We start from the raw sequence: 60,948 nt of genomic DNA, 5'->3' as shown, positions 1-60,948 counted from the left end.
AAAGCAGATCCAGGCAACAAAATGGTGAAAAAGCCAATAACTACCTGAGCCCTTCAACAACTAGCAACCGCACCACTGCACAAATGGACTATGCAGACATTGTCACTTTCACAAGGCAAAAGGAAAAAGTCTATGAGTAGCACCTACTTTCTTTCTGGATTTATTACTGATTTTTGAATTCCAAGTTAGTTTATACTAGACCACTGGAATCATGTTGATCATTTCACAAACTCATGTCTTGTATCCTTATAGTACAATTAGATATATAGCAAACCGTATGTAGTCAAACATCCATTACTCCGGTAGCTCCAATCTGAATAAGATGCTTGAATAATGTGCTGAATAATAATGCACAGTATGGACTGAGCTTCCATATGAGATGAAAGAAAGGGACAACCATTTGCTCCATTATGTAAAAACCTAGTGCTTGCCATGATCTAAAATGCAAGATTTATTGTAAAAAGTGATCCTATATAAAATAAAGTCTGAAAAAGAAAGAGATTACAGTAGCAAGTCACCACTTCATGATGGGAAACAGCTTGTATCTTTAGGATTTCACTCTTGATCTGTATTATCTTCATTTTGTTTTTGCTGTGTTTTAGGTATTGGTAGTTCAAGGCTTGCCCATAACATGGGCTCTGCTTTCCTCATAGTGAGCTCAATCTTTGTAGCTGTCATGTTTACATAACTCCTCTTCACATCAATTACCTGGAACAGAACAGATATGTTTCACTTAAATTTAAGACAACGACTGTTGGAGATGTGTAAATTATTATAAGCTCAGCACGCATTATGGGAGCTTTTCAGACTCCAAACATTTGGGTCTGACAGCAGTGCAGAATGGAATTTACCTAGGCTTGTGCCATCCTCAAATATTTGCAACATTTCAAAAATTGAGTAAATCTATAGCTGCCCGAGGTCTTAGAAAGTGGTCCACTGGGGGGAGAGATCAACTTTTCAGTGGTTTCCTCTGGGTTCTGGAGAAAGTTGTACAGCCTCAGCATTATCCTAAGCCAGGGATAATCTATTTTTTGTCAAGGTCCAAATTTCTTGGTCAAGGTCCAGACTCCAGAGAAAATACAAACAACAATGATTATCAGTAAACAAAAAGATTTTGTGGCACCTTCAAAAGGAGTCTGGCAGTCCAGATTTGGCCCACTGCCAACATATTGACTACCCCTGTTCTAAGCCATGAAGAGAGAAATCGGCATACATATGCATGTAGGATATGCATGCTACTGGATGTATGCACAAGCATGGCAAGTGCAATTATATGCAACTATAATTGGAAAGGTCTGGCCCTAGAAGTTGCCTGTAATACTTATATTGCAATTATGCTTAGACTACTAGATCCTGTGCAAATAAACTTCTCTTGATAACCCAGACCTCTAGAAGTGTGGTAGTTTTAGAAAAAAATCAAACTATTCTATTTTGAAAAAGCTATGGCTGGGGGTGAAACTGAATAAAAGTCTTAATGAACATTCAGGACGTTGTTATACTTACGCCCCACAATTTCACATTGCGATCAAATTCTTTATCCCCGTCAAATACAATATGGATATTTAGCTAAATGAGAAAAAAAAAAAACAGAAGAGATTTATTAATGTCAAGTGACTAAGTCTAAAATAAAAAGTATGACATTCGGACCCTGATCCTACATCACTGAAGTCACCCAGACTCCACTCAAATATAGTGGCGAGAATGGATCCTGATGCAGGAACAGGGCCAAGTGTGGCAGCACGTTGTACCTGTGGAAGAAGGTCTCAGTGATGATGCTGGTATCAGGAAATACAATTTTCTAAAGTGTGTATTTATGGAATAGCAAATGAAATATTCTAATTATAAAATGTGTGCAATGGTGCAGTATCTGTGAAGCGGCACATCATAAAAGAGGTATTCTGTTTACTTTTTTAAAAATAGAACTTGGAAAAATATTTTGGTAATAGAATTATGTAAAGTTCTTTCAAAGATGTTTTGTAAAGATTTAAATTTAAAAAGTTTGTCTAATGAACAAAAGCAAAATGCTTAGTATCCTGCAGTACAATAAAGTAGCAGCTTACTTAATAATAATCTTTTTTTATATAGGCATACAGTAAATAAACTCTACCAAGACCTGGTGGAGGCCTGGTCTACACTGGCAATGGAGGTCAACGTAACACCGCTTACATCGACCCCCTAAAGCATGCGTCTCCACTGGCATGCAAGTTCCGTCGATTTAAAGCGCAGTAAAAATTGACTTAATAAAACCACCTCCGCAAGTAGCATAGCGCTGAATTAGAATTCCATGGGTCAAATTTGCATCTGTATAGGCAGAGCGCAACGTAAATTGATGCCGTTGGCCTCCGGGAGGTATCCCATAATGCCCTGTTGTGACCACTCTGGACAGTCACACTCAGCTGTAAAGTTGCCACGTACATAGGAAACAGTTCCTCCCCTCAAGCCCCAGGAAATTTTGAATTTCCATTTCCGATTTAGACAGTGTGGAGAGCGCTTTGTAGCTGAACTGCTCATGGCGACTGTATGGCCCAAACACGCTCCAGCTTGGAATCGACCAGAGGTCTTGGATCTCATCAGTCTGTGGGGCAATGAGTCTGTTCTAGCTCAGCTCCGAGCCAGCAAAAGAAATTTAGATATCTACGAGAAGATATCTCGTGGCATGTTGGAGAAGGGGCACAAAAGATCAAACAGCTGAGGAAGGCTTATCAGAAAACTAGGGAAGCTAACAGCTGTTCTGGCTCCTCGCCCAAAACATGCTGCTTTTACGAGGAGCTGCATGCAATTCTCAGCAGTGATCCCACCACTGTGCCACCATGCAGCATCGATACCTCTGAAGTATCTCAGTCCAGGATGAATGAGGACTCTGTGGATGAGGAGGATGAGGAGAGCAGGGTATCCATTCTACCTAAAAGACAGGATCTGTTCATTACCCCAGAGCAGTCCAGCCACATACAAGACAGCGGGACTGATCAAGATGCAGGGGAAGGCACGATCTGGTGAGTGTGTAGTGCAAATTTTTTTTTTTTTTTACGGTTATGTCCCCAGTTCAGCTTCTTAAAAGGAGTTGATGTTTTTGAGGGGAAGGTCTTACTGGGTGCTGGCAAGCTTCAGTGGAGGGTAACTCCCGGAACAGACTATTTATGTGTAGAGGTATGCTCTGAGAATCCTCTGTGGATATCTCAAGGAAACTTTCATGTAGGTAATCTGTTAACCTTTGCAGAAGGTTTCTTGGGAGGGCAGCCTTATTTCTTCTGTCACAGTAGGATACTTTTCCCCGCCACTCTGCTATTAAATGAGCAGGCATCATCGCAGAACACAGCATAGCAGCATAAGGGCCAGGCCTGTACCCCAATGCTTGCAGCAAATCTTCCCTTTCCACCTGTGTTACTCTCAGGAGACTGATATCACACACCATCACCTAGGGAAGATGGTGCAAGCTTAAAGTACCCGACCAATACAGTCACTCCGTTTTATTCCTCTGCCTCTGTACCTGGGCGCCTCCCCAAAACTACTCCTAGTCCTTGTACTGTTGCAATGGGCATTATAGGTCAGGAACTGGTTGCCCTATGTTTTCTGCTGCTACAATTCACCAGTAGTGTCCTCTAATCTGTTTGCCCACCTCCTCCCAAACCAGTCTTTGGCATATTACAGGGGAGCCTGGTGATCCCTCTCCTTGCTCAAGTGTGGATTGTGAATTTTAGTGCTAATGAAGCCTCTCTATAACAGATGCAAGGGCCCCTTGATTACCATGTCTGTAATGCCAGTCCGATCCTTCAGAGATGTACAGAATGGAATGCGGGTCTGGCTTACCCTTGAACATGAAGGAGAGTACTTTTTACATTGTAACGTTTGCTTATCTTACAGTCGACACCTCAGCCTTCAGCCCCCCTTGCCAAACTCCTGCTGAAAGACTTTCCCAGATTAGGAAGCGGGGGGGAAAAAAAAAAAACCGGGATGACATGTTCAGCGAACTAATGAACGCCTCCATGGCTGCTGACACAGAACCTGGAGGATGTCCTTGTCTGAAAAACTAGACATGGACACAGAACCAGGAGCAGGAGTGTGATATGCAACAGGAGATGTTGCATATTGTGAGCGATCAGTCCAACATGCTGAGGCGTCTGGTAGAGCTCCAGGAACAGCAACGGCAGCACAGACTCCCTCTGCAGCCCCTCCAAAACGCTCTGCCGCCTACTGCTTTATCATCAGCCCCCACCCCTAAGCGGTCTAGGAAGAGACTGAGCAGTACGTGCTGTACTACACACTGGTGGAGGCGAGTAGAAGGACGCGATGGCCCTTTTAAGAATTGCATGCAACCTCAGTTGCTTGCACATGACACTTTACAATGTTAAGTTATCCTTCTTTCCCCCCATTAAAATGGGTCACAAATAAAACTTTGTAGCATTAAAAAACAACATCTGTCTATTCATTCATAGCTAGGGTGGGGAGAGAAGGGGACAGGGTTGCTGGAGTGAGGTTGGAGGATAGGAAATAAAGGCACAGCACAGACATACATTAGTGCAGTTCATTGCAAAACTGGTTTTTCAATGCTTCCCGAAGCCGAAGCGCTCCGCGGTTGGCTCTGAGCATAGTGCTAGAATCTAACTGCTCAAAATTTGCAGCCAATCAAAAATCAGCCTCCACAGCCCAACCCTGAGGGAACTTTTCCCCCTCGTTTCACACAAATTATGAAGCACACAGCATGCAAATATAACTGATGGAGATGTCTGCTTACTAGGCTTGACATGAGTGTAAAGAACATCCCATCTGGCTTTTAAATGGCCAAACGCACATTCCACCACCATTCTGAACTTGCTGAACCTGTTATTGAAACGCTCCTTCTTGCTGTCCAGGTGCCCGGTGTAGGGCTTCATTAGCCCAGGGAGTAAGGGGTAGACAGGATCCTCCAGGATCACTATTGGCATTTCCACATGCCCAATGTTTATTTTTTGGTCAGGGAAGAAAGGGCATCTTTTTTAACAGACCCAAGTTCCCAAAAATGCATGCGTCATGCACCTTTCCAGACCACCCCACACTGATGCCGGTGAAACATCCCGTGATCCACAAAGGCCTGCAACACCATTGAAAAGTATCCCTTCCAGTTTCTGTACTCTGTGGCAAGGTGGTCAGGTGCTAGGATAGGGATATGCATGCCATCTATTGCCCCCCCCCCCCCCTCAAGTTTGGGAACCCCGTTGCGGCAAACCTGCCCACTATGTCCTGTACGTTTCCCAAAGTCACTACTCTTCTTAGCAGAAGCCTATTGATGGCCCTGCACACTTCATCACAGCAGCTCCAACGGTGGATTTACCGACTCTGAATTGATTCCCAACTGACCAGTAGCAGTCTGGAGTTGCCAGCTTCCACACAGCAATAGCCATTTGCTTCTCCACTGTCAGAGCTGATCTCAAGTGAGGATTCATGCGCTTCAGGGCTGGGGACAACTCTGCGCAAAGTTCAAAGAAAATGACCTTTCGCATACAAAAGTTCTGCAGCCACTGCTCATCATCCCACACCTTCATAACAATGCGTTCCCACCAATCTGTGCTTGTTTCCTGGGACCAGAACGGGCTCTCCACAGACTGAAGATGATGCGTGACAGCCTGCAGCAAACAGGAATTGTTCCGCTGTATGGCTTGTTACTCAGGCCGCCCTGCTACATTGCTATTTTCTGTGCTGTGGCTCCTCTCTCGCCTTTGAAAATACTGCAGGATAAACCATGAGGTATTTGTGATGCTCACAGTGATAGTGCAGAGCTGAGCTGGCTCCACGTCTCTCCGGCAATGACTGCACGTGGCATAGAAAAACGGCGCAAAAAAGAGTTTGCGGTTTGTTTGGGACAAGAAGGGAGGGGGAGGAAGCACGTTGCATCATGGGAGGATGACAAGCTTCCCAAAAGCCTCTGCAGCTAGTTGCATGGTGCACTGCTTTGAAGGTCAACCCAAGCATGGCAAATTGGGACGCAAGAGCCCAGCGCAAGGAGTGTGGTGTGATCACGCTCTTGCGACTTCTTAAATTCAGCAGGTGGAAGTCCATTTAAAGTAAATTGACTTCAGTCTGCAATGTAGACATACCCTAAAACTATGTCTCACAGGAGAAGATTGTTACAGTATTTTACTTTTGTTCTCTTAAAAGAAGAGAAGATTGTGTTTTAGTATTTATGCACAAGAGTACATCCAAGTGACTTATATTCTGCTGTATTTTAACATCAAGTTTAGCAAAAAACTAAACATATCTATTTAAAACGAAACAAAGATACTCACCATTGTGCTATTTGCTTCTACATGGCTAAGTTCAGGAAGTGAATTTTTCGCATATATTGAAATTATCACTTCACCTCCAGTTTGATGCCAATCATGCCTGCATGGAACTACTTTTTTCCCCTACAAAACAAAGATATATTTAGGAAAAATCCAGTATTGGAACACTACATTCATGATAAAGTTTTAAAAAACTGCTCTGAAAATTGTCATGTATGACAACATTTTAATGAGAATAAATGTAACTACTGGAGGTTTAAATTTACATTTAGATGTGTGTGCAGAAATGCTACTAATGTTAAGAGAAAATTACATAACGGTATGTGTTTGAGGGCCGTTTCTCATCCTATAAAACAAGATTCCGTACAGAAAGGATTATAGATCTACCTTCTAGGCAGAAGTAAAACAAACAATCTCAGTGGGGAAACCATCTCAAGGAGTCACTTCTTAACTCTCAGTCATTTGACAAGCAGACTAAAAACTTAATATTAGAGATATAAAGATATATATTACAAAACCAAGGATTATAGAATAGGGGAGGAAGGTATGACAGGCAAAGAAAAAGTACACCAACACATAGTTTTGCCTTGTCAAATATCTCCATCCTATAAAATTAGGGAGACATCCCATCCCACAAAATAGAAGTGGTGTGAATTACACCTTTCAAATAGGCTACAACTCATCCCTTTTATAGCCCCCACCCTTTCTAGAGGTCACAAGGTCAGGGGAAGGAGGTGCAAGAGCATTCCAATGGCCACTGCTACTAGAACATTCCAGTAGTTCAAGCTATGTTATTGGCACATCTCTTAGAGGGGGAATGTGCAGAGGCCACCTGAAGAAGAACGTATTTTATACCATGTATGAAGCAGCCATTGTGCAAGATCAGACACTCAGGTTTATACCCCTCTCTAATGCTTGAAGAAAGTATCAGTAGGAATGAGAAAAATCTCACAGAAGGAAATCAAAACATAATTGACTGGACAGCCTGTTGTCTAAACTTGAAACAGTCAACAGGCAGTAAAAGGCACTGGAGAGAGGGCTTCATATTACTGCTGCAACAAAGAGGTCCCAGAACACTCAACAGTGGCCTCGGTGGGAAGAGTGCAGAGAACAGGACAAAGGAAGGAAGGAGGAAACCAAACACTAAAAAAGGGGTGTCCAGTGGCATGACAAAAAAAACAAGGCAGAAGTCCCTACTGAACAACAAAAAATCTCTGGGCTCGCAAACCTGGCACTTTCAGTTTTAGGGAGATGGAAAGGAAACCAGATACTAAAAGAAAAAAAACAAACAAAAAAAAAACAGTTACCCATAGAGAGAGAATGTGGCAAGAGGTACCAGGTGGGAAACAAACCTTGATTTTCCCAGGGGCCAGTCTTTCTTGTTTTGTGGGATGGGGGAATTAAAGAGAAAGAATGAAAGAGGATGAAAATGGTTAATGTGGTCCTAGGATGCATCAGACAAGGTATTTCCAGTAGACAAAGGGGGGTGTTAGTACCATTATTCCAGGCACTGGTGCGACCTCATATGGAATAGAGTGTGCGGTTCTGGACCCCTTGCTTAAGAAGATGAATTCAAACTGGAATGTGTGCAGAGAAGGGTTACTAGGAGGATCTGCGGAATGGAAACCCTGCCTTATGAGAGAAGACTCAAAGAGCTTGGCTTGTTTAGCCTAACCAAGAGAAGGTTGAGGGGAGACATGATTGCGCTCTATAAATACATCAGAGGGATAAATATCAGGGAGGGAGAGGAATTATTTAAGTTCAGTGCCAATGTGGACACGAATAAATGGATATAAACTGGCCATCAGGAGGACGTTTAGACTTGAAATTAGATGAAGGTTCCTAACCATCAGAGGAGTGAAGTTCTGGAATAGCCTTCCACAGGGAGCAGTGGGGCAAAAAACCTAGCTGGCTTCAAAATTGAGCTTGATAAATTTATGGAGGGGATGGTATTATGGGACAGCCTATGTGGCAATTAACTGATCTTTGACTACTAGTGGTAAATATGCCCAATGGCCTGTGATGAGATGGGGTGGGCTCTGAGTTACTATAGAGAATTCTTTCTTCGGTGTCTGGCTGGTAAGTCTTGCCCACATGCTCAGGGTTTAGCTGATCTGGGGTTGGGAAGGAATTTTCCTTCAGGATAGATAGGCAGTGGCCCTGGGGTTTTTTCGCCTTCCCATGTAGCATGGGGCACTGGTCACTTGCTGGTAGATTCTCTGTACCTTGAAGTCTTAAAACTATGATTTGAGGACTTCACTAACTCAGCCATAGGTTAAGGGTCTATTACAGGAGTGAATGGGTGAGGTTCTGTGGCCTGTGCTGTGCAGGAAGTCAGACTAGATGATCATAACGGTCCTGTCTGACCTTAAAGTCTACAAGTCTGAGGATGCTAGACTCCCAGGTTATGGTATTTACATTTTGCTGAAATAGAGAGGAAAGAAGTTTGAGCACAGCACTGCAGACTAGTGGAACTCAACATCGCTAACATAGCTATCTTGAACTACAGCATCTAGTACAGCTAATATATTGTGGCTGGCCTAGTGAGGCAGTTGCTAGGCTGTATGAAAGCTTTAGTAACACAGCATTCCAGCCACCTCCCCACAGCAGAGATCAGCCAACTGGGAAGAGACTGCCCTGAAACACATGATTTTCCTACTAGCCCCACTGAGCTAGGAGCCAGCAATTTCAGTGAAGTTGCTACTGCTAAAAATGGGTTTCTTTACATAATTCCTTTTAAAGCGATTTCTCCATCCGCCTCCACACACACATGCTAGTTACCTTCATTTTTCTACTTCGATAAAAACTGAGAAACACAGTTACAATCAAGAAGTGATAAGAGAACTGACAAGGATTCTGTGTTTCCAGGAGATTAAGTGGGGAAAAATGGCTAAAAGGAAGAGATACCACCTAACTACACATCTTTTCATCCTTTTAACAATGCAATATTTGCTTTATGGATCTTATTTTGTAGGTCAGGAGCAGAAAAGATGTTGACCATCGAGTTGTTTAAGTATACACATCTAAGAGCAGAATGTAACCTGACAGTACTATTTCTAAATTTGAAAGTACTCAGCTACATTAGAGTGTTACTCTGAAACAGTCTTGTAGCATCCTCACAGAACCTCTTCAAATATTACCATAATTATTTTTCTTTGTTTTGCAAGTTCATGTCTGGTTTATTCCCAGCTCTGCTATGGAACAGCTATAAGCAAAAAGCACATTCTGTGTCCTGACATATAAATAATCAAACCAAGCAACCCACTTTGCTATAGAGTAAAGAAAAAACCCCAGTGTAAGAATAGTGTTTGGAGAAGATACAAAAAAGTAGTATTTCCACCAGTCCTAGCCCTAGAACACTCACTTATCCAGTGTGAATGAGATTTTGGCAAGCAAGATAATTGGTGTATAAACAAGTACAGTATTCTACTCAGATTAGTTTAGGCTCCATTATTATGTCATCAAGTTTTTCCCAACACTCACCAACACATATTATAGGCTTTGTATTATTCTGGAGGTAGGGGAATTATTTGTCTTTGCTTAACAAAAGCTAGAATTCAGCCCAGAATCATCTGGGCTGGGAAGTTTAAGATAACCAATTACCATTGTCAAAGTCAGTACCACTTACAGCATCCTTTTTAGTCCACACATGTGTTCCCGTTGTACAGCCTTCTTGAGACAAAAATGTATTAAAATCAGAAGTTTTTCTCTTACAACAGCTCCAGTACTTCATCCTTTTAAAAAAATTTCAAAAGAAAATAATTTAATAAGCCACGATAGATACACAAGTCAAATACTTAGAAACATTTCACTATCACTAGTTCTTACTATGTAAACATATTTCCTGTTAAGAATAGCCAGCAGCATATGTATTTAGAAAGCGTGATTATATAGAATTTAAGGAAGGAAATTCTATTAATTGCATAATACTAACCCTTCATGAAATATAGGTACACCAGAATGGTATATACATATTTCTTCTGTGCTCTGTGGTCCTTCAAACATCTGGTGAAATACAACATTTTAAAATGATTAATCTCTTTCAGGAAGTAAAAAATAAACTCTTAGAATAGAAACAATTAGCAAAACAGATTGAGAACACTGACCAAAACGTATTAATGCTTTAGAAACAAACCAAAAATGAGCTCTTTCTTCCTCCATACTGTGAAATAAGCTCAAACAGAAACAATCATTCAATCTTCATCTATAAAAAGTGCCTCCCCACAGCCACCTTAAAAGTATCCTTTATACCAGTGGCTCTCAACCTTTCCAGAATAGTTTCAGGAGTCTGATTTGTCTTGCATACCCACAAGTTTCACCTAATTTAAAAATTACTTGCTTATAAAATGGGACATAAAAATACAAAAATGTCACAGCACACCATTACTGAAAAATTGCTTACTTTCTCATTTCTACCATATAATTATAAAATAATTCAATTGGAATATAAACATTGTACTTATATTTCAGTGCATAATATATAGAGAAGTATAAACAAGTCATTTTCTATATGAAATTTTAGTTTGTACTGACTTTGCTAGTGCTTTTTATGTAGCCTGTTGTGAAACTAGGCAAATATCTAGGTGAGTTTATGTATCCACTAGAATACCCCTGCGCACCACCCCTGGTTGAGAACCACCGCTTTATATTGACTCATTGGGATATCTGGGTACTATCGCTATTAGTACACTCAAAGTCTGTTTGACCTCTTCTTACATAGAAATTCAGAACTATTCAACTCTGTTTTCACATTTTCCATGAATAAACTAAGTGTGCGCATGTAACACACACACGGTAACATATTTGGTGCATAATTAAAAATCCTATAAAACTGCAAGCTTAAGATGAGGTCATTCACAAATGAAAGAAGTCACCAAAATGAAGCACCATAAAAGGAAGCAGCCCAATGATGTACTACTAGGTGTTTGATAACACAAGAATATTTAATACTTTCAAAACGTAATACCAGTGCCTCTTAATCCAACTGACAGCTACTGCAATCCAGTGGAAAGGGTCACAAACTTACGTGTAAACCTCACCCTCACCAGAGCCTCAATGACAAAGACTCCGTCAGACCTCATTAATGCTACAGATTCTTAGTCTACCATCCCTGCTGTTCAATGGAAGGTTGTCAGGGAGAAAGTGAGAGCATGTCTACACTGCAATTAGACACATGCAGCTGACGGGCTCCAGCTGAATTGGTCTTGTGGGAATCAGGCTAAGGAGCTATTTAATTGCAGTGTAGACATTTTTGCTTGGACTGCAGCCTGAGGTCTGGGACCCTCCCACCTCAGTGTCCTAGAGGCTGGGCTCCAGCCTGAGCTCAAATGTCTATATCATAATTAAACTGCTACTTAGCCTGAGCTGAGGTCAGCTGGCACAGGCCAGCCACAGGTTTTAACTGCAGTGTTGATGTGTATCTTGAGACAATTTAAGTTGTAGTGAAAGACAAAGAATGGTTTTATGGTTGAAGATATAAAATGCAGTTGCTTGCTTGCTTACTTAGTGTTCTTCAGGTAGATAGCGTAGATTGTTTGATTAGTGAGTACTTCATAGACTAGAGTAGAACTTTACTAGTTGCCAGGATGAATTCAAAGTATTATCAATAAACCCCTTCATAGTTTGGTACTGCTGGACTAAAGTATCAGAGATGCTCAAACTGACAACTTCTAAATGTTTTAATCTGGGGACCAGAGACCCCAGTGATGGGCCTCGACTCTTGAGATTACTAACCCGTTGATCCAAAAGAGCCTACATCTGTTGACTGGATATATTGCAACGTGTATCTATTTATTCAGACACGTGGACCTTGTATTAACTCTGAATTACTTTGTAAAGTGTTTTAAAATATTGACTCGTTCATGTTCTTAGGATTCTATGGTGTGCTGTAAACAAAAGGAATAAAACAGCTATTTACCTTCAAACAGCCTCCATTTTTACATGAGGTCCCAATTTTGATCTCATCACTGTCCTCTTCTATAAAATGAAGGCATACAGATATCCTTATTATAATATAAATACAAAAATGCCAGTTTATAAGTATAAATATTTAGTTCACTTAATTCTAGTTAAACTGAAGTCTAGATTCTGACATACCCTTCATTAGTGCATAGGTGGGAAGTGAAAGTGTACAAGGAGCATCCCTCATTTTCTGCACTTCACAAAGGCCTGTCAGAAATGCATGCTGAAACTACTCCTCCATGTGTCCTTATATGAGCAAAGATCAGACAGGGCCATGAACCCAATGCACTTCTGCACCTGTCCACTGAGCTGGTGAGCTGAGGGAAGCATCCTGCACCACATAAGGGAGCACAGCAGAGGGTGCACTCACCTTGCATGCTGGAATGTTCAGGGAGGAATTACACAAGCAATGCTGGAGATTAGTGGGAGCTGATGCGTGCTCAGTACTTTGGGAGGAATACAAAAAAATCAGGCAGGTATTTTAATATGGACTCCTCTTTTTGAAAGCCAGGACTATGTTATCTACTGTGCAATCATATTAAGAGATAATTTCTTGAGTTTAAAACTCTCAACTAGAATTTCTATGAATATAGTTTAAAAAAAATAGGTAGAGCCATTTCCCTTGGAAAGAGGGCTTTTCTTCTGGAGTAAAAAGCAAGTAATGTGAACATCTCCAAAGTGACCATAACATTTTAATTCCTAGATTCCAAGGCCAGAAGGGAGCTTTGTGACCATCTCGTCTGAACTACAGTAGGAAACCATAGAATTACCCCAAAATAATTCCTAGAAAAGAACATTTAGAAAGACATTCCATCTTGATTATCTGAGTCTATCAATTTTCAATTACCTGGAATTTCTGTTGTTCCAAGTACAAACAGTTTTTCCATTGAAACTGTTTGGAAATACACCAGGCATAACAAATACCTAACTTCCTGAAGTAAGATGTATATCGAACTACATACAATGCACACCACTGAAGTTTTGAATAAAATGCTTAAGGAAACAGGTTTCTCTCCTGGTGTCAGTTTCAACTTAATTGCTGGTTTCCTTCTGCAGAAGTAGTTTGCTAGAATATATGGTTCTTGAATACCTTTGTAAAGTCATGAATCTTGAATCACTGGTGTGCGAGACATTTCACCATTTATCTAAAGATATGGCAACAACTATGTCTTCACCATCCCATTTAGTTTTGTTACACATTCTTACCTTTTTTAAATTCTTTGTTCTCTGATGATAGTTTCAGTTTATCTAGTGCTTGTTTCAGGGAAGCTGACACTTTTAGCTGTAAGCTTGTCATTGGTTCATCTGGGCTAAAATATTTAAAATTAATTCATATTATCTTGGTCAAAAATAAATGATCACTATCACGATCACTCTGACATAACAGGAAAAAAGCCATCTCAACCAGTCACTACAAAATACCTTCCCCACAAGGTAATTCCATGGACGAGAATAAAGTCTCATTATGAAATTGTACAACTACTGACGACGGCAAGCTGGCTGAGGCTTAATTCAGGTAAGATCAAATTGATGTTAGTGGATTGGGAAAAGTAACTGGAAGAGCTGACAAAGGCAGTATCTGTACTCATGGTTGAGGCCCTTCATCTGTTACTAGTGACTCAGATTCACAATCTTGGTGTTTTTATTAGAGCCAGAGCTACACTCAGATGATCAGATAGCAGCTGTAACCTAAAATGTTTTCATCTTCTAAATGCTTGGTTGCAATGGTATCTTATGACAAAGTTTCCACTGCTTTATACAGAGCATGATGTTTTTCCCTTCATCAGATTTCAGCTTGCTGCATCTTAATTTCACTGTCCCCTCACACAATATTTATATGGATAATGAGAACACTGAGTTATATTAGTTAGGTTAAAAAAACAAAAACAAAAACCACTATATCCAGGATATAAGCCCCCTGATAAAAATCTGCCTCCATGACCGAAGTCAAACGGCAAAACTCTGATTTACTTCAATGAGGCTAAAATTTCACCTCATGTTTCAGAGCACAAGTTAACCACTACCTGACTGGGATTAAGAAGAAACAATCCTTACTGGCAGGTTCTGCCTAATTGTCCAGTATGGAGTAGATCTTTTAAATGATCCAGTGTATTGGCTAATGTTAGACTTGTGGTACTGAACCTGATGTTGTGATCAGGTATGACAATTCTTACATTACATCTATCCAGAAGAATGTGCAAGTGATGCACATCTTAACGTTGCTTGTGCACTCTACGTAGGGCTACTCAAAAACTTAAGCTAGTACAGCATACAACTACACTTCTATCCAGTGGTGTGCTGTTCAGGGAGCATATAACACCAATCCTGAGACTGATACTGGATACTGACTCTCAAGAACTTGTAAGGTGGAAAATCCATGTCCAGGTTTTAACCTATGCAATTCTAAATGAGGGATCTCCTCTCTTCCTGTGCCATACTGCCACAGTTGAGATCAGCACAGATGCTTTTGCTGGAGCTAAATGCAAACAAGAAGGATCTGCTGTTAAGGAAATTTTTCATGAGGGCCCTTGAAAATTCACTTTCCCTTCGTTGGTCCACTAGAGCTCAGATTTGTTACCTTCATTGTCCTGGTAATGTCCAACAGCACTTTGAATTTACCAGAAAAGCAGTCTCAAAGCAGAAATCCCACCTCTGTATACTTCAATTACTAGTCTAGATGCCAGTGGTACTCTTGTTAAAATGCACAGTTTGCAGTGAAACTACACCAATCAAAAACCTTTCTTCCCTTTCCTTCATTGATATGGTTGTTGATTTTCTTCGTTTCATTCTCTGCCACTATTAACTCTTTTGCCCCTCTCTTCCATCGCAAGGTCCGCCCTACCAACCTCCAACTTAACTGAATCTCACATCCTCAACCCTACCAGCCTTTTTGCCACCTTTGACTCAATCCTCAAACCCTTGCCTGACCTTGCCACCACTTCTCTCTCTGTATAGGACCTCAGATTTCTTCCAGGAAAAACCTGACAAAATAGGACTTGATCTTCCTTCTCCCCTCACCTTGCTTTCCCTTTCTCTTCCACAACTCTCTCCTGATACCTTGTCACAGAAGTTTCTCCTCTCATCTAAACCAACTTGCCCCAGGAACCCCTTTTCAACACATCTCTTGATCACTCTCACACCACTCATTCCTTCCCTTACTCTTCTCCAGCTCTTTTCCCCCTCATAAAACAAGCATGCTTTCTTGACCCCACTTTCCTCTCCAACTACTGCCCGTTCATCTAAGCTCATTGAATATAGTCTACAATTGCTGTCTAGAGTTCCTTGCCTTCAAGCTAGCTTCCACCCCTTGGAACTCCACTGAAACTGCTTTTGCTACTCTCCATTGTCCGCTTCCAAGCCAAACCTCAGAACCAGTACTCCATCCTCATTAACCTTGACCTGTCAGCTACCTTTGATAAAGCTGAATGCTTTTCTTGAAATCTTGTCCCTTCTTGATTTCTGACTCTGTCCTCTCCTTCTGAAGGTTCTTCTCCTTGCCACTCATCACTTCTTGACAGTGTTCTTTAGAAAATCCTCTTCATTCCTCCTCCAATTTTCTCTGGGCTGCCCTTGGTCCCCATATCTTCTCCTTCTACATCTTCTCCAGGTAATCTCATCCAGAATCTCAACTGCCATCTCTATGCTAACAATTCATAGGTCTATTCTCTACCCATTCTGTTGAGACTAAAATCTTGGGCCATCCCTCTGACATCTCGTGAGCTGTCAGCTCAAGCTCAACATGACTAAACAGAGGACTTAGTGTTCCATGCCCCCAAGCCTTCTCCTCCCACCTCCTCCCATCACACACACTCCTGGTTTCTTGATCACCATGGTACCACCACCATCTTGGCTGTCAATCAGGCCCCTAACCTGGGCATAATCTATAAATCAGACTTCACTCTAGGTTATTGCATCCATGCTATATCTAAATCTTACAGATCAGGGATGGCCAGACTTACTGACCACCCCCCCCCCCTCCATGAGCCCTGTCTCTCACAGAGCAGAAGCTTCGAGCTCCTTACCCCAGTCTGATAGGCAGAGAATGGGAGGAGGGGGAGTGAGGGGGAATAGGGAGCTCTGTGAGCTAAACTTTAACTGCAAAAAGAGCAGCATGCAGCTCACAAGGCACATTTTGGCCACCCGCCATATATCCTTTTTGACTAATTACATCTAAGATAAAGCTCTTACCTATATCTCCACACACCTAAAACTCTTGCCTCATTTACTACACCACACTTCTCTCTGGCCTTGACAAATATAATCTTGCCCTACTCATACCCCTTCAGAATGCTGCTGCAAAGATAGTTTTCCCTAGCCCGTCACTTTGGATCTCTCCACTGGCTCCCCAATTCTCTATCACCTCAAACAAAAGCTGCCTGTCTTCATTTTCAATGCTCTTCATGACCTCTCCCCATCCGCTAATTGAATAATGAGATGTCAAATCCTGCCTATAATAGTCCCATGATGACAGCCTCCATTACCAGACTTTTAAAATGTTCAAACACACACTTCATGCTTTCTCCCATACCGCCCTTCATGCTTACAAGGAATTCCCTGTAAACATCTGCAGAGCTACTTCATTAACCTCCTTAAGACTTTCCTTTACCATAATGCCTACAAAAAGGTTGACAATAGTTAAACTGCTGGTGTACTGAGACCACTGCTTATGCTAACACATCTAACTGTTTCCTGGTACTTCTCTATCTGGCTGTATTGCTATATTGTCTCATCTTACACTTAGTTTGTAAATATCTTTGGAGCAGGGGCTGTCTTTTTGTTGTGTTTGTACAGTGCCTAGCACATTGGGGTTTTGCTCTGGTCTATGGCTCCTAGGCACTATGTTAATACAAATAATAAATTATCAATGTTAATTGTCACCTTATCTACAAGAAGATATCTTAGAGTAGACACAGCCCATATTTTAATCACAGGCATTAAGGAATCTGAGGTGAAGAGTCTAGAAGTTAAAAGTGATTTAGATGTAAGTCACATTACTTGGTTTGGTAGAGTGGCTTTATTTCTTGTGGCAAAATGTTAACTCGGACAAGTTTAACTAACATGTTTTTAATTTTTCATTGTTTGTTTTAAGGTCTGGTTACAAACTTGAGAAATAAATAAAAATTGTATATTTCATTACCTCTGACAATATAGCTCAGTTATCAGTATTCTCAACCACAAAGTTCCACACTAGAACTTTGGCTCCTATACAATGACAACACTGAGGAGTTCTGTGCTATGTTTCTGTCTTTCAGATGAGATGTTAACGAAGGACCCTTTATGTCCATATTTCAGGCAAGTCCAGATCAAAATTAGCAACAACTTCAATATTGTTGCCAATTATCCTATCAAGACATCTAAAACAGCGTGCAAACTATTCTCAAGTACACAATGGTCATTCCATTTGCCTATGCTTTCACTGCATTGCAAGTATGTAAATAAAATACTTTCAATTACTTAATGTAAAAGATGTCATAAAACCAAAGGCTGTAATTTAAATAGTGTCACTGCAAGGTTTGAAAACATGCATCTGACAATAAATTAACATACATTAAAATTACATAATATGAAATGAAGAGTTAGGATATCTATTTTAAGGTTTAATGATGCTGCCCACCACCATAGTATCTTTCACATAAAATCAACAGCAATAACCAAAACAAGTTCTAAGTTACCCACGGGAAACAAATTTGGCACAAATACCAATTCAATATACTGTACCTTGGCCTATTAATGGTTTCTACTGGCTTTGGTGCCCGAATTATATGCTCCTGAAATTTAGGTTTCAATTCAGCTAGCTCCTTTCGCTCAGAGGTAGTTTTGACTTCAGGCTTCACGGGCTCAGGGGGTTTCTCACTATTATGGAGACCCTTTGTACAGCCCTGTTGTAGAAGACATAGTATATGTGAAAAAAAAAACACACACACACACAAACCCCAAAAACAAACTGTTTATCATCCAACCTTTATGAATCAATGTTCTCTGATTTTTCACCCTAATCCTTCACCCTTTGCTCAGTTCTAGTGACTGCTTTGCAGCAAATGCTATAAATAAGGCTGAAAAATGGTTTCAATTGACATTCCCATCTCCTGGTTTTCAGATGTATGTATGTATATGGGTATATAAACTTTCTGGAACACTCAGTTTAAATGAAACATTCTATGCTTGTTAAGAGTTTTTGTTTTTATTTGTTTTGGTTTTTTTAAGTTTGAGCAAAATCTCTAGCTGTTTATGATTTATACAAGTGAGTGTAAAAACACCGTCCTCTCTTTTCCCTGACTCATATTTTAACATTATAAACACATTTTGATGGAACCAATTAATTATTACTTTCAACTATGATTCAAAATGGTTTTGGTTTAACAAGATATATCCATTTAAAATTTTCTTACTACACATCTGTAGTATGATTTCACATCTAATTCTATTTTTTTTATACCAAGCAGATTTTTGATCGTGTAACAGATAAGATATATAGCTGCAATAAGCAATTTTTAATAAATCACCAATACATACCACAATGCTTAAGAAGTCAGAAAAGTCTGTTGTTCTTCTCTTACAACATGACCAACCCTATAAAATTTTGAATAAAATAATGAGACAGATGCAAATACCCTGCTCAGTAACAGTTTATTAGAAGCAAATGGTTAGTGATAATTCTTTCCATCGTATGCCACTCTGTAGTCTTAATACTCTCCTCTCCTTTGGAGGCTACTGATCATCGCTATATTTTTGAAAATGTAAAGAGTTCTACAGCTGCCATAACTAGTCCTCATTTGTTGACTTTCATCATAAAGCATCATCAAAACTTACAGAAACAATACTTCCATGCTGTGCAAAGTGCTGATTCAATATGACAAAATAGGCAAACTAGCACAGTTGATAATGTAACTAAAATAAATATGATCTCTGAGGCTGAGTTCACCTGCTAATGCTATGGACATAGTCCCTATTTTCAAGAGCAATATAGCAAGGAAAGACATTTCTTCCTTACCATTGGAGAGTCAGACCTATTTTATATCACCCTCCTTCATTCCCCCTTGTCCAGTGTCATCTTAGACCATCATCTGCTCAAATTAGGCCAACTCAAAAATCAACATTTATCTGGAAACTCAAAGAATCTTTAATTTGGTATTACAAAAGATATTTTGACTAACAATGGATTTTTACAGCAGACTAAAAGACATGACAATGAGAGGCACTTACTTTCTTTGGACTACTGCAAAATAATTCTCCCTTTTTCCTCTAAGTGTTCATCCTTTACACAGCCAATATTTGTGAACACATATTGCGAAGTTATTTATTGTTTAGGTTATTTAGGACATATACTAGAAGGAAAATTATACCCACTGAGGCTCACTATAAGTTTTCAGTGAAATGAGAGGAGAGAAAAGTGAAGCAGAATGTGTTGTTTTGTAACAAATGCTGATTTAATACTGCTCTGGATTTATTTGTATCTAATTTTGATATTCAGCTTCAGCCAATGAATTTTTCAATAGCTATTCACAACCAGCTAGGAAGCTGTGCTGCTCACTCCTATCATAAACAGGGCATAGTTATCTTGAGTCACATTTCCTCCCTCAGTCATGGCCATTTCTGATGGTGTCTCGACATAACACCAGAAAAGAGCAAGATTTTGAGGAAATTTCTCTACCTTCTGATCTCTCCTCATGGGACTAACTACTGCTTCTCGCCTCTTCTTTATAGCAAGCCGATGCTAAGCAATCTTTTTGCAAGTCCTCTCACACTATATAATCACTCATGAATTCACGAACCTTACAGGTCTGGAGATTTTCTTATTGTGATTTGTTTCCAGTCCTTATTTTTTGCGGTCAATATTTTAAAGGTATCATTTTGGAACTTCCAAACTTCACATTAACTTCATTTAGAGTCAGACAGACAGAATTATTTCATGAAGACTTTGTCCTTTTTATAAGCTAGCAGTTCTCAAACTTTCTCCTGCAGGCCATCAACAAGTGCTTTATGGACCACCAATGATCCAGAGATCACAGTATAAGAACTACTGGTATAAACAAGAATGTACTGGGGGAAAAAAGGTCTAACCTTTCCAAAGTTTAATTTAGCCAGTTTTTGAAAGACAAAAATTTTCTTTAAAAATGCAAAAAAAAAAAATGCAAAAAAAAAAAGTATCTTTTAAAAGAACAAACTAACATTTTGAGTGCTGAAATTCTAAAATGTCTAATCGAAAACAGTTCTACATGCAATGCTTTTTATATGGCTGTGGTAACACAATATATTTTTCACAAAATTATATAGGATATGTAATACTTAAACAACATGCTCAGTTTGAGATTAATAGAAAAATAATAATCACCTAGTGCAGTAAATGATCAAACAGTATCTGTTATTTATTGTTTGAGTCTAGCCAATATTCAGGGATTTTTTCCCCTCAAAACTGGAAAAATGCCATTTCTAGGGGTTTTTTGGTTGAACTGAAGAGATAGGACTTTTGATACATCATTAAAGGAGTTGAAGCACAGTACTGTTGATACAAAGACACACTAAGGATTTAAAGAACCTTTCAATATCTATATCCTTTAGATACCCACCTTTAGAGCATCATGAAAGACTGGTACACCTGGATGATATGTGCATGAATCTGAAAGAAAAGAAAAATGCTGTACTAAATGAATATGTAATGAAATGCACCAAAAAACCTGCAACTATTCATCTAAACAGAATTACAGCCAGAGCTCCCCACACTTGAATCTCACATTGCACATGCGTTCCACCTCCTATCCCTTTCCCATTACTCTTTTAAACTGAAAAAAACTTCTCAGGAGAGCAAATTCAGACTTGACAGAACAAGCATTCAGAGAGAATATATGGAGCCATATAAAGCCTATTTAGACTAAGTTCTTTAAGGTAGAAACCTTTTTTTTTGGACCATATACACCACAGAGTACAATATGAGTACATAAATAAAATTACTTTCACTACATTTATCAGGGGACCTTTTGGGGATGATGATCAGCACTCATATAGAGCTAGCCTTAATTGGTATGCTAGTAGAAAGGGAGACGAATGTCAGCCTGGTCCATATAAAGGCACTGATACTCAACTCAATTTTGCAACACAGCTATTTACAGTTGTTTGGGAGATGGATTCAAGCTTCCTTTTCAAAGGCACCAAAGGTTCCAGACTGCCTTAAACCTTATTTTGTGTTTATAAACTTGATTGAAGGATTGGAAAGCAAGCCTTATTATAGCCAGACTCATGAACTCTGTCTGTTTAGGTTAAAAAGAGAACGTTCAGAGATGGCTTGATCAGTCTGTAAGTATGTAGATAGGGAAAAGAAATTTGATAAGATGGGCTGTTTAATCTAACAGACAGAGCAAGATCCAATGGCTAGAAACTGACACTAGAATCAGGTTAGAAATAAGGTGCAAATTCTTAACACTAGATTATTTTACCAAGATTTGTGGTGGATTCTTCATCACTGGCAAATTTTAAATAAAAGATTGGATGTTTTTCTAGAAGATATGCTCTAGTTCAAACAGGAATTGATTCCAGGAAGTCCTACAGCCCGTGTTATACAGGAGATCAGACTAGATAATCACAATGGTCCCCCTTCTAGCTTTATAACCCATTAATCTGTTACAATCTTTGTTTATTAGCAACTTGCTTACTGCTATATATTTATGCTACCCCAAATTATTTGAAACTGAGTCCCTGATTTGGCATGATCAACACCATTAACTATATCTGAGTTTAAGAAAGTTACAATGGTGTAAGGTTAAAAACAGTTTTGAGTTAAAACAAAAAAAAAAACCCAGAACATTTTAGAAATGTAGTTAAAAGGTGAGGAAAAGTTGAAAAAAATTAAAAATAAACAAAGCCCATGAAAATAGGAAACACCATGAAGAGGGTGACAACTGCATCAGACTTTGTACAATGGCTAGAAACTAAAATGCAATTGAGAAGCAAATGGTTATAAGCTAATCAACTAAACTTCATACATTAATAAAGTGACTATACTAAACAGAAAAAAATAAGGTATGACAATACATTTAAGTTATAAATAGGTGTAATTTTAAAAAAATGTTGTCATAGCTATTATGCCCCTCTCTCCCTTTCTTATTTATTTAGTGCCCAAGCCTGCAAACATTTACACACACAATGAATGTATGCTAGCATTCATAAGTGTTTGCAAGGAAGGGGTAAATTCTGCAATCCAAGTCCAAATTTCTTGGTCAAGTTATAGCCAAGGTCCAGACTCCAGAGGAAATAATATAAAAAAACACTACCAATAATGATTACAAGTAAAGACGGTCTCTGCCTCAAGTCAAGGAGTTTATATTGCAGGGCACCAAGCCTGCTATCAGGCCTTCATGGGCATATCTATACTAAGCCCCACCGACTTCAGGCTTGAGGGTCTATGCTAGCAAATTCAACTGTGTGATCAGTCTAAGTTACCAAATATAGTATGACAGAAGATGGGGGAGGATATAATGATAAGATTAGAAAAGGGCTGTTTTGCATGGTATAGACCATGCTAGTCACTGAAGCCAAACAAACTAAAAAACAGGGCTATTATTTTCCTACAATATGAGGATATCATCACCACAAGTATCAGGGTAAAATTAAGTCATGCTGAAAACATTTTAATACTTTGCAAAGTCACGATCCCCAAATCAGAAAGCTTAACAAATATTTAATTATTATTTTTGATGTGTCACTTTCATTTTGGCTCAAGTGAAAAATGTAGTTGACATGTTCAAACCTCCACAGCTTTAAAATTATATTCACACAGACTGGAATGCTTAACAATTACAAATAGATTTGTCTTATTACTTCACTTTTTATTAGACTGTGTGCTCTAGTTCAAATATAATTGCATTCTTTTTCACCAACATTAAATATCAGACTATTTCAATCCAACAGTTTTTTTTTTTTTTTTTTTTTTTTTAAACTTAGCACTATTAGCATTCTGTATGATCAACAAGGTGTACTAATTTTAATCCTCACAAAAAATGAGTTAGGTAAGTGTTCTCCCCATTTTGAAGCTCAGAGAGGATAAAAGCAAAACTTTTGAACATAAGTGCCTCACATATGTACACCTGAATTCATATACAGACACCTCATGCAGAGCATCCATAAAAATCTCATTTACCTCAGTGTGTGCTTTGGGTGCTCAGAACTTCTCAAAGTTAGTGCCAAGGTGTCTAACTTTAGGAAATCAAGTTTGAAAATTTTAGCCTCAGTGATGTATGCAAAATCATACAGCACAGTATTGGTATAGCTAAGTCTAGAACTGAATAAGTTCCCAGATAAATGTTCCAGTCATTCCACTAACCAAAGCTACTTCTTCTCAGAATTAGGAAGCAGCAGTGCTGTACCAACAGCATCAGGATTACAGTGTAGACCATGAAATTTCAGCTAGGCTGGGCCTACTTATAAAATGAAGCTACCAAATATTAATAAGAGGCATATTGCATAGTATGTGAAACGTTGGCTGGAGTTCCTTTTCAAAAGGGGTGGTTGTTTCTCACTGAGAATGGAAAGACAGCATGGGTGTGTTGCAAAGTATTTCTGGTATTTCATTAAGATAACTGTTTATTAATTGCCTCTCTTGTCTGGACCATCTTCCCTGATGAACTTATCCTCTGGGAGTAACTCATCTATGCAGTAAACAGAAATGTGTTAAATGCAGGGTGTGCTTCACCTCCATGGATCCAGATTTCTCAAAATACCTTATGATCAAAGTCCATGGCTGGATGCCACACCAGGTATTGATCAATTTAATCACAACAACCCCAATACCCCTTTGTTTGAAGGGTGGAACACTGAAACTAAACAACAAATCTAGGTGGATAGCGCCTTTTAACTAAGTAAAACACATGGGTCTCTCCTTCTTGTATTGTTTTCCAGAATTCCTGTGTTTACTCATGTAAATTACCAAAATGCTTTGAAAAACATTGAATTTAAGAATATAAAAGAGAAGCAATGGAAATAAGCAAGGCAAGAAAGCTTCAAGAGTGAAGAGTCATTCTGGACAAGAAACTGACAAGACCTGCCATTTTTGCCCAGCTGTCTTCTGAGACCACAGATCCAGGCTTTTGGGGGAAGCTGCTAAGAAACCATCCCCACCTCTTGCCTGCATTGATGAGTACAATTGCTTTTGCAGCTAAAATATACTGGACTTTTGGTTTGGGGGCTCATTTTATATGTTTAAGTATAGTAATTAAAGCCTTTCTGTCATTATCGAACAAGAGTCATGTCAAGAGTCATTCATGAGCACACTAATAGCAGATCCCAGTCTGTGAGTTACAATATAGCACTATGACCATTGCACAGGAAGTGCTAAAAAGGTACCAGCCAGCAGCGAGAACAGCCCACAAGCCATAGTGTTGATTTTTGAATCTTGATTTTTATATTTGCTTTATTTTTGGAAGATCACTTAAATTGAAACCTTCCAAAAATATGGTTGGTATTGGCCTGATCAAGAGACAGTGAAAGTGAGTGTGTGTGTGTGGGGGGGGGGGAGAAGTCGGGGGAGAGGGGGAGGGAAATCTCACTATTCCCTCCCTCTTAAAAATACTCATCCTAGCTTGTGGCCAGAAGGGCAATTTTGATCATTCCACAAAGTAGTTCTCGATCAGACAACAAGTGCTAGAATATGTTCTCTCTCTTTCAAGGTTGGGTTCACTATGAATTTAAACCCACACAAACTTTCCGAACTAGGCCAGGGATATCCTGTTGAGAACAACTTAGAATTATCCTTCCACCACTTCTGGGACGCCATGGAGACTGAAATGATACTGTGCTTAATATATTTCAAGTAAATTTCACCCGATATTGCATTCCTAACACATGTGGAACAAATGTGATGTGAGAGCATCAAACAATTTGCAAAGCGTATGCCATACACCTAATGCAACAGATCTAACTACTTGTTTCATGTACACACCTATGTCTAACATGACACAGTATCTGGCAATATTTTTAAGAATCTGTAATATACAAATATACCCTTTCAAAAAAGGGAAATAATTTAGTGCATGTGCAAGGGCCCCGATTTACACCTGTAAAGGTATGCCCCAAATAGTTTGGACTGCAGTTTATTAGGCAATAGTAGACCATTCTAACCTCACACTGCTCTACAATAGTGCTTTGACTATGTGAGGGTTCAGAGAGTAGTTCAGTGTTCATGCCAACAGCCGCCAACTTGTTTCAGTTAAATCACCAGAGCCATCAGATGGATAGTAGCTTGTTAGCTGCCCTTGATTTTCCAGGCTCACTCCATTTGATGGGACAGACCCACCTCCGCTACTATTGCTGGCAGGATGCTAACAGCCCCTTAAATCATAACTAAGGATTTAATTTAGTCACGGAGGTCACGGATTCCAACAGTTCCCACCCTGGAGAGTCGGACACCCTTGGAGGGGCACCAAAGATTACAAGGGGTCCATCAGACTTCAGTAACATTGAGGTCATTTAGCCGCCTGAGCTCCGCACTGGGTGCAGCAGCCTTGGGCTCCCTGTTAGCTGCAGCGGAGGACCAGCCCCCCTCCCTGAGCTGCACGCCACCCGGGCACAGCCCCCCTGAGCTCCGTGATGGCCAGAGTGGAGCAGCAGCCTTGAACTTCGGTCCGGCTGGAGCGGAGGAGCAGCCACCCTCAGCCCTGCATTGGCAGAGCACCTGGGCGGAGAGGAGCAGCCTCAGCCAACCCACCAGACCTCACTTCCATTTCCCTCAGATTATGAGGGATGGGAAGAGACGGGGCCACAGAAGATGTGCGCCAGGGTAGGCTTAGCGTCTTAATCAGGTAAGAGTAATTTATTATTATTATGTAATTTAGTGTTATCATTATATGTGTTTATGGCTGATGGAAGGGGGCATATTTTACTTAGTGTTATCTAGGAGGGCTTTCACTCAAAAAGGTTGGGAATCACTGATTCTGAGACTTCAAGAGACCTCTGTGATTTTTTTGGTTTCAGCCCTGCAGCTGTCAACCGCTAGGACTGAGGCCAGTGCTGGAGCATCCCACCCCACTCCCATTAGCAGGGCCAGGGCTTCAATGCCTCCCAGTGGTCAGGCCTCCCCGTTATTTTTAGTAAAAAAGTCACAGACAGGTCACTGCTTCCATGAATTTTTGTTTGTTGTCTATGACAAACAAACCTTGACAAAATCTTAACCTTAATCATAGCATAAAGCATCAGTTTCCCTCACTACACAAACTCCAAAGGTGGACAAACAAAACCACATCCAACTGTGTCTTCCAGAAACAAAAGGCTCCATATCTCATGAACTAGCCACAGCCAGCACATATCCTTTGCTTTGCTCCAGCTGTGGACATCTCTGATTAAAGAGACATGAGGGTACAATCAGGGCACCTGCAGAACCTGCTTACCACTTGTTACCTATGGGTATGTCTACCCCACAATTATGCACTGTTGTTGTATCCCAGATGGCCCTGGTTAGAGCAGAAGTCTTCAAACTATGAGGCACGCCCATCCAGCGGGCACTGAGGAACATTCAGGGGGGGTGCAACCAGGACCAGGGCCAGCCCCCGTGGGGGTCAGGGAGAGAGCATCACCCAGAACCACTCTGTGCCGAGCAATGATCTGGGCCCGGCCCCAGAGAGTGGTGCCAGTGAATGTGCGTGGCCTCTGCTCCTAGTGTGGCTTCCACCCCCGGGTGCTGTGCATGACCTTGGTGCTCAGCAATGGTCTTGACGCCAAGCTGTGGCCTTGGCATCCAGCCCCTGGACCTGCTCCCAGCCCCAGCTGGGCAGAAGCATGGGGTAAAAAGTTTGGGGACCACTGTAGCAGAGCATCCAGTAATATTAGAGACAAGGGGGACGAGGCTCTCCCTGTTCCCAATATCAGCCCAGCCCACCTTCCCCTCCCCCCAATATCAGCCCAGCTCACCCTCCCCAGGTCCCCCCATATCAACCCAGCCCCCTCTCCCCAGCTCACCCTCCCCCTGCACACCAGCCCCCCAATATCAGCCCAGCCCGCCCTCCCCCCAACGCCAGGCCCCCCAATATCAGCCCAGCCCAGGTCCCCCCAATATCAGCCCAGCCAGCCCTCCCCCCAACGCCAGGCCCCCCAATATCAGCCCAGTCCGCCCTCCCCCCAACGCCAGGCCCCCCCAATATCAGCCCAGTCCGCCCTCCCCCCAACGCCAGGCCCCCCAATATCAGCCCGCCAACGGCGCCCCAATATCAGTGCAGGCCCTCCCTCGCCACCCTGTGCCAAGGCGCCCCAGTGCAGGCTAAGCCAAGCCCCAGCACAACCCCCCCCGCCCCCGGTTGCCAGGCTCCCCCGTCAGCGGAGCCCCCCCCCATCACCTCAGCTCAGCGCCCCCTGCCCGGCCGGTCCCGCACAGCGCACCCAGACACCCCCTAGGACCCGGACCCCTGGTAAACAGCGGGGGGGGGGGGAGGGAAGCCGGCTCGGAACCGCCGCCACGCCCGGCCCCCCGGTTCGTACCCTCCGTGTTGGTGCCGGGGTCGAAGCGCTGGCCGCAGCCCCGGTTGTAACAGAGCTGGGACATGGCGGGCGGGGGGTGGGCGCGGAGGAGCCGGCTGCTGCCCGCACGGCACGGCACGGCACGGCACGGCACGGCACAGACCCGCCGCCGGCAACTGCAGCGAACGAGCCGGGAGCGAGACACACCGGAAGCGACGGCGGCGCAGCCGCCTCACTCTCGACTCGAGTCTCTCCGGAAAAGGCCGAACGGACGGAGCCTTCGGGAAGCTTCGAGAAAACTTCGGGAAAAAAGCGAGAAAGACCGAGGTGTGGCGCATGCGTAGTAGCTGCGGGCCGGGAAGCTGAAAGGGTCACGGCGTGGGGCACAAGAATTTTCCGGGCGGGGGGGGGCAGAAAGGAGGAGTTTCCGGCAAGGAGGACAGGACAAGTGCGCAGGCGCTGTTTCAGGAGGGGGAGCTTCTAAGGGTCTGGTGCTAGAGCTGGAAAAGAAAAGAGCGAGCTGGACAAAAAGCGCATGCGCAATGAGGAGCACTGGGGTGGGCCATCCTGGCACTTTGGCACGTGCCATGCTAGGGAGGAGGAAGGAGACTTTGTTTCAGGGCAGGGTGTTGTAAGATTTCAAGGAGGCTGCATCAGCCTGTGTTAGGCAGGCAGGCGCTTCAGGCAGGGGGACTTGCCAGGGGCATGGGGTGGCATGGGATGAGTAATTAATCCATGGAGGGCAGTGCCCCCCACATGGGGGGGAGAAGGGTACACTTTACTGTGGCTCAGCCCAGGCTGCAACCCCCCAGTTATGTGAGTGGGCGGGGGCCCATGTTCAAGTTTGTACTGGGCTTGAAAAAATTATGCTTGGGCCCTAATGGAGGGGGCAGGGAATATAGCTCCTGTTCCTCTGATAAAAGCCCAGGGGAGCTTCCCAGGCTTAGAACATCAGCCTGTCTGCCTTGTCACTCTCCCTTCTACCCCCCCCCCCCCCCCACACACACACACATATACCTTAGTGGGCTTCCCGCCTCTGCCAGGGGGAGAGGGAGTGGAGGACATAAAGGGGAGAAGGGAAGCAGCACAGGGAGAGCAGAGTGGGAGAAGAAGGAAGCAGAGTGGGGAATAGCTGCCAAGGCAGACTGAAAAATCTCAAGTGACCATCCGTTAGCTGGAAATAAGATCTAGGGAAGAGAAACCGGGGAAGCTCACCCACCCATATCTTGCATTGAAGACAAGGGTATTGGAAATGGCCTGAGAGAGGTTGTAAGTGTTCAGCACCTCTCAGGATCAGAAGCTGAAGGTTAAAGATGCTCAGCCCTACAAGTTGTAGGTGGGGCCTTAAATGTGCTGTAGTGTCAGATGTACCCTCTGTTGAGGCTTTTGGAGATCATGTGGTCCTGTGGCAACTAGTTGACACTTCAGAAATGTATTGACCAGCTAGGAGAATAAGAATTCAGAGCTAGTTCAGGTCACATGATATGAGCCTTTCTCAGCCATTTAAGAACATGAGAATGGACGTACTGAGTCAGACCAAATGGCCACCAACCCCAGTATCCTGCCTTCTGACAGTAGCCAGTGGAACAAACATAGAGGGCAATTTATTGAGTGATCCATCCCCTGTCATCCGTTCTCAACTTCTGACAGAGGTTTAGAGACACGCAGAGTAGGGGTTGCGTCCCTGACCATCTTGGCTAATAACTACTATTTCCCTATCCTCCACGAATTTACATAATTCTTGCTGAATTCTTGCTTTGGTCTTCACAATTTACCGTTGGCAACAAATTCCACAGGTTGACTTTGTGTTGTGTGAAGAAATACTTCCTAATAATATGTTTTAAATCTGCTGCCTATTAATTTAATTGGGTGACCCCTGGTTTTTGTGTTATGTGAAGGAGTAAATAACACTTGATCATTTTCTCCACACCATTCATGATTATATAGACCTCTATCATATCTCCCCTCAGTCATCTCTTTTCCTAGCTGAGCAGTCCCTTTCTTTTTAATCTCACCTCACATGGCAGCTTTTCCATACCCCTAATTGTTTTTGTTGCCTTTCTCTGTACCTTTTCCAATTCTAACGTATCTTTTTTGAGATAGGGCAACCAGAACTGCATGCAGTATCCAGGATGTGGGTGTACCATGGATGTGTATAGCAGCATTATGATCATTTCTGTCTGATCATCTATTCCTTTCCTAATGGTTCCTAACATTCTGTTCATTTTTTTGACTGCTGCTGCACATTGAGCAGATGTTTTCAGAGAGCTATCCACAACGACTGCAAGATCTCTTTCTTGAGTGGAAACAGACACTTACCATTTTGTGTGTATAGTTGGAATTGTTGTTTTCCAATATGCATTACTCTGCATTTATGAACACTGAACTTCATCTGCCCAGTAACCCAGTTTTGTGAGATCCCTTTATAAAACTTTATAAAATGTCAAAATAGGGGAGGGGTTAGGAGTGAGGAGGGAGTTCGTAAGTGAAAGTGGGTAGGGGAGGGGTGACGTTGATAGGAGGGAATCCCCCTTCCAGCTGCCATTCTTAACTGTTACTTGCTGGAGTTTTCTTATTACTAATCCTTGTCTAAAAATCCTATTCTTAAAACTAATCATTATTCAAAATGTTATAAAATGTCTGCACACTGATACCACTTCTTTAATTACCCAAATATTCAATACATCAATCTCAGAATTTTTAAACCCCTTTCGAGGCTTTCTAAAAGCCTTTATTTTAACATTCATTTTGGCCATTTAGACAACTAAAGCAAATCAGCGTTACAGTATCTATCCATCAGTCATCTGGTCCAGAGGCTGATTTAAGCAATAGGTTACATATGACAGATAGCAGTTCTGCAATTTCATATCTGAGTTCATTCAGAACTGTTGGGTGAATACCATCTGACCCTGGTGACTTATTACTATTTAAATGATCAATTTGTACCAAAACACCCTCTATTGACACCTTAATCTGGGACATTTCCTCACATTTGTGACCTGAAAAGAATGGTTCTAGTGTGGGAATCTCTCACATATCATCTGCAGTGAAAACCAATGCAAAGAATTTATTTACCTTCTCCATAACAGCCCCAATATCCCCTTTAATAAATCCTCCCCAAACTGGGTTGTGTCTGTACAAACTGTATGCTCCTCTGCACTTATGGCTTTCCCCCAGCCCTTAGTTTAAAAACTTGTGCTTGTGCCTGCTCCTATTGAAGTCAATGATAAAACTCCCATTGACTTCAGTGGGGAGTACCATTGAGGTCTATTATTATTGTTAAAGTAGGAAGATAATTTTCTTTGCAGCATGCAGGTGCAGAAACTACTCCCCCCTCCCCCCCCCAGTTGCCAGGAGCAATCATCCTCTTTAAATATGTTGTGGTACTGTTAGCCTGGAGATAGCACACACTTAATATCACAAAGCAATTCTGTAGTTTAAAACTACTGTATTCTTATGCTTCCTTTTCAAATGGAGATGACAGTTAAATAGTTTCCAATATTCAAAAAGCTTGTTTTATCAAGAGAAGGGAAGAAGGAAACAAATTATTTATTTATTCTCCCTCTCCCCATATGTGTGTGTGTGTGTATTGCTTTATTGCCTAAACACTAAGTATGATTCTTAAAGGGTGAATTTAAAGCCTCTGCAGAGGGTCAGCAAAAGCACCACTTAAGTCTCATTTACACCCATAAAATAGACCTTGTGCCAACCTCTGCTTAAGTGTGGATTTCACCGAAAGTGAACCAATGTTGTTCTGTTTACAAGGGCTATGATTTTGGCTCTTTACCTCAATAGTAATTAATATAAATCAGAAGTTAGGAATTGTAGAAAATTGGTAAGTAAGCCAAGAGACCCAAGGAGTAACCTATGGCCAGCAGAGTTAAGGACAATAAGAAAGTGTTTTAAAAATATATTAGGAACAACAAGAATCCTAACAATGGTATTGGTTCATTAATAGGTAGAAATGTTAGAATTATCAACAATAATGCAGAAAAGGCTGGAGAGAATAAATTGATGATTTCAGCAGATCATGATGATACAATCTTTCCATTCCACTGGTATCTCTAGGAGATGTTGAACAGAAGCTACTAAAGTTAGACATTTTTAAATCAACAGGTTCAGAGATCTTGAATCCAAGAGTTTTAAAAGAGCTGACTGAGTACCTTGCTGGACCAATCATGTTGAATTTTAATAAGTCTTGGAGCACAGAGGGAGTTCCAGAATACTAGAAGAAAAGCTAATATGCCAATTTTTAAAAAGGGCAAACAGGATGATCCAGGTAATTATAGGCCTATCAGCTTGACATTGATTCTGGGCAGTATAATGGAGTGGCTGACATAGGACTTGATTAATAATGAACTAAAGAAGGGTAATGTAATTAATGCAAATCAACATGGATTTATGGGAAATAGGTCCTGTCAAAATAATTTGATATCTCTTTTTTATGGGAATACTAGTTTGCTTGATAAAGGTATTAATGTTCACATAACTTAGACTTCTGTAAGGCCTTTGACTTGGTGCAGCAGGATGTTTTGATTAAAAAACTGAAATAATATAAAATTAATATGGCACACATTAAATGTATTAAAATCTAGCTAACTGATAGATCTTAAAATGTAACTGTAACCAGGGATTGTCATTAAGCAGGTATGTTTCCATTGGGATCCTGCGGGGATTAGTTATTGGCCCTATGCTAGTTAACATTTTTATTAATGACCTAGAAGAAAATAAAATAATCACTGATAAAATTTGCAGATGACACAAAATTTGGGAGAGTATTAAATAATAAAGAGGACAGGTCTCTGATTCAGAGCTATCTAGGTCATTTGGTAAACTGGGTGTAAGCAAACAATATGCATTTTATTACAGCTAAATGTAAATGTATACATCTGGGAACAAAGGATGTAGGTCATACTTACAACATGGGGGACTCTTTCCTGGGAAGCAAATGAAAAATAATTCAGCATAATCAGCTGAATATGATCTCCCAATGTGATGCTCTGGCCAAAAGAGCTAACGTGTTTCTGAGATGCATGAACAGGGAAATCTCAAGAAGGAATGGAGAGTTATTTTACCTCTGTATTTGGTACTGGTGCAATTGCTGCTGGAATACTGTGTCCAATTCTGGTGTCCACAATTCAAGACATATGTTGATAAATTGGAGAGGATTCAGAGAGGAACCACAAGAATGATTAAAGTTTTAGAAAACATTATTCATAGTGACACACTAAAGGATCTCAATCTATTTAGTTTAATAAAGAGAAGGTTAAGAGGTGACTTGATTATAGTCTATAAGTACCTACATGGGGAACAAATATTTAATAATGGGCTCTTCAATCTATCAGAGAAAGGTATAACATGATCCAATGGCTGGAAGTTGAAGCTAAACAAAGTCAGACTGGACAGGCATAAACATTTCACAGTGAGAGTAATCAATCACTGGAACAATTTAGCAAGTGTTGTGGTGGATTCTCCAGTACCAACAATTTTTAAATCAAGATAGAATGTTTTTCTAAAAGATACGCTCTAGGAATTATTTTGGGGAAGTTCTATGGTCTGTGCTATACAGGAGGTCAGACTAGATTATTACAGTGGTCCCTTCTGGCTTTAGAATGTGTTAATCAAAACATGAGGACTTTTGTAGGACAATTGTTGTAAAGTATCTGTGTGGGCACCATTATTTTTAGTCCTGAGAATACTTGTAGCACAACTTGAAAATGCTTTACATTATTTTACCAGAATGATATTTACTTGATTATAAATTTAATAGCATGTCTCCAATCTTAGTGATTATAGTTGACTTAACCAGTTGAAACAGAGCTTGCAGGTGAAGGGGAACCCTCAGAGCCCTTGGAATTTTCCAAAAGCATCGTGTTGTGCCATTCCACACCTGATTTTTCAATGCCTGATGTGCAAACATGCCCTTAAATCCCCCCAGACACAAATCTGTCAAATATGTCTATGTTTCATAGCTGAACCTGCTGTAGCATATCACATTAAAGTAAATGAAAAAGCAGTTTAAAAGCTCTGTTAGTCATGAATCTTATCCCACAGCTAATCTCTTCTCTGGAGGTTGTTTTACAAAGCTATGCCTGTCTTCCTGTGGAGTGGAGTTTTTTGTTTGTTTGGAATACATTACAAACCAAAAAATGAGCTTTCAATATTTTTATTTATGGCTTTTTGAAACTGCATATATTCTACACACACAAAATACTAGTAAGTTCCACTGCAAACAGTAGGTAACCAATAATTATATCATTTAAGCCTTTAAAGAATCATATATGCCATTTCCAAGCCCGATAAGAAGCCAAAAAACCTATTATGAGATTTCCACCTCAATTCTGAAAATGTAAGAAATATGGATAATTCTGATAAAGTTTAGATAATCATCTGTTTGGATGCTTAAACAAACCAAAGCTTTTGAGGTTGTCTCATTACTAGTAACATATTGTTGGGCAAGATCTTCTATTTTTAATTTATCTGGAACTATGAATGTGTCCTAATGGTTTGACAGTTTGTCACTGATTTCTGGATCCCAAATAATTCAGAGGATGAAAAAAAAAGATATTTATGGATGAATTCAATCCTTTAATTAATATACACATGCAAAGTCTTCCAGAGAATGGTGCAAAGCCTTCCAAAGGGTGACACAAGCCACATGATGCGTTTTTAAGCGCTGGATCTTGCATTTGGATTAGTGATGTACTGTTTCTGAAAGATAGCTAAAGATTTGTACCCATGTAGCTTCCTTTTGCATATTCATTTATCTCCCATCATTTGCAAAAGTCATTCCACCTCATGCTGGAATAATTTATGTTCACACAATAATTTCAGAAATCTACCCTTTTTTTGTGGTAGCATATTGAGTGTGATGATGGTAGACCAGGTGCCAGCTCATGCCAAAGCCCCAGGCCTCACTGAACACTTACAAATGCATAGCTGGAAACCAGTCTTGCTTACATGTGTGTTAGCATTATCAAAATAGATATTAGATGAGAAGAATGTGTTTAGACTTGATAAAATGCTTGTAGGATGCTGTATGTATTGATCTCACTTATAACCTCTATAGCCCATGGTATAAAGTTATATTGAGTGTTTGCATTATAAACCTCTGTAATTATGTAACTCACCAAACAGGAAAAGAAGCATTAATGAAGGTAAAGTGCTCAAGATGCCCCACTGAAGGCAAATAGGGTATTGTGTAGCATCAAAGGAGAGACGTGTTGACTGCATTCTTAAGTCCCTCCAGGAAAGGAAGACCTGTGGATGAACTCATCCCATTAGTTTGGACTCTGGAGTGGATGGGATAAAAGTCCCAGACAATGGGAAACTGAATCTCTTTTATGCTATCTGGACTTTTAGGGGCAAAGATTCCTAAACATAAGCAAAGAGATCCCCATGCTGCTTGGCATGGATTAGCCCTAAAAGATATTTTGAATTAACATATTACTACAACTCTGTCACCTTTTGAATCACTGACTGAAACTCATTTGTGTATATATGCTTGCTTGCTTTAACCTGTAAATAACTGTCTTATTCCCTTCTCCTACTTAATAAATCTTTAGTTACTTTATTACAGGACTGGCTACCAGTGTTGTCTTTGAGATTTAAGGTACAAATTGATCTGGGGTAAGTGACTGGTTTCTTGGGACTGGAAACAACCTGAATATTTTGTGGTTTTTGGTATAAGTGACCATTTATCACATAGTCCAGCTTGCTTGGATGGCAAGGTACACTGGAGTGTCCAAGGAGACTGTTTGTGACTCCATTATAAAATTATTATAATACCTTGGGAGTTCACATTTGGTACTGGGTTGGTGAAATCTATAGAACATAGAACCAGTTTTGAGGGTCTGCCCTGAGGCTGGTACTTTCGGTTGTGAGCCACTCCAGATAGCATGACTTGCATATTCATCTGCCATCATTTGCAGAAGTTATTCCACCTCATGCCGGAATAATTTACACTCACAAAATAATTTCAGAAATTCACCCTTTTTCTATGGTAGCATATTGAACATGTTAGTTTTTCTGTTCAGATGCCTGCTTTAGGCCCCATGGTGCTCATTTTGGGGTGTGGCATGACAGAGGCTAGTGGATCTGCCAGTCTATGAAGTCTTGAAGAACACTTGCTGTGGCTATCTCTACATTGCATCATTTATGCTGCTGTAGCGCTTCTGGTGAAGATGCTGTAAACTGACAGGAGAGAGCTCTCCCATAGGCTTAATAACTCCTGCCTCCATGAAAGGTGGTAGCTCTGTCAGTGGGAGAAGATTTGTCTACACCAGTGCTTAGGTGTGTATAACTATGTCATTCCGGGGGTGTGGATTATTCACACCCCTGAGTGGCAAAAATTGTACCAAAGTAATTTGTAGTGTAGACATAGCCTGTCTCACATGTTGGTCTGCTTGGAGGAGCATCTGCAGCCTTGACTGACTCCAGTTATCTGAGATACTGTATGTAGAGGTTGTTACCAGATTTGCCCATCACCTTGGGGTGCGCTTATTTATTAGAGTTATGTTTCTGGGGTCTCTGTAATTCTATCAATGTACTGCTTGTGTTACTTGTGTTTCTACACGGAGCGATATTTCTCCCTTCTGCAAGTCCCTCCCTCAATAGGGCTAACTTATAGGGCTTAGTTTCCACAGGGCTGGGTTCCTCCATGCCAGAATCGGTTGAACACACACACACAGTCAGCACTTCTAAGCTGACACCCTCATGTGCCACAGATTCAGCACAGGATAAGAGCATATCTGAGCAGGCAGGGTCAATCAAGCTGGCACCCTCATATGCCACGGACTCAGCACAGAATTTAGTTCAGCAGGGCAACTATAAAATGCAGTCTAATACATGCACACAGGTTAACAGAGCATCTGAGCAGGCAGGATCAATTGGCACTTTCAAGCTGACACCCTCATATGCCACAGACTCAGCATTCCCCCCAATCTCATGTCACAATTGTCCTGGTAGTAAATCTGTAAATGAGCAGACCACACAGGATTTTTGGATATTACAGAGAACTTTGGTTTAGGTAAGAGGAGCGTTGCTGCAGAGCAAATAGGAAACCGAGAAAACAAAACATTAACCGAAGTTCGAACAGAGTATGGCAACCAGCTTGACCATAAAAGTTATTTTATTGCCAGGTATATAAAACTTATAATGATACTAGTAGTAATAGCCATTCAAGGAGAGACAAACAAACCAAACGGTTACAATATTACACAGTTTCAGTTGGGGTAGGAAAATCTAGCTCAAGTTTGATCACAAAAGTCAGGTTTAGAAAGTTATACCTGCAGTAAGAGAGAGAGAGAGCTGGGGTCTCACCACTTACTGAAGCTTGACCTGGTCGAGGTTCCCAGGTGGTTGGAGGGGGTCCGGAGTGCTTGAGACTGGCAGAGTCCCCGGCACTATCAGTGAGAAGGTGAAATCCCAGTGGAACTGGTGCAGCTTTTGGATCCAAGCACCAGAACAGAATTTTCAACTTGAGTAGTGGTTTTTGTAGGGAAGCAACAATAGTTCAAGGGAGAACACTAGATTTGTTTATGGGTAAATGATGACTCAAGGGAGTATACCAGAGTTGTTTTGTTTAGGCTGGACAATAGGAACTGATCATTCCTGACTATGGGCGATGTTACTCCAAGGGAGCTCACAATTCAATTAGGCAGATTCAGTATTTTGGATACCCAAAAAGGATTCATTACTAGAATTGGTCTGATAAATGCTGAGCTGGATGCGTTCAGGTGTTGGTTGATTAGCATCTGGAGCAGAGATCCCCCGTCATGCAGTGCTACCCTGCTTCTCTGGTCCCAGAGATCAGTGCAGTCCCTGCCTTGGAATCTCTGTTTTCCGCTTTGATGGAGCTAATGGAGGTGTTTCCCTGTCCCATCTTTGATGCAAATTAGATTAGGGGAGTTGCCTTACCCCTGTCACCCTTGTCCGGAGGGATTTAGGTGTGTCTCCCACTGCATGTTCATTGCTTTATGAAAGTTTTTCTTGTGATCAGTTCTGGTTCAGGTGGGGTGGGGACGGGCGAAGGTGGGGGCAGTCCTTCGTGAGTCAGACAGGCTGGGTACTGCACCAGGGTTCCCCAGGAACACAGAGCTGGCAGATAACAAGGTTTGAACCTGAAAGCACTGATTTCCAGTTAAAATGCTTACTGCTTTGTGAGCTATTTCAGTGGGACCACGCATGGTAGAAGGCACTATGCGCTCAGCTGTGCAACCGTTACTTATGCTGGGGGTGCAAATAATTTCATACAAAGGGAAGCGCAGGTTGCAATGCACAACCCAAGCCCTATTTGCACATTCGAGTGTGACTAGCTTTGTGCTGGCCCATCAACCTGAGGAGAATTGTGCCCATGGATGAATAAGGGCTGCGCTAGCATGCCTTAAGCGTTTTCCTACATGGGTCCTATGTGTGGATATGATTTCTGTTATCTGTTATCGATAGCTATAATAAGAATGAAGCTGTTCACTCTATCTACATAATGCAATCCTATGACTATATGAAGAGCAAAAAGGATTTTTCCACTGGAAGTAAATTTGAAAAATGTAAGTGAAATGAAATGAATAATTAACATGACAGGATTAGTAGAGATAAGTGGGTAGTGGGATAATGAAGGAGAGTCTATGCTGTTGTTCCTGAAACGCTATCACATTTTTCACTACATTGCTAGCTATTAGGCCTGTGAAGGACATCTGCAATAATTTATTAATACTGTATGTTACTATGATAGTTCCTATCTGGCTATACTGGGTTTGTTCCTGGAGGAATTCTGCACCAAAAAATTCTGCGCACAATATTTTAAAATTCTGCAAAATTCTACATATTTTATTTGTCAAAATAACACAATATAATCACACCAATTTCAATTATTTTGGTAATTTATTTCAAAACACTTGTCCGCAGGTATGGCTGTAGCAATACAGACAACAACAAAAATTCAGGAAATGTTTTTTGACAAATAGATTCCTTAGTAGGCATATTAACTTTGAGTAATAATTCATTGAAACTACAATACAGAAAGGTATTTCTCTCACCCCTCAGAAGAAATGCAAAGTCATGGGGGAGTCAGGGGTAATGGAGGAGCTGAGGGAGAGAGACATGATTGTTGAGAAGGATCCTGGGAGTGAACCTGGAAGGTTGTTGGGTGCAGGTGGGAGAAGTGTGGAACAGGATTTTTTGTGGGAGAGGGATTGTTAGGGAGTTGAGAAGCCTCCCTTATGCAGACCCTGGCTGATGTAGCCCATTGGGCTAGCTTGCCTTTAATATGTTCACTGCCTTGCCTTCATTATATTCAGAATTAATGCAAGGAACCTAGAGGCCTGTAGTCTGTAAGACATTGGCTTCAGCAGTTAACATAAGGCTTGAAGCCTATGTACTTTGAGATAGATAAATGACCAGATGGTCACCCCTTAGTTTTGGGGAACTGGAAATAGAGTGGGAGGTGGAATTTTGTCCATAATGACATCAGCCAACCACAGGAACATGAATTAACACCAGCTTTTGAATAGAACGTCTGCAAATGTCTAACCACGAGAGTGCAATGAGTTGACGGACATGATAATAAGTTGAGATCATTAATACACTAATCTATAAGAGAATGACATTCCAACCTTAGCAGGATGAGGAAATACAAATAAGGAAGAGGGGAGACACTCCTACTGAATTTGCATTAGACATTCTGGTGTCAGCGTAACGTATGATGTAGCCCTTGGGAGGTGTCAGGATGATGGCCACTGGTCATGATGAGAAAAGTGATGGTGATGAGAAAGATAATGGCTAACGTTTCAGGTTGTTCTGTAAGGAATGGTGTGAGTACATGAATGTTCATATGTACAGTATGTATTATCTCTAGCCACCTTACTTGGTTAGAATGTTTGTGACTTTGCTAAATGTATTAATAAATTATTGTAAATACAGAAGAGTTCCTATAGTGTGAGTGTTGCAACTGTGCACATCGGGGTTCCCAACTATATAGTAATTTTAATAATACTGGGCCTGATGTTAGGACAAAAACTTGTCAGCCCTCAAAGTGATAACTGAGAATTCCTAAGTAATCAATATAATTAATACATAATTTAGAGATCAGGCTATACTGACCCCTAGCATCTCCCATTCAGCCAGGCATATCTGCACCCCACACTTCCTGTCCCCATATGTCCCTGCACCCCCTTCTCCCTATCCCCATGTGTCCCTGCCCACCCACTCCCATTCAGGGGCGCTGGAACAATTTGTATAGTGGGGATGCTGAGAGCCATTGAACCAAACTATAAATCCTGTATAGGATGGAAACCACTTCAAGCCAAGCGGTGTTCCAGCACCTATGCTCCCATTCAGCCTCTGGCTCAATGTCACCTCACTAGCTCCTGTGGCCCCGCCTCAATCTGTTCCACCCATCCCACTAGACCTTCTGAATCCCAGTCTGTGTATCTCCCCAGCAGCCCTGTGTGCCCCATCTGTCCATCCCCCCATATCTCCTGCCTCTTCACCTGGCCCTGTGGGCATGGCCCTGTGAGGAAGACAGCCTCTGTCCCCTCCCTCTCCACAGCTGGCTGCTCCAGCCTGTGAGGGAAGTGCCCTCTCTTCTGGCACCACATCAGCCCCTGGTGAATGAAAGGTGTAATTGCAGCGTGACTCTTCTCACGGTTTCCCTTTGCCTCCCACTCAAACTCAATTATTCTAGTGGGGGAGAATCTGCGGGGGACGTTAATTCTGCACGTTGTGCAATGGCACAGAATTCCCCCAGCAGTATGGGCTATTGGAATGTTTATTGTATGCATATGTGGGTTTAGTTTAACAGAGCTGTTTTGAAACAAACAAGAAAGCAACACTATAGCTCCTGAGAAGCAACAAAAGACAGTATCAGAGCTATTAACTGGGACATACAGCACTGACACCAGTGGTTGTGGCTAGTGGTTGGAGCATGAGTCAAGCTTAGTGGTTAAAGCAGAATGCCAGAGCTGAAATCAGGAATCAAAGCCAAGGGTCAGAGCTGGGTTACCTGGAATGAGGCACAACTGGGAACAAGCAGGCACGTTGGCACAGGACCTATCACAGCCATAGGCAAATGCTTTGAGCAGCCACTGAAGAGACAGTCTGTTGACTCTTCAAGCAGTCACGCAGTGTAACCTATCAGGTGCTCGTGAGGTGGCCAGAAGATTGGCTCTGCTGCAGGCCATGCTTCCATACCTAATGCCAGTCTCCAGCCAAAGTCTCCAAAATAAGACTTATTTTAACAGTGCTGGGAGTCAAAACATCAAAAGGGCAATACAAGGTTACAAAACACTCTCTGACCAGAGATCAGGTGGGATCAGATTTGGGAGCTGCATTGCTCAGGTCAAAACACACACACTCTTTCTCTCTCCTAGGTTTCCAGCTCAGACTGATGGGAAGCCATGAATATGACAGACATGCAAATACACTTTTAGTTGTTTTAAAAATATTTTCTCTTAGGTTATGCTTTGTTCCTACTGTTGAGATAAAACAATACTTTGTATCAAAAGTGCATACTTGAATCACTGTATATACCAACAGTCACAGGTCCCAAAGGAAAGAACATGAACTCATTTGGAGCAAGCAGGTTGGTTGATCTACAGGATGCTATAGAGCCGGTCCAGATGATGCACTGAATGAGGCAGGGGTCAGGTGGATAAAATCGGATGTGATTATGTAATTAAAGATTGCATAATGTATATGTGCAACATGGCCAAATTAAAGCTGCCCAGGCAATGTTAATTCTGTTATTTCCTAACTTTTCATTGCAAGACTTTGCAAACTTAACATTCTTTTAACATTTTTTAAAAATGTAATTATTTATGGTATGCTGAGAATTCATCAAGGATTGAACTTTATGATACATTATTCATAAAGACTTAAAACACATGATGTATTCAGGACAGGAACTACAATGAGAATTACCTTGCAATGGGTCCAGAATTCTGTAATTGAGGGCTATATCATGCGAAAGTAACAATAACATTGCAGAAAAAACATCAGAGATGCTTCAAATTGTCCTGCTGAAAAGTAGGTCCTTCTTACTTGCATGTTTTCATAAGTTTAATGTATGTTTTAACTTTGATATTTTGTACCACAACCCTCTGTTCCATCCATTCACCTCCACTGCTGAACAAATGTAATGAATTCTTTGCTTGCATGGTATGTTAATTCTTCACATGATCAGTGCCTGAAATTAGTACATGCAGCTTTATTCAGATAGGTAGCAGTAGCCCACATTTTCCTCTTTCACCCTGCATAGCAGCAATACAGAAAAACAGAAGATGACTACAGTAACTTACCTACTTCTCCCCATCCACCCTTTGTGCTTATTAGCATTCTTTGAAATGTAATTCTTTTCCCACTACTTTCTGCTGAGTTCAAGGGCCACTAGGGTATTAGCTATTTCTCCCTTCCCCCTGATTGGTTTTAGTATGGGTGGGATGGGTGCTCAATGGCTTAATTAGGTAGGAGGCTGATGAAAGCAATCAACCGGGAACCATTAAAGAAAGTGCAGAGGGGAAGCTGGCAGGAGATACAGGTTCTCAAACTGGTGAGAGCTTGCACTCTCCCTCCTCAGAGAGTGGGCTAAGAGAGAAGTTTACTTCCAGTTGTATGTTGCTGCACAAGGCTTTACTGGTGGAGGGGACCCAATAAATAACATACTGGTGCTTGGAAGTAACTAGCCTGTTTGTGATGGTCTAAAGATGGGAGCCTGTTACATTTACCTAACAGCCAGCCATGGGGGAAGTCTCCCTGGAGGAAGAGGGTCCAGAGGCTGAACTGGGACCATATATAGGTGTCATGACATGACTCTAGGATATTTTTCCTTGAGGTCCAGGAACTCCTTGTGGGAATTGCATCCTGCCATCATATTCATGCCATGTGTCCTGTGCTTGTTGATGTAGGTGTGGGTATCATGTGTGGGCTTCTTGATGTTGACATATGTGCCATCTAGAGCTCTTGGTACAGATGGGAAGCAAGTAAGCTGATAAAGTCCATCATGTTTCTCCCCTGGGTGACTGGGTTAGCCAGGAACTGTATGTAGTCTGTGGCATGGTTAACGACGGCCTCCAGGAACTGGTTCAGTATCTTGGATGTGGTGGACTGGCTGATGCCAGTGATCTGGGCAGAGAACCCTGGGAAGAGTTGGAAGGGTACAGGTACGGGTAGTACATGGCTCTTGAGGGTTGTGTCAGTGATGTCCTCCTGTAGGACAATGCACAGGTTCAGGAGAGCAGTCGGGGTGAGCCTGGAGAGTTGTATGCAGTCATGCTCTGATAGCCCAGTGAAACTGGGCCAAGGGTGATAGGTCTGAGGGTTTGCATGTGGCACGTAAGGCTCCTCCTGGGCCAGGTTGCTTCTGCCTTTTGTCTCTGATCCTCTTCCTGCTGTCATAGGCGGTGCTGGAGCATGAAGATGCTGCTGTTGATCATGGTTATGGGATCATGGTCCCTCCCACCACCACCTTCCCTCCCAGGTGTCCATCCCTGCTCCTTGGCCCTCTCCCAACCCGCCTTCTCCCTCCCTGGGATGGCTGCCCTGCCCTGCCCTCCTGTGGTTTCCCTTCCACCCCAGCTGTCATAGAATCACAGAAGATTAGGGTTGGAAGGGACCTCAGGAGGTCATCTAGTCCAACCCCCTGCTCAAAGCAGGACCAACCACAACTAAATCATCCCTGTCAGGGCTTTGTCAAGATAGGCCTTAAAAACCTCTAAGGATGGAGATTCCACCATCTTCCTAGGTAACCCATTCCAGTGCTTCACCACCCTCCCACTGACAAAGTTTTTCCTAATATCCAACCTAGACCTCCCCCACTGCAACTTGAGACCGTTGCTCCTAGTTCTGTCATCTGCCACCACCGAGAACAGCCATGACCTTCACTCTGCGCCCCTCTAGTTGCTGCACTAAGTGACCCTCTGTTCCTCTAATCCATTCCCCATCCCTGACCTATGTCTATTTCTATCTGGTCTTTTTGTCTTTGCTCACACTCTCTCATGCTTGTCCCGTGCCTGTGGCCCCTATGTGTCTTTTATGCGTGGGCTGTGTAGCCCCTGCACCTGTTGGTTTCTAGCATCTGGCCCCGCTGCTGTGGGGGCTGGCAGGAAGCAGGTGTTAGGTGTGGTCTGAGGACGTCTACCGGATCGAGCCCATGTGTGATAGACTGGGGAATGCCTAGTCTGAGGATTATGCCAAGACCAGAGATCCCAGTTTAGCAAAGCTGTAATACGATGTCACTGAAATGCGGGTAACCGAGCTGGGTCAGCTGGGCGTGGTCTTTTAGTAAAGCTGCTACTGCCGCATGCCACTCCTCTTGGCCTCACTGCCCCTGCAGCGCAGGCTCCAATTCTGCCCCACACCACCCAGCTCCAGTTTACTGCCTCTCCATTGGCTGTTCTTTTGGGAGTTGAGAACCAGTCAGGTTCTGGCCAACCCCTGCCCCTCCAACCCCATCCACCCAGCGGTGGGCAGGACAGGGCACACCTCCACCAATGGAGAGGCAGTAACTAGAGCTGGGGGGGTGGAAAGACAGAGCCCCTCCCTGCTAGCATGACAGAGGGATGGTCAGAGCAAATTTGAGTGGTGTTGCGACCTAATGCCTGGGCTTCTGCTCCCTGTCCCAAGCCTTAGTCTCTCTCTGCTTCAGTTCCCCATCTGGGGATCAGAGTGCTTCCTTCATCACTTGGGTATTATAAGGATAAACACACAAAAGGTTCAGAGGAGCTGCTCAGCTAGCATGGTAACGGGGCGGGGAGGCATATATGTACCTAAGCTAGATAAATATTTTATTTAGCATTTTTCTACCATATTAAGAAAACAATCTCTCTTGCTGCATCTGTGTTGGCTTATATTTACTAGAGGTTTAAAATGTAAATACAAATACTTGAAAAGCTAAGAGAGTCTGAAACCTGTGAGGCTTGCAAGAAACCGTCCAGTTCAACTGAATGTGCTCAGACTTGACAGGCAAAACGTTTGAAGCTGTCACAGCTCAGGGAGAAGCAGATCTTCTCAGAACACCTGGCGTTTCAGGGAGTGTGGGTTTTTGTTATTGATTGTTGCCATTTTCTAAAATACCAGCTTTTCTAAGAGGGAGGGTAAAGAGCCCTTGCTTCATATGGCCCATCTGATGCTAAAACAGAGGCTGGCTTTGAGCAGGAAGGATGGGGAGGGGGTTAGAGATCTGCCCTGTGACTCAGAAAAGCAATGCTTCAGTTCCTGACTTTGCCCCATGTGTTTTGTGTGACCTTCAGAAAGTCACTTAGGGTAAAACTTTCCCAACAGTCTAAGTGACCTAGAAGCCTAGGTCCTGTTTTAAAAAGTGGCTTAGGCATGTCAGTGAGAGTTAGTTACATAAATACCTTTTAAAACCTAGACTAGTGTCCCTACATCGCTTTTGAAAATGGGATTTAACCTCCTAGCTCACTTAGGCACTTTTGAAAATGTCACCCCTAACCCCTCTGTTCACCTCTGTGAACTGTAATAATACTTCCTTTCTTCACAGGGGCATTTTGAGGATAAAACCCTTAATGTAGGTATGTCTACCCTCCAGCCATGGGGTGTGAGTGCAGCTTGTGTAGACATACCCCAAAATTAGCTTTAATCTAGCTAGCCTGAGTTCCAGAACAGTGAAACTGTGGCATCAAACGTTTCACTGACAGTTAGCCATGCACATATTGTCCAGGGTACTGGGCGGGCTTGTAAGGTCTATGCTGATGCGTATGCTGCCACCGCCGCACTGCTACCAGTACCCGAGTACCAGTGTTTCCACTAATTGTAGCTAGCTCCAATACATCTTCACGAGCTGCACTCACATCCCATGATTGCAGTGTAGACACACTCTGTGATAGGCACCCAAAATACCACAATGAGGGCAAGGCTAGATGTCCAGTGTCACGCTGGCTGGATTTGGGGGGGGGGGGGGGGGGGCATTTACTATATCATTTAACATGTACTGTTAAAAAGGCTATAATGTGCTAAGTAAGATGATGATGTTTATGTTCATGTGTTATATGTGTAATGGAAGTTATGGATATGGTTGATATATCTGTATTTCAAATTGTACTGTGTCTGGGCGACACCCCAGACAGGATGGCTGCAGCACTAGCCTGCTTAATGGGCCGTTAAAGAAATTCACAGGTACAATGGGCCCAGGGGGAGAAGCCAGGGATATACCTGATGGGTCACCAGGACTTACTCATGTGACCCTGGAATCCATCTTATTCCTGTAAATTTCCACAAGCAGCATGGCCAAGGCCAAAGGACGTAAAAGGCAGTTGCACCACATCCATTTTGTCTTCAGTCTTCACCTACCTCTGGATCGACTCATCTACAACTGAACTGAACTTAAGCTGTGAAACAAAGGACTGAGACCCATTTAGGTACTGGATGTACACCAGAGGGACTATACAAGCCTGCAAACTCCACAATTCTACTAGAAACCTGATATATATGGACTTTCCAGTTATTTGTATGTATGTGATTGCTTTAATCCTTTAACACTTCTTATATAGTTTGTTTCTTTCCTTTTATAATAAACCTTTAGTTTTAGTTACTAAAGGATTGGCTGGCAGCGTGGTATTTTGGTTCAGAACCAAACTTATATTGATCTGGTAATGTGGCTGACCCTTTGGGGTCAGGAGAAACCTTTTTGGTAAAGAGCATAGAGTTTTAAATAACTGGTCTCTTTACTGGACCTAGTGGCTGATTGGGAGCCAGAGACTGAAATGCAGTAAAGGGGGCTGTGTATATTTTTATTTTGGCTTCTTGATAACTAGTGTGGAATCAGAAGCACTGTTTGTGGCTGGTTGGGAAGTCTGACTTCAGTGTCACCCACCAGTGTTGGGATAATCTGTTCTCCTTTTACAGCCTGTCCTGACCTTGACATTTTCAGGTGGCTACCCTAGGCACGGACGGGTCATATCCAGATTAGTTGCCAATGGGCAGATCCTCATTTGGTCTAAATCGTCATAGCTCCCAGGACACTTTACACTGTCTGAGGACCTGCCCCCCAATGTCCAAAAGTATAGAGTTTTTGACCATAGGATCTAAACACTTTTCATCAAGAAGTACAAATAGTTGGACTTACTCCTTGTTTCGGTTGCTCTCTTTGCTATATTCTTTACTTTGGTTTTGAGTCAGTTGAGTTCAGAGATCTAAATCTGGGTACCATGGAAGTCAATGGGAGTTTTGCGACTGAGTTCAGCAGGGTAAGGATGAGACCCAGAAGGTGCTTCTGTGCAAACCCTTTATAAATCTCCATTGCTTTCACAGAACTGGACAGAAGCAGAACAAGAAAGACTGGAAATGTTTAGCTGCAAAGCTGTAACTAATTATAAGAAAATGATGCAAACGAGTACCTTGTAATCATGGACACCAGCGCTGTATAATTGGTGGTGGTGCCCTGTCCTGGTCAAGGCACTGGGCCCATGTCATGTGGGAGAGGGCCGGGGGAAAGGGCGGGGCCGGGAGTGGCTCCTGGCCAGGGTGCTGGGCCCATGTGGGAGAATGGCGGGGCTGTGAGGGGGGAGTGGCCATCGCCGCGCCACTTGGGGCCGGGGCCGGCGCCAGAGCGGCTCTTGGCCAGCCACTAAGTGTGTGGTGGGGGAGGGAGGCAGAACGGCAGGGCTGCCCTGGGGCCGCTGTGCTCTGCACCTCCAAAGTTGGCCCCTCCAGCACCACAGAAATATTGGTGGAGCCGGGTCCACCATTCTGAAGGTTGGTGGAGCCCAGGCACCACGGGCCTGTATAACTCACTGCCTATGCTTGTAATATACTTCCAGGAATGCATAAGCTATAACGATCTCTTCTTTCTGTCACCCAGCCCACGCAGTGATGAATTGTAATGATATTTGGGAATAAATACAAACACGTACACCAGGATGGAATTTTAAAGAAGTATAACTCCCCTTATACAAGAGAAAATAATAAATGACTAAAAATATTTAAGGAGACAGACAATATCAACATTGTGACCAAAGCAATTTTCAAATGAAGCCAGTGAGTGGTATGAATCCATGTGGCAAAAGGGATCAGGATCAGATGATAGAAGTTAGAAATGGAAAATACCTCTCTGGGGCCTAATCCTTCAACCCTTCACTCATGTGAATATTCCCACTTATACTAGATTATCAGTCCCAGTACTAAAAATGAGTCAGGCCCCCAAAATCATAAGATTGACTTACAAATCATGAGTTTTAAAAAATAATAAATTTGGGGTTACTTTTGTTTTGCTTTCTGATTTCTGAGCCTTTTGGGAATGCTCACATCGTCAGGCTTTTCTCCTCAACCATTAAGACTAGAAATTTACCTTTGAAAAAAAAAAAAAGGGTGAGACTTTCATGTAATCACCTGACTCCAGGAACTGGGGCTCTGTGAAACCCCCAAATATTCCATTATAAAATCAAGGACAGTTGGCAGCACTGTTAGTTAGACCTTGAGCCAGCAGAGAATTATGCATTTGTTTAACTTTATGCACTGTGAGCAGTCCCATTGAATTACCATCCCCTCCCCCACAAAAAAGCCAACAACTGTGATGTTTGGTCGTGCTACCATGAAGTCAGTGGGACTAACAAACACAGTGTAAAGCTAAATATGTAGTCTTTTTGTAGATTTGGGGCATGAATGGGTAATTACTTTCAGTGGGACTATTTTTCTGACTAACTATGAGGAAGCCCAATCCTGCAAATCCTTATTAATGAGAGTAATCCTTATGCATGTGAGTATTCCTATTGATTGCAAAGGGGTTGCTCACATGAGTAAAAAGACCACTTATGAGACTTTCCAGGACTGTATCTATAAATCCCCTATTAGGATAAAAATAATGATATATTTGCAAGTGCAAGAAATCTTATCCAACTAATACAGAACCGTAGACCTAATAAACACCCAACTAAATGCAACCACCAGGACACAATTCCATTAAAACGGCACAGTTTAAGATCTACAGCTTCTGTGTTCAATGCAGGAAGAAATTCTCTCTCTCCCCAGGAAAGTGAGTATTGCATAATTTATTGAAAAATTAACTGTATAGATAGTGCACATTTAAAAAAAATGAAAATAAACTTTAAAGCATAGGATACAAGATTAATGAGGACAATAGGTAAAATAAATGATTAAGGCCTCTGTCAACCAAAAGGTGGCAGCAGAGTTCTCCTTAAACAATAGTTGTCTTCCAGCGATATCTTCAGTGTGAGGGGAATTACTGTTTAGAGAACAGTGCTTCATAGTAGCCAAGACAAAGACCATTGATTTCCTTCCCCCTTCCCCCGCCTTTGGCAGCCTCATTTAATAGCAAGGTGCCTGTAAATGCCCCTGAGATGGGTGCTGGGAATGTGTGTGGGTTTCTGTTATTTGCTTGTATTTGTGATTATTCCCCCGCCCCGCAGTTTTTGTTTTGTTTTTTGTTTTGTTTTGTTTTGTTTTGCGCGAAAGGGGAGTTGATAGGACTGAAGTAATAAAAGAATGGTTTTGCTCATGGCATCTCAAGTTTTGGAGAATAGAAAATGCTATGACAAGATCAGATATTGCATTATTTCATTTTTTGAGGCCCTCTTACACGTGCATCTGTGCGCACACAGTAAACACAGATAATAAGAAACTTGTGTGGATTTGGACTGTTGCCGGGTCCAGCTGAACAAGCACTATCATGATTAATAAATGTTTGCACAATACTCTGAAGATTTCAACGGCTAAATATTAATAATTCTAATTTATAGTGTACTGCACCTCCTGATAATGAGAGACACTATAAGTCAGTGCAAAAGTCTATTCTTCTGTCAGCAGTAAGATTCCATGGTGCACAGTGAAAACTGTGGGAGACACTCCTGACCACATCTAGCCATCATTCCTCCTGAAAGTCTTGCATCAGACTTCTGCTGGTGCACTGTACTGCTGTCTCTCCTTTAGACATTTTTCCCTCTCTCAGTGATAGTTTCTATGGTAACTATGCAATGTTTCTTTATTTAGTGGACAGTTTTGGGATGGGGGAAGTTTTAATGTGTCATGAGGAAGAAGCAAAATGATCAAATGAGCAGTGAAAGGAAGATCCCATTTCATGTCTATTTCTCCCTAAATTAAAATGGCAGTACAAGGGGGAGTCAGTCTCTCTACCCAAGTCATAAGGCAAGCAGACCAAGGCTGCCAGAGCTGCAGAGGGAGGCAAAGCAGAAAGGAACAGCCTAAAAGAAAGGCCTGCCACAGTTATAATTTAGAAATTGACAGCTTCGTACAGCTCAGTGTCTGCTGCTTTCATATTTTCCTCCTGCTGATGTTCTGACATTGACCCAAGATTACAGCAACAGAGAGTGTTACTTTGTTGTGGTTCCTCCCCCCGCCCCCCCTTTCTTCAGAGAACAAGTATAAAGTGATTTGTGGCTGTATGGAGAGAATTGAGAGACGAGAGGGAAAAAAAAAAGAAAAGGATGAAGGGAACGGAAGGGGTCGATTTAAAGCCCAATAAGTGATTCAGTTAAAGTAAAGAATGAAATACCTATAGCTTGATTAAAAGATAACCAAAGGTAGAATCTATCTATCTATACCTGTGTGGACTGTCTCATTGTGTTTGTAGAGTGCCCACCACAGTGAGATCCCAAACTCGATTGGATGCCAATGAAACAAGTTTTATACAGTAAAATAGTCATAATAAATATCTATCTGAGATTATGTTTTAGCAAATATTTCTATAGAACCTATGTGCTGTCTAGCAATGTTTGAAAGGTTCAAACTCCAAAAAGGAAGAGGAATTGCTTAGGATGGTAAGATGAAATCAAGTATAGACTTAATGAAAGTTGACTTATCAGGTGAAATGGCTAACTGTGAAAACGATTAGATTGCATTTTTATCACTTATAACAAACGCAGAACCATGTTTATGATTCTTTACAGCACAGATAGAGGACAAGTTTTCCAAAAAATGCCTTGTGATTTTTGAGTCTTGAATTGATTTTTGAGTCTTGATTCAACAAAGCACATAAGCATGTGTTTAAAATTAAAGCACATGAATAGTTCCATTGATTTCAGTGCAACTAGTTAGATGCTTAAAGTTGAGTACATGCTTAAATGCTTTGCTGAATCAGCACCATGGCTCCCTACTTGAGATGCTTTAAAAAGGGTCTGGTTTTCAGGAAGTGCCGAATGGTCATTCTCTTAAAAAATAACTCAGGCCCTTTTAAGATGTCTCAAAATGGGATATCTGAAATGAGCTAGTAACTTTGAAAATCTTGTCTTAAATCTCTGCTGCAAACAGTTTATAATCTTGGTTAAGGCAAGACCAACAGGACAGTAAGAATGAGGCAGAAGAGTAAATGATAACACAGTCACTTGAGAGGCTAATGCTTACATTTTGAGGGTAGTGATGAGTAAATTATTGTTGAATGTTCTCTCTTATAAGCTATATTTTATAAGCGTCCTATAACAGTCTTCCTAGGAATGTAAGGGAAGCCCCATCACAGTCAAAATTGGAATGGATACAGCACTAGCAAATATGCTATGGGGCACCATCATAGAATGCCTAAGGGATGAACTAGATGACCCAAAAGCTATTTTTAAATCTATATTTTACATAGGGTACATATTTCCCTCCAGTGCATGACACAGCAGGAAGTCAAATTTGATGGAGTTCAGAGAAGGTGGATGGAGGAGGATGCAGAGGGGAAAAGAAGCCAGGCAGTAATATCTCCATGCCCGAATATGCAAGCTGTACTTATACTCAGCTAAGGAGGAGGATAGGGGTCAGGCAACAGCTCTACGGAGGGGCATCTTCCACAGTAAATTACGATTAAATAACTTCACATGCCACAGAGGAATACATCCGTGGTGAGTGGGGAACCAGTCAATGAAAGCCATGGAAACTTTGCAAGTAACATTTTCAGCCTGATGGTAAAAAAAGCCTGGCTCAGTGTGGCTGGGTCCTCATGTAAGAGAAAAGGGTATTGTCTCTAGGGCACCTGGAAAAAAAACCAAACAACCCCTTTTTGGCACCACTGCTATCTGGGAGTCCAGGAGCAGAGAGCAATGCTGTGCACCTCCTTCAGAAGTGGAGGAGAGAGGACCTTAGTTGAGGGTAAAATCCCAATTTCTTTCCAGTGTTTCTTTCTGCACAGCATTACCTTTCGCAGGATCAAACAGCCGGCGGCTTTTATCCAGGCACTGCAACAGTAGGTGATCTGAACTATCCATGATAGGTGAGAAGATCTGTTACATATTGTAGCCCGTAGCATCCTATCTACCATAGAAACCTCATACAGATGTTGAACAAGAGGAGGGACAGGATTAAGCCCTGTAGGATTTAACAGGTGGGAGTCCTCAGGGAAGAAGAATAGCTGCTTATCATCATTCTCCAGGGTCTCCTGAAAAGGAAAGCGCATAAACATCGAGGAGACTTCATTTACTTCTGCCAGGTCCTGCAGGTGAAACAGCAAAACTTCACGATTCATGGTACTAAAAGCCACTGACAGAGCTAGCAATAATTAGCATGGGGGTCTGAGCCTCAGCCACATCAATGAGGAGATAGTCTGTTGGTTTAACAAGCAGGCTAGTGGAAACTGGATGCATGGAAATGGTTAAGATATGTAGCCATTTGAACTGGAATATTGGCTTTAATGTTTTCCACTATTCACCTTTGTCTTGTTTATTGAGCTGCAGGAAAGCACTGAGAGTAGCTTTGAAGATGGCCAATTCTCCCAGAGTGCCAGTTGGGGGAAGGTGATATGATGTCCCTGGCAGGTCCTAGTTAAATTTGCAGTGTGACACTGTAACACAGAAGAGGGGTAAGTGTGCTCACTAAGGCCTGATCTACACTAGAGAGTTTTGTCGACAAAACGTGACTTTTGTCAACAAAACAATCCTGGTGTACACACTGCAAGGACCCTTTTGTCAACAAAACTGACCTGTTTTGATGACAAAAGAAAGCCACCTAGACGAGAGGCATAGAGTCTTTTTTGGCAAAGTTTTTGTGAAAAAGCATGTGTGTACACACTGCCCTTAGGCTGTATCGCTAAATATAGCCTCCCGATTATCCCAGCATGCCATCGTGAGTGCCGCTCTGATAAGCAGTTTGAGCTCAGCTGTCCTGCAGCTGTCCACCTCCACCCCTCCCCTTTCAAAGCCCCAGGAAGTTTTCAAGTTAACTCACCGTGGAGAGTACACGCCACAACACAGCAAACGGCAGTCCTGCCTGCCTGCCCTAAACTACAGAGGAGGGGTGTAACTCCTGATGTGCCATGCAGAGCCAGGGAGGAAGGTGGGAGCCGTGTCCCTCTCCCTGCCCCCACCCTCATAGGTGCACCAGACCCATCTCTGCTGAGAGGGGTGAGGAAACGTGGGACACCAACTATGAGGTGTCTGTGTAGCAGCTTCTTCCTTGGGATTGGTTGCTTCCAGCTGCTGCTGTCTGAAGTTAAAGAGACAGGATGAGTGCAGTCACACTCACTGCCTCCAACACACATTGTCTCTCTCCCCGTGTGTGTGTGTGTGTGTGTGTGTGTGTCTCTCTCTCTCTCTTTCACACACACACTCACTCTCTCTCGCACACACTCACTCTCCTCCTTCCCCCCACTTCTGTGGGCTTCTTGTGTTTGTGTTCAGCAGTGTCAGCTTGGCTGACAGGGCAGTTTAAAAGCAGCTGTCAAACTAGCAGGATGCTCATGGAATGATGGGATTCAGAAACCTTCATCACGTGACGCTGTCCCTGTCCGATGAGGCATTGCAAACCCACCCCAAAGCACCCTGCATGCAGTTGCACAGTAGGATAATTATCCACAGTACACTGCTCACTTTGTCAACAAAAGAGCTGATAGTGCAAATGCAATCCACTGACAGAAGGAGACAGTGAAGACAAGCAAACAGCGATTTAATTACAGCGGTGGCTGTATGCCGGCAAAACTTTTGTTGGCTAATGCCTAAAAAATGTTGAGTTTAGTCCTGAATAGTGATCCTCCACCACTGCCGTCAGGGTACCTAGTACCTTTCAGGAATAGCTAAGTGCTTCATAGGATCAGGCCCTAATTCAGAGCAGTGGCTATGGTGGCTGATAGACTGTTCTGAAATTAGATCTGTCGCTTTGGAGATTGTGCACTTTCCTTCAGCACAACAGCAGCTGCCCTGCAACAGATCTTTTATCTAGAAAAGGTGATGCATTATATTAAAAGATGAGAATAGCACATCAGACGGGGAGGAAGATAATTTAATTTTGATTTTTTTTCTAATTTTTTGGTGTGGGACAGTGCTACATTGCTAGTCTCCACACATGATGGTGTTTTTCTTTTCTTGTCTTTTCTGGGAGCTGCTGTTTAATGCTGTATGTTGCTTTCAGTTCTGCAGCATGCATATGTACAACCGTAGCAGTGATTAAAACGCTTATCTAGCCACTTCAGTCTATCTCTTGGTTTATGGTAATCAGGTGGGTAGCTTCTTTACAACCCTCTCATAATTTGAGTTTATTATTCTGCCTTTGAAAAACATTCTGATCAGTAAGAGCCGTGAGACTTTCCTGTTTTCACAGTTACATTAATGACACCCTATATGGAACTGATGATTGCTGGTTAACCTCACTTTTACTGCTCTTTTAGATCCCAGAGCCGACAGTGAGGCCAGATCTACATTATAGACTTATATCAATATAACTATGTTGCACAGGGGTGTGAAAAATCCCCTAATTCCTGGCATAGATAGTGCTGTGTTGGCAGGAAAGCTTTTCCTGTAAACATAGCTACTGCATCTCATGGAGGTGGATTAACTATGCCAACGGGTGAAGTTCTCCCACTGGCGTAGGAGCTTCCTCACTTAAAGTGTTGCTGCACTGCTGTAGAGTTTAAGCGTAAACCTCCCCTGACACTATTGACTATTAGAGGGACAAGGTGGCTGAGGTAATATCTTTTATTGGACCAGCTTTTGTTGGTGAGAGAGACAAGATTTAGAGCTTACACAGAGCTCTTCTTCAGGTATGGGAAACACACAGAGGACTTGTCTACACTTACAGCATTGCAGCAACTGTGCTGTTGTAGTGCTTAGTGAAGATGTTACCTACGCCACCAGAAGAGCTTCTCCCATTTGCATAGCTACCGCCTCTCGGGGAGGTGGAGTACCTGTGTTGATGGGGGAAGCCCTCACATTGACATAGCGCTGTCTACATTGGGGATTAGGTCGGTATGACTACATAGCTCAGGGGTGTGGATTTCCAAGCCAAAGTGTCACAGCTAAATACAAGATGGAACAGATTGTTTAGCATAAGTAGTTATTCAAGGGATCATTCAAGTTGAAGTGGCCCATTAACATCCTCCATTCATAGAAAGGAAAGAAGGGGGAGAGGAAAGCAGCTGGGGGGGGGGGGGTGGCAGGGTTGTTGGTTGTTTATAAATTGTTGTAATAAGTCATAAATCCAGTGTCTATTCAGTCCGTGATTTTTAGTGTCTAGCAAAGTTATGAATTTAAGCTCCCAGGCTCGTCTTTTGAAAGTGTTGTGCAGGTTTCCTGTGAGGATGAGGACTGTTAGGCCAGATATAGAGTAAACACATTGTTGAAGCTGATCGTGGTGTTTGGGAAGTTGATGCTAGTATGGGAGTGTTCCAGGGAGAGTTTAATGGATGGGTGGTGGTTGTTGAAGTTGTGGTGGAAATCTTAAGTCATCTGTTCAGAGGATGAAAATATCATTGATTATATATATCTATATATATATATATATCTCAGATGTATCACTGGTTTCATGGGGCATTGTCCAGAAATTCTTCAAGGTGGCCCATGAAGAGGTTAGCATATTGGGGAGCATAAAGGAACCCTACCGACAAGTATATACAAGAAACCCAGAGATAACTGCACCTCCCTTCATAGATCCAGTAACCACCCCAAAACACACCACGAAATCTGTTATCTACAACCAGGCACTCAAATATCACAGAATGTGTTCCGAGGAGAAAATCTGGGATCTACACCTTAACACAGTCAAAACCACCTTCACCAAACAAAGACACACCCCCAGAGAAGATCACATCATGGATCAGGCCACCCAAATACACTGAAAGAACCTGTTTCAGCACAGAAATAAAACTCCCTCTGACTGCAGACCTCTGTCACCTACCACCACACTAGAACTCAGATTGGGTATCAGACAATTACAACCCATACTCAATGGGGACCCTATCCTAAAAGAAATCTTTCCTGAAACCCCACTTCTGGCCTTTAAACAATCACTCCACACTCATCATCAGAAGCAAGCTCCCCACCAACCAGACACACCAACTCAAAGCGGCACCAGATTCTGCCAGAACAATAGATGCAAAGCCTACAGACATTATCTCCACTGCTACAATGATCAACACACCTTTAGGATCCATGCCAATCACAACATGCAATTTACCTCGTCCAGTGCACTACATGCCCAAATAGCAATTATGTGGGTGAAACTAGACAATCACGATGCTCTTGAATAAACTCACACAGGAAAATGATAAGAAAAACACCACGTCACCTGTGGTTAACACTTTTCACAAAGTGATCACTATCTCTGACCTATCAGTCCTCATCCTCAAAGGAAACCTACACAAAACTTTCAAAAGATGAGCCTGAGCTTAAAATCATAACTGTGGTGGACACTAAAAATCATGGACTGAATAGACACACTGAAATTATGGCTTATTACAACAGCCATAAACCCACTAACAATTCCCACTCTCAGTTGCCTTCCCCTCTTTCCCCCTTACTTCACTCATGTTGCAAGGGACCATTGAAGGTGAACTACTTATACTAAACAATCTGTTCCATCTTGTATTTAGCTGACACTGTGTATGTTTCCCAGACCTGAAGAAGAGCTCTGTGAAAGCTCAAAAGCTTCTCTCTCTCACCAACAGAAGTTCATCCAATAAAAGATATTACCTCACCCACCTTGTCTGTCTAATATCCTGGGACCGACACAGCTACAACAACAATGCATACAACTATTGACTATGACAGCTTGAGAAAACGACTGCCTACCTCTTATGATGTCATTGTCTTTTTCAAGAACATACCTTTCATGTGTACCTCATTTTAAGGAACATCACTCATTTTAGTCCCAGTCTGACCTATATACACCACAGAAATCTGGCAACCACTTGTCTTTTTTGTTGAAAATTATTCACATCAGAAACAAAGAATCTTGGAACTGAGGTGTGGAAAGAGCTGCTTATATTAAAAAAAGGACTCCCATAGTATCTTCCAGACATATCTATTTTATTATGCTTATTTTCATTTATTCAGGAATTGTGCGTGTTTGTTGTAGCCCATCAATAAATAGATTGTGATTCATAGAAAACTGCTGTAGGTGAGGCTTGACTGAAGAAGCACAGTATTTGGCTATATTGTTTATGTAGCGCAGAAAATTATTTATAAGAGCTACAGAAAAGGAAGCTTTGCTGTAACACAGCTGATACAACCTTACAGACTCATTCTTACACTTGGGTCCCACTGAGGTCAATAGGACTCTGCCCAGGCCCATACAGATCCTATTGCAGGACTGAGGACTAGTTATGACAATCTAAACTTTGAGACTTCTTAAGATCCTATTATCTAAACACATTTTTATAAACAGCTGCTTTACACAAATCCTTAATATCAGGTGGCCAGACAAAAATCACAAAGTTAGAGCTTTGGAGGAGGATGAAACAGACTGATAGGACAGGGAATTATGGAACAAAAATGGAGATGGCTCGGACACATGTGGATGAAAAAACCAAGTAACATAAAATGTACTGGCCTGGAATCCCCAGGGTAAGAGGTGACCAGGTGGACCGAGGACATCCTGGAAATATTCAATGGAAGCAGAACTGAAAGTCATTAAAACAATATGGGAAGAAGCGAATACTCCCAAAGATGGAAGGCAGTAGTGAAGACCCTATGTTCTGCATGGAATAAAGAGGCATAATTCAAATAAGTCAGCCTGGCAATTCACATACAAAGCCAATGGCATAGGGAGGTGAGAAGTAGGCCTTATAACAGAATCCTGTTGCAACTTTAACTACGGAGCCATTATCATAAGTGTGAGAGATCCACAGTTGGTATAAATTGGTATAGCTCTACTGATGTTTTGCCACTTTACACCAGCTGAGAATTTTCTTCATAGTCTCTATCACATTCTTAAGTTTGTAGACCCTTTTAGAAGAAAAAGCACTAATGGAGGATTTTTTTTCCTACAGGAGTAGGTACCATTACTGTTATGAAAATTATTATGGCATCTCTTACTGATCACAAGGTCAGGACCTTAGGGTCAGATTACAAAGGGATTTAGGTGCCCTGTAGGACTTACAAATTTGTCTAAGCAGGTTAGGTGCCTAACTCCCACTGGAAGTCAATGGGAATCAGTGTTCTGCCTTATTGGAAAGATGTGTCCTTAATATGATGTCTATAGGTAAAATCCTATAGAACTTAATACAGATGACAGATAAGGTTCTACAACATTTAAACCTAAATTTATAGGGTTCTATAGCAATTACTCCTAAAATCTGTCATTCCTGAATTTGGGACAGTTACTTATGTCACAAGGCACTTGCTAATGCAGGTAGTCCTGCTAAAGAGTATGTGCCATGTGAGCTCTGAGACAATCATTTCACTGGATATTACAGGAGCAGACCCATGTGAGCTAATTCAAAAATGTTGCTTTACTAGGGAAGTTTAATTTAACTTTATTACTCCATGATGGTGAAGTGAAACAAAAGAGGAGGTTGATATATCCAGGGTAAGCCTGAAATTATATTAAGCAAACAGTGTTCTATTCGGGTAGAAGACAGACTTGGGTACTTCCAGATCTCAGAGAGCAGAACCTTAGAAGTCATATGCAGAATGTTAACTTCACAGGGCAAGGGTATTCACACTATTTTTCCATTCTCAGTAGGAAGATGCGTGAAGGAGCTATATTTTGATTTGCACATTGATCTACAATTCACTCTGATTCATTTCTCAGTCCAACCAGATGTGCTTAAATTCCAGTCAGGCTTTCTTAAGTACACAGTGAGCCACAGAATAGCTGTCAATCTCTTTACTTATTTATTTTAGTGTGACAGAGGCAGTTTGCAGAATGTCTAAAAAACACAAAGATTCCCAAACATGTAAAAATATGTACAATGTGTTTTCACAAACATCCAGTACGTTGAAGTGAGGCGAATGGGACTGAACCATAAACTCACCGACAGATCAAGAAAAACTAACATGTATCACATTGGAGTACAGTCCTCAGAGTTGGAATAAGCTTTTTCAGTTTCTAAGGAGGAATTATAATATGTAAATAAAAGGAGCAAAAGAAGAATGGAGGCACAGAATGTTGCATGAATAACAATTCCATAATTCTGAACAGAGAATACAAGACCATTTGCTAAGATTAACTTGCTGACATTTCTTGAAAGAGCTAATCGAAATACCTTTAAAATATTTATTCCAGAGAGCTTTAGATGTACTGTAGGCTATGTTACAGGCATGCCCTACTATCATTCTCTTTTCACAGGGTATTTTAATGTAGTTACAAGATCTTTTTTTTTTAATTGCCAAGTGTCCTAAAGAATTTTTAAGACAGTCTGTACTGCCACCTCTCTAGTTATATTTAACTTTAACATGGCAAGTCGCACACAGATATCTCCAGATTTTTCTAACACATCCATTAGAATTCCTTTGTTCAGGAAGTGATTCTGGCAATTAAATATGTTGGTAATAGGACCTTAGAAAAATCTTAGATGGACAGAGTGGTTAGACAGCCTAAGACACGCAGTTGCTCACCTTTCATAAATGAAGACTAAGTGTATCACTCAAATCTAATATTGCTCAAGGTATCTGTAACTATCCTCATTAAAGAACAAACTATTGAATGAGTAAAGAATAGAACGTTAATAACAGAAACAAGAGTGATTCCCAGGTGGGCAGTGGGAGCTACCATGTTAGATCTGATGTACGGCACATCTCCCAGTTCACACAGTACTGTCCCATGCTAGGGGAGCATCTCTAAATCAGTCTTCTACAAGCATCTCTCTACTCTACAGTATCAAGAGACTTATTATTTGTCCTCTGGATAATTAATTTGATATAGTTAGTAGGGTTTTATTTCATGGGCAGTGATAAAAATAATTGGGCAGTCAAAAATCCTGATTGGGACTACCATAACAATTAATCAAAATCAGATATGTTGTAAAAAATGGGCTAGAGTCTTAGCTGATGAAAAACAGCTCTTGATTAAAATCAATAGACCTAAAACAATTTATGCCAGTTGAGGATTTGGTCCTTTTTCTTTTGAATCTCACACACACACACACACACACACACACAATCATTTTTTTCTTTCTTCTGAGTGCCAGATAACTCCATGAATGAACAGGTTGACATGATAAGTAGCCAATTGTAAACCGCTCTTCCCTTATCTATTTCTGCTTCTTCCTATTATTAGCTCTATTATTACACAGGCATGGTGTCCATCTGTCTTTTTATGGAATTATCACTAAATTTAAATAACTCATTTGTGAAAACAATAATACGCAATGAGTATGAAGTTTGAAAATTATGTAAATAGGGCCAGATGCTCCTCACTTACACCTATGCAAATTAGGCGTAACTCTCTTGACATCAATAGAGAAACTGGTGAGATAAGAATATGCCCCACAGATGCTTAAAGATAAAAGAAGACAACAGATGCAGGTCAGCAAATGCTAGCACTTACTATAGGCTTTTATGGTGAACTTACATGCTGTGATACTATGGTGAGAGATGCATTATATGATTGATAGCCAATTAATGATATGAAAAGCCACAGAAAATACAAATAGTAGTCTAGAGGTACAACGTCAATCAGATGTTTACTATGCCCACTGATGTTGAAACCATACCCACCTCTTACTATAAGCCCCTCTCCCCATGGTATTATTTCTGGAGCCAAAATTGACATGTGGCTGGAAGCAAGGGGGGGCATGTCACTTCTCTAAGACTCCTTCCCCTCTCCCCCCTCCCTGCCCTGTACCAATTGGCTTGGGTTCTAGCCCCTTAACACCTTTCAAGAGCAGGTTTGATCAATCAAGGCAAGTTCCAGGGTGGGGAGACCCATCCAAAAGAGGGTTGCATGACTCCCTAAGAACACCTCCCACCATCCTCTACCAACCAACAGGGCTTTCAACACTATAACCTCTCTTGGAAGGTAAGCATGTACCAATCAGAACAAGTAATGCTCAAGGGTCTCAACGCTGGAACCCCTTATCTCTGGACCTCAGTGGTTGGCAGCACCACCCTGGAAGCCCCATTGCTGTGTGGAAGAGGTTTTCTTGTTTTGGAAATTGTGAAAACATTGAGAGGAAACCCCTGTGAGC

General features: G+C 41.9%; 1 protein-coding gene across 1 annotated transcript; it reads right to left on the bottom strand.

Moving 5' to 3' along the window:
- Window positions 1-431: 431 nt before the first annotated feature.
- CHORDC1 (cysteine and histidine rich domain containing 1) lies at window positions 432-27,796 on the bottom strand. Its single transcript, XM_067568471.1, has 11 exons — window positions 27,675-27,796; window positions 20,786-20,835; window positions 18,732-18,788; window positions 17,937-18,097; window positions 13,425-13,528; window positions 12,175-12,233; window positions 10,192-10,262; window positions 9,886-9,991; window positions 6,261-6,380; window positions 1,504-1,566; window positions 432-708 (listed from the first exon to the last, which is right to left on the bottom strand). The coding sequence occupies exons 1-11, from the start codon at window positions 27,736-27,738 to the stop codon at window positions 556-558; spliced, it is 1,008 nt and encodes a 335-aa protein (XP_067424572.1). The 5' UTR covers window positions 27,739-27,796; the 3' UTR covers window positions 432-555.
- Window positions 27,797-60,948: the final 33,152 nt, after the last annotated feature.

The sequence above is a fragment of the Emydura macquarii genome, unplaced genomic scaffold (genome assembly GCF_026122565.2).
Source record: "Emydura macquarii macquarii isolate MOO-44397 ecotype Brisbane River unplaced genomic scaffold, CSIRO-AGI_Emac_v2 contig_318, whole genome shotgun sequence".
NCBI lineage: Eukaryota > Metazoa > Chordata > Testudines > Chelidae > Emydura > Emydura macquarii.
The sequence above is the reverse complement of the archived record's forward strand: the minus strand, read 5'-3'. Positions and strand labels throughout refer to the sequence as shown.

Bases quoted from the DNA above. Each gene is read 5' to 3' on its own strand.
- CHORDC1 (XM_067568471.1), bottom strand. From the start codon at position 27,738: ATGTCCCAGCTCTGTTACAACCGGGGCTGCGGCCAGCGCTTCGACCCC. The intron at 18,789-20,785 runs GTGGGTATCTAA...AAAATTTTATAG, and splicing joins TCTTTCATGATGCTCTAAAG to GGTTGGTCATGTTGTAAGAG. The intron at 13,529-17,936 runs GTACAGTATATT...TAAATATTTTAG, and splicing joins GAAACCATTAATAGGCCAAG to CCCAGATGAACCAATGACAA.